Source organism: Coffea arabica, chromosome 2e (genome assembly GCF_036785885.1).
Source record: "Coffea arabica cultivar ET-39 chromosome 2e, Coffea Arabica ET-39 HiFi, whole genome shotgun sequence".
Taxonomy (NCBI): Eukaryota; Viridiplantae; Streptophyta; class Magnoliopsida; order Gentianales; family Rubiaceae; genus Coffea; species Coffea arabica.
In genome coordinates, this window is record NC_092313.1 from 59752465 (window position 1) to 59824553 (window position 72089).

The 72089-nt window shown below is 36.7% G+C and overlaps 1 protein-coding gene and 1 long non-coding RNA gene across 6 annotated transcripts; both read left to right on the forward strand.

The window, feature by feature from the left end:
- The first annotated feature begins 8223 nt into the window (after nucleotides 1-8223).
- LOC113729590 (uncharacterized) lies at nucleotides 8224-10912 on the forward strand. Of its 3 annotated transcripts, XR_011840855.1 has the most exons (6): nucleotides 8224-8284; nucleotides 8526-8584; nucleotides 8839-8927; nucleotides 9905-9960; nucleotides 10248-10381; nucleotides 10663-10912. It is a non-coding gene; the product is annotated as an uncharacterized lncRNA (long non-coding RNA). The 3 variants fall into 3 exon arrangements; XR_003458155.2 differs by lacking the exon at nucleotides 8224-8284 and having other exon boundaries at nucleotides 8482-8584; nucleotides 8839-8932; XR_003458156.2 differs by lacking the exon at nucleotides 8224-8284 and having other exon boundaries at nucleotides 8482-8584.
- A 1450-nt stretch (nucleotides 10913-12362) lies between these two features.
- Nucleotides 12363-34486, forward strand: LOC113732592 (DNA gyrase subunit A, chloroplastic/mitochondrial). 3 transcript variants are annotated; one of them, XM_027258480.2, is made up of 27 exons: nucleotides 12363-12970; nucleotides 17851-17920; nucleotides 18032-18097; nucleotides 18592-18693; nucleotides 19153-19197; nucleotides 19287-19385; nucleotides 19555-19641; nucleotides 22031-22101; nucleotides 22220-22328; nucleotides 22441-22503; nucleotides 23767-23832; nucleotides 23962-24050; nucleotides 24721-24769; nucleotides 25279-25365; nucleotides 25725-25818; nucleotides 27404-27474; nucleotides 27601-27690; nucleotides 28075-28200; nucleotides 28285-28442; nucleotides 28664-28745; nucleotides 28825-28989; nucleotides 29073-29174; nucleotides 31358-31485; nucleotides 32340-32460; nucleotides 32677-32731; nucleotides 32817-32916; nucleotides 34118-34486. In XM_027258480.2, the coding sequence occupies exons 1-27, from the start codon at nucleotides 12513-12515 to the stop codon at nucleotides 34227-34229; spliced, it is 2865 nt and encodes a 954-aa protein (XP_027114281.2). In that variant the 5' UTR covers nucleotides 12363-12512; the 3' UTR covers nucleotides 34230-34486. The 3 variants fall into 3 exon arrangements, 2 of the variants coding, with proteins under 2 accessions (XP_027114281.2, XP_071936731.1); XM_072080630.1 differs by lacking the exon at nucleotides 22441-22503 and having other exon boundaries at nucleotides 12371-12970; XR_003458818.2 differs by lacking the exons at nucleotides 32817-32916; nucleotides 34118-34486 and having other exon boundaries at nucleotides 12371-12970; nucleotides 32340-32553; nucleotides 32677-32702.
- The last annotated feature ends 37603 nt before the right edge of the window (nucleotides 34487-72089 follow it).

Below are 72089 nucleotides of genomic sequence, written 5' to 3' on the forward strand. Positions count from 1 at the left end.
CCATTCAGCCCTGGATTCCCAATAGAGCATCCGTCTGTATTAAGCTTATATCCTCCACACGGGGCCACCCATTTGACTGGCAAAATGGTCACCTTTCTCTGCCAGGCTGCTAAGGCCCCGTGTAAAGTCTCCTAGGGGCCCACCGGCCATGACATCATTGAAAACTGTACCTGCAGTAACTCCCTTAACCGGACCAAGATTTGGCCTATCACGACTCCCCCATATGTCTTACCTCCTTCCATTACCAGCCTAGTTCTTGCTCGCCATAGTTCCCAACAGATGATAGAAGGAAGGATTCGATAAACAAAGGCCAAATACCGTTGCGCGGTCGGGCGAAGCCACCACGAAAATGCCATGTGGTGGACCGTACTAATACGAGAAGACATCGCCCCCTGAATTTCAAAAGCCCGCCACACCTGCCGAGCCGTGTCTCCTGTGCAGAAAAGGTGGTTCAAAGATTCCTCCTGGGGGATAGAGCAACAATAACATCTGGAAGGACCGTGAACACGCAAACGACGCAACTGCTCCAGGAGAGGTAACCTACCCAATAGTAACCGAAGCATGAAAAACGAATTTGTGATTGGCAAAGATCGGTACCAAACAAATTTTCTCTTAAATTTTCTGTTTGTCTCTAAAATCACTCAAGATGGATAATATTTTAAAATATTAGTATCCATGACATAATAATGAAAATTATTATATATTTTTGGATATAGATCTTGTTAAATTTTGCCTCCACAATTACAAGTTTTTAGATATAGGAAAATATCTGGCCTCTTTTTTTTTTTCTTTTGTAAGTAGGAGGTCTTGAATCCAAGATCTCCTACCTAAGATTTTCTACACACAATCCCTTCTAAATTATCATTCAATCCAACTTTCTTTCAATAAAATATTTAACTCTTGTTAAATGATAATAGGGAAAAACAAAAATTATTAGTGAAAAATAAACTATAAAAATATTATTAAAGGTCTATAGATTGGGTTTGTTTGGATTGAAGATTATTTGGAAATTTTTTTAAAATAACAGTGTAATACTTTTTGTGATTTGATATTTGTGAAATAAAAAGGTGATTGAAAAAAATAAAAAAAAATGATTGAGAAACGTACTTATGGCGCAACAAATTTTTTTTAAAAAAAATTAGCAATCCACACAATTTTTAATAGCATCTAATCATTCTATATTAAAAAAAATGGCCCTAGAAACTTTGAAGTCCAAATCAACCATGCTTCTCTCTTTTTTAAGTATTACCAACAAAAAAAATGTTTACTCTAATATAAAGAAAATATCTAGTTATTAAAAGAAAAGCACAACCATATGTATGTTCATAAAGAGAAACTAACAATATTTGAGCATTTTTAGATTTTTAATAATAATTTCGCATATTAACTTTTCAATAACAATTTTTGTTATTTTTTTATTATTACGTGAAATTAGCAAGATATTTCTTTCAATAAAAAAAGTATAATTATGAAATTTAATTAGGAATATGTCTATAAATATATTAATTTTTCATTAATATAATAGTGATATTTTTTAGACATTATTTGTTCTGGGTGTTATAAAATATAGGAGTTGACTAATGATTTTAGTGACAAACAGACAAATTAGGAAAATATGATGTTAGGATAAAGTGTAAAATAAGTTAGGGGAATTGCTGCACTTAACTATTTACGGTATAAATGTCTTTGACATTACCCATTACACAACCCTAGAGTTAATTAACAGTTTAAGGGATAAAAGCGAGAAAAAATTAACATTTGGGGAGAAAGTGCAAAAATAGTTATGCCTTAGTGGGAGTTTTTGTAATTACCCCTCAAAACAAACCGTGCCTAAAGTAAAGTTGTAAATGGATCGAATCAAATAGAACTTTCCATAGTTCAAGATCAATTCAAAGTTTTGGATTCGAACTCGATTTTGAACTTGAATCTTGTACAAACTCAAAGTCTAAGTTCGAACTTGATTCGAGAGTTTAAAAATTTATTTAATTCTTCAATTTTAATACTAAATTATCACTAATACATGGAGTATATAATATCTATATAATAAAATAATACATATAAATTTTTATATAAAAATATTAACATATATTTTAAATAAAAATATTAAAATTTATTCTAATCGAATAGAGTTTTAATGAATCAAATATCTGCAAATACGAACTTGATTCGATATTATAAGGGTTAAAAACAAAAAAAACCCGTGATGAATCTAATATACAGAATAGCTCCCGTGGTTTCAAAATATACAATATAACATCTCATGTTTTGAATTAAATCGTAAAGGTGAAGGAATTCGTTAAATTTAATGGAGCTTAAAAAAAAATTTTATACCTAATTTTTAACAAATATACCTGTTCTACCCTTTAGCCTTCAATTCTCTCTTTCTAGAGAATAAAACAAATGATTTTGTTGAATTGTCTTTTACTTAATTATATCAGGGCATTTTTGTTATTTCATCTATTTCTGTTAAGTTTAACGGATTTCATCATCTTTACAATTTAATTCAAAATATGAGATATTGTATTGTACGTTTTGAAATCGCGAATGACTTTTCTGTATATTAGATTTATTACGGGGGCCTTTTTTTTCCCATATTATAAACGAATCCTAATTCCTATTGAAATTTGAACTTGAGTTCGTTAAAAATGGAACTCAAATCGAGTTTTCAACATAAGTAGATAAAGAGCCGAAGAGCTCTGATGACCTGGATGGTTTTCGTCGTCCTCTCACATGCCAAGCATGTGAGTTACCAGCCTTTTTTTTTTCGCACGATGCGCCAGCCGTCTGCATATACTTCCTCTCTAGGGTTTTCGTATATTTCCTCCGCTGCCGCCGCTCTCTCTTCTACCCTTCTCTCCTTCGCCTCACCTTTATCCTCATCCTCAGAAGCTAAATCCATCCCAACACCAACAGATTACTCACGCGGTGATGCAGTTTCACTACTGCTGGTGGCAACAATAGATTGTTCACGTAGATTGTTGATTTTGATGGAGCTAGGCCTCTGCTGCCGCTGTGCTTATTGGTGCCGGAGGAGAAAAAGGAGAGCTAATTATATGGTTAGCTTGGGAACCGTGTCTTTCCCTTATGGTCTTGTGGTTCCGCTATCTGGACTAGAAAAGGTCTGTTGTTTGGCTTGTGCGCCGCCTCTCTTCTCTTCTTCCTTTTCTCTTCTCTTTTTTTTCCCCGTTCCTTCCTCTTCCTCTCTCCTGTCTGTATTTTTTCCTCAGACTCTCTCCGTTCCCTCCTCCTTCGCCGCCACATCATCTCTCTTTGTAAGTGGCCGGTGCAACCCAATGAGTACAAACAAATTCACAATGATGCACAAAGATATATCAAATTTAAGCACAATAAAGAAAACTTAATTAAAGAGAAAGGATAAGAAATGCAAACCAAATATCAAACCAATAGCCTCTTCAATTGATGGTGATGCTAACCAAGATGTACAAGTGAATGCTCACTCCTTCCTCACCCCAAACATTCTTTGGTTGAGCCAAGGAGTTTTACAACTATTCTAGTTAATCCTCAACAACCTACACTTGAAAGACCACTCACCCAATTAAGAACTATTTTATACAAATGAGGCAACCTTCACCAAGGTTTTACCACTTCAAGTGATAGGTTCACCTTCACCAAGGTTTTACTCCTCCTAGAGAATAACCTTCACTTGAGCAACCTCACAACCCAACTTCCCCAACCCCTTATACAACCAACAAAGAATCTTTCTACTCAAAAATCTCACTTGTAAGCTTGTATTTTGTGTTGGCAAAAGTCCCATGTCTTCTTGTGCTTTGGGGTGTTTATAGAAGGTGAGAAATGGCTCCAAAAGGCTCTCCAACGGTCAAATATTAAATGCTGTCAAAACTAGCCGTTGGCCTGTCGGACGTTCGAACCACCTGTCGGACGTCCGAACCCTGCGTCCGAACGTCGTCAGAGAGTCATCAAATCTTTGCGAAATTTCTCGGACGTCCGATGCGATTGATGTGCGTCCGAGGGGTGCGTCCGATCCTTCCGGACGTCCGATGCTTCCTCACGAGCGTCCGACAGAATATCCTTCCTGATGTTCTTTATCCTTTCGGACGTCCCACATGAGTGCCCTGTTTTTGCTTCTTCTTTTTTGCCACAAGAATCTGTTCTAACAAATTGCTCACATAAAAACATTAGCCCAAATCTACATTTTGGTTTGTTAATCATCAAAATCAAGGATTGATCGACCAAGGTCAACACTCTTTCTGACACCCAACATCACAAGCACCCCATCTCCCACTAGCCCTGGGATTCTAGGACTTCCAATCCCTCCGCTAAATCCTCGCCATCATCAGCATCTTTCACTGCCTTCCTTCCTAGATCTCCACTCCCTCGCCCTTCATCTCCTCAGACTCTCTTCGTTCCCTCCTCTGCCACCATATCATCTCCCTATCCTCTATTAGCTACCTAAAGGATGTGTTGACCTTGGTCGATCAATCCTTGGTTTTGATGATTAACAAATCAATATGTAGATTTGGGTTAATGTTTTTATGTGAGTAATTTGTTAGAACAGATTCTTGTGACATAAAAGAAGAAGCAAAAACAGGGCACTCATGTCGGACGCTATCGGACGTCCGAAAGGATGAAGAACATCAAGAAGGAAACTCTGTCGGACGCTCGTGAGGAAGCATCGGACGTCCGGAAGGATCGGACGCACGCATCGGACGCACATCGATCGCATCGGACGTCCGAGAAATTTCGCAAAGATTTGATGACTCTCTGACGACGTTCGGACGCAGGGTTCGGACGTCCGACAGGTGGTTTGGACGCAGGGTTCGGACGTCCGACAGGTGGTTCGGACGTCCGACAGGTCAACGGCTAGTTTTGACAGCATTTAATATTTGACCGTTAGAGAGCCTTTTGAAACCATTTCTCACCTTCTATAAATACCCCAAAGCACAAGAAGACAAATGACTTTTGCCAACACAAAATACAAGCTTACAAGTGAGATTTTTGAGTAGAAAGATTCTTTGTTGGTTGTATAAGGGGTTGGGGAAGTTGGGTTGTGAGGTTGCTCAAGTGAAGGTTTCTCTCTAGGAGAAGTAAAACCTTGGTGAAGGTGAACCTATCACTTGAAGTGGTAAAACCTTGGTGAAGGTTGCCTCATTTGTATAAAATAGTTCTTAATTGGGTGAGTGATCTTTCAAGTGTAGGTTGTTGAGGGTTAACTAGAATAGTTGTAAAACTCCTTGGCTCAACCAAAGTGTGTTTGGGGTGAGGAAGGAGTGAGCCTTCACTTGTACATCTTGGTTAGCATCGCCATCAATTGAAGAGGCTATTGGTTTGATATTTGGTTTGCATTTCTTATCCTTTCTCTTTAATTAAGTTTTCTTTATTGTGCTTAAATTTGATATATTTTTGTGCATCATTGTGAATTTGTTTGTACTCATTGGGTTGCACCGGGCACTTACAATTGGTATCAGAGTTTGGTCTCTTTTGATCAAGCTTAACCGCTTAGAGTAAAGATCATGGCAACCATAAAAGTTTCTTTTTTAGAAGGGCAATCTATTGATAGACCACCTATGTTTAATGGTTCTCATTTTAGCATGTGGAAACAAAGAATGATGATTTTCTTACAATCCGTTTATATTGAATTATGGTATGTGGTAGAAGATGGTCCTTATGAAGTTAGAATAGTTGACTCTACCACCAATTTGAGTAGATTAAAGACTAGACAAGAATTGAATGAAAAAGACAAGAGATACCTTTCTTTGAATGCCAAGGCCATGTGTATATTGTACAATGCATTAGATGTAAATGAATCTAGTAGGATTAAAGGTTGTAAATCAGCTAAAGATATTTGGGATAAATTGTGTGTATTTCATGAAGGTAACCAAGATATTAAAGAACAAAAGAAATCTTTGCTTGTTTCTCAATATGAATTTTTCAAAATGCATCCTCTTGAAAATGTTGATAAGATGTGTAGTAGATTTTGTGACATTATTGAAGATCTTAAATTGCTTGGAAAAGAATATTCTTTGGGTGAGAAAAATAGAAAGATTTTGAATGCCTTGCCAAAAGAATGGGAAAACAAAATAAATGCTATAGAAGAGGCAAAGGATTTAAATTCTATGTCCATTGAATCTCTTGTGGATACCCTAACCTCTTATGAATTAAAGCTGAAATTCAAAGTGCAAGAGGAAGAAAATGCAAGAATGTATAAGAGAGGCATAGCTTTTAAAGCATCTCAAGTGGGGGAAAACCCATCCTTCATGGGTAATGAAATCATGGAAGTGGACAATGATATAACTCCTCACATCAAAAGTTTCAAGAAGATCTTCAACAAGAGATGTTCAAGAGGAGATTGCAAAATTACATGGGATGAATGCAATTCAAAAAGAGAAAAAGAAGAGTTGGCCCAAATGGCACTAATGGCCGTTGGAGAAGATGAGGTAAGTTCTTATCACTCTTCTTGTGATGAAGATAATGAAGATGATGATGTGAAAATTCTTATGATTAAAATGCATAAAAGTTTGAGAAAATCTTATGCTAAAAATAAAGATTTGAAAACAAAAATAAATGATTTGTTGGAAGAAAATTCCAAACTTTTTCAAGAAAATAAATGTTTGAGAATGAAAAATGATGATTTAAAAAATCAAAAAAGTGTTTTTGATTGCAAAAATAATTTGAAAAGGAAGTTGGAAGAGAAAACAAAGTTTTATGAAAAAATGTTGGAGGAACAAAAATTGTTAAAGAAAAGAATTAATGACTTGAACGAGTTTCTCCAAAATGAAAAACAAAAGTTTTCTCAAACAAAAGAAAGCAAATCTTTTCAAGGCATAAATAAGTTTGCTATGATAAGAAGTAAGAAAATTAGTTGCATTAAATCCACCTATGTGCAAAATACTTCTATCATGTGTCACTTTTGTTGCCAATTTGGACATATGCAAAATGATTGCTATGTAAAGAAAAATATGAGAAAAGGTATGAAATTCATGTGGATTGCTAGATCATGTTGTAATAACTCCCAAGGACCCTATTATGGTCTTGACTTGAAAAATAAAGGGGAAGTTGGCTTTTTGATTGATGCCAAAAGGGGGAGTAGGACTTATTGAAGTTTCTTTGTATGTTGGCATTTTCTAATGGGGAGTTTTATTTGAACATGTTGGCATTTTCTAAGGGGGAGTTTTATTTGAACTTATTTGATAAAAGAAATCTTCATTTTGTTTGTCATCATAAAAAAGGGGGAGATTGTTGACCTTGGTCGATCAATCCTTGGTTTTGATGATTAACAAACCAATATGTAGATTTGGGTTAATGTTTTTATGTGAGTAATTTGTTAGAACAGATTCTTGTGGCATAAAAGAAGAAGCAAAAACAGGGCACTCATGTCGGACGCTATCGGACGTCCGAAAGGATGAAGAACATCAAGAAGGAAACTCTGTCGGACGCTCGTGAGGAAGCATCGGACGTCCGGAAGGATCGGACGCACGCATCGGACGCACATCGATCGCATCGGACGTCCGAGAAATTTCGCAAAGATTTGATGACTCTCTGACGACGTTCGGACGCAGGGTTCGGACGTCCGACAGGTGGTTTGGACGCAGGGTTCGGACGTCCGACAGGTGGTTCGGACGTCCGACAGGCCAACGGCTAGTTTTGACAGCATTTAATATTTGACCGTTAGAGAGCCTTTTGAAGCCATTTCTCACCTTCTATAAATACCCCAAAGCACAAGAAGACAAATGACTTTTGCCAACACAAAATACAAGCTTACAAGTGAGATTTTTGAATAGAAAGATTCTTTGTTGGTTGTATAAGGGGTTGGGAAAGTTGGGTTGTGAGGTTGCTCAAGTGAAGGTTTCTCTCTAGGAGAAGTAAAACCTTGGTGAAGGTGAACCTATCACTTGAAGTGGTAAAACCTTGGTGAAGGTTGCCTCATTTGTATAAAATAGTTCTTAATTGGGTGAGTGATCTTTCAAGTGTAGGTTGTTGAGGGTTAACTAGAATAGTTGTAAAACTCCTTGGCTCAACCAAAGTGTGTTTGGGGTGAAGAAGGAGTGAGCCTTCACTTGTACATCTTGGTTAGCATCGCCATCAATTGAAGAGGCTATTGGTTTGATATTTGGTTTGCATTTCTTATCCTTTCTCTTTAATTAAGTTTTCTTTATTGTGCTTAAATTTGATATATCTTTGTGCATCATTGTGAATTTGTTTGTACTCATTGGGTTGCACCGGGCACTTACAGGATGCCCGTAAGGTGTTGGATGGAATGCTTCACAGAGGCGTCGCTTTGACTATAGTTGGTTTTGGTGTGTTCGTAAGCCCACTTATACCCTCTCCTCTAAAAGAAGTTGTCAGTCCCTTCTCTCTCATTCTCCGACCAACTGCAAAGCTAATGTTTCTCTGATTCTCCCTTAAATTTTAGAAAATTTTTGGGCTCTCCGGGACTGCAAAATCTATGGCTCTTTTATCTGCCCACAGATTTGCTTGCAGTTGCCGAAAAGCCTAACATTCAATAGATCGATATAATTTCACAGTGTTCTGTATATATCTCTAAGTTTTTTAGGAATTTTAGTTTCAGAGAATCAACGACTGTTACTGCAGCCATGGATTAGAGGTATCGTTTATTTTTTGTAATTTTAAAAAGTTTTATGTTCTTTGAGTCTTCTTACTATTTTTATGTATTTTTGTGCTTCGTTTTTTCCTTTTTGTATTTCTTCTTGTTATATATATATTTTTAAATTTTTATGTTCTTTGATTTTTGTTACTATTTTTATGCATTTTTTTGATTAGTTTTTTTTCCTCTTTGTATTTCTTCCTGTTAATGGTGAATAAACTGAAAGTTGATTTTTTGAAATTTTGATATTGCAGATTTAAAATGCTCGATTTGCCTAGAGTTCAGGTGGCAAGGAAGCTTTGATTTTGATGCCCAGAGTTAGAAAGTCTAATTATACCTTTGTGTAAGGTCCAGCTCATAGTTATACATTTATTCATTTCTTGTTTCTTTCATCCGAAAAAGTTTGGGTCTGAATGAACAAGCTGACCATCCATTTTCTTTTCTTTGACTAAAGTTCCTTCATAATACCTGTTGGCTATGATAATCTCATTGATCAGATAGCCTAGATCATAACTTACCCATTGCTTCAGTATAGTACTATGCAAAAGTATATGTAATGTGCTTCAGTATGTTAACTGAAATTGAGTTGCCAAGGGTTTCATCTTGCTTCAAACATATAGTAAAAATTGCACTCAATAAACATAAAATACTTAATTGATAAGTGGTCCTAGAAGGATGATTACAAGTATAAACTTTCAAAAGTACTACACCATGACAGCAAGATTAGAGAGGGCAGGACTGAGGGAGTTTGCCGGGTGGGGGAAGAGGAAATGTTGCTGTAACTCTTCTTCCTAGGCTTTCCCATTTAATGTGGAATAGCTTTGCAACTCAATTGCTTGGTTAGCCTCTCTCTTTGCCTGACACAAGAAATTAATAGTCTTCCCTTAAAGCTCATCCATAATTTTGCCATCATCTTTATTAGCACTGGAAGAACTAAAACTTCAAGATCCTAACTGTCAAAATGGTAGCTACTTTTTGCATAATTTTTGGGTCTAGCTGAATCCTATTCCCTTGTCTTGATGTTTTATATAGATAATTTCAGATTTTTTGTATTCTCATTTTCTGTTTCGGTGTATTTTTAGCAGTTAGAAATGAAGAGATCAGAAGTAAACATAATAGGTTTTTCTCCACCTAGAAAAAAGAAACCCTCCTCTTGTTTGGCCAAGCACTGTTCTGATAATGATATTTCTTTCCCTATGTCCATAATTTTTCGAAACAAAGGAACCAAAAGGAACAGACATTTTCTTTTTTTCCCATCCTTGAGTTTTTGGCTTTTCAAATAATATGCCTAATAAATATGTTATGATTTTGTTGCTGTAGAGAGATACTGCTCTTCGTTTCCTGTTGCAATACTTACCAGAATATGCAAATCCAAGGTATGTTCTTGTGCATTCTCAAAATGCAGCATTCATTTGAGCTAATGAATCCTTTGCTCATAGCTAATGAATTCTTTATGGTATGTACATCAAGGGATGAATGATGATTACAATTGGTATAAATGATGTAGAACTACCTGTTTTAGTCATCCTTTAATTGTGTTTGTTTTCTTTTCCTAATTTTTGTGCCATTTCTTTTGTTTTGTTTATTTTTTGGCTTATTCTACGATTGTTTTGTGCCACAAAGTTCAGTAATTGTTATACTCATCTTTCTGTTGATTATGTAGGTTATTCTTCTGTGCTCAACAGAGGTTGTGCTGCAGCGAAGTTTAGCCCTTTTATGTTACGGGATTTGCTTGCCTGAAGTGTAGTGAATTTGGGCAATCCCTGATAAGTCACCAAAGACTGATGCAATGAACATGTTAGTATCATCTGTTAGGTCAATATCAAAGCAGCACCTGTATTAACATAGATTTGCAATTGAGTAATTAGAGCCCCTCTATCACCTGTTCTATTTGTTTTTTACTATTTTTCTTCTATAATGTAGCTTGAATGTCATGATAGAACTGTTATAGGAGAGTATTATATCAATATACAACTACTGGTCTCATTAGGGAGTGGAAAATATTGTAGTACATGCTATGATTTGTGTACAGATTTTTTCCCCATTATATTCATTACTCTTATGATGTATATTTGCAGGCAATCACTCTGCCAAACTGCCAGAGAATAGTTAATCATGATTGCTGAGGTTAGTTTCCACCATGAAATGTGAATGGAATGCCAAAAAGTTAATGACTTTTGTTCTTTTTTATATATTATGGACCAATCGCAAGATTAAAATTACAGTCAGTTTTCTTTGTTGTGGTTGCTTGTTGAGTCATTCCAAATGGAATGCCAAAAAGTTTGACTTACTTTTGTTCTTTTTATATATAATGGACTGATCGCAAGAGAAAAATTACAGTCAGTTTTGTGTTGGGTGCATGCTGAGTCATTCCTAATGTCTATTTTTTTGCTTTGTTTTAGATGTTTGGTGTGTTGCGATTATTACTAGTGAAGTTGCACCTGCTGACAGCCTCAAATCTTCTGTTTTCTCATGAATTTTAGTTTAATTTGGTTGATCTTGTGGAAACTGATAGAATATATATATTGCCAACAAAAATGCAATTTTTTCCCTAGATTCAAAGAAAGTTAACTGTCAAAGGTTAATGGTTGTGTTTTCATATGGCTATAAATAATGAAATTTTTTCTAAAATCACGGTCAATGTTTTGAGTATGTTTGAACTTCGTCCTTGAGAAAAAAACCAGATTTCAATAAAATAAGTTCTTGTTGATAAGAATCCAATTTTCAATGCAGTTTTGAATTTTGTTTGAGTTTGTACCTCAGATATTTGAGTTGAATTGCTTTTGGTATTTGACATTGTGACATATGGAGGAAATTTTGTGCTTCTTGTGTATTGATTTTGTATGAAACTGAAATTCTTTGTGTGTCTATTTTTCTATTGAAGGAATAGAATTTGGATCGTTAAAAATGACGTTCTTAATGGTTGTCATGGTCTTATGCATACCTTACATTGTGGGGCTGATCTTTTGCAATGGAGTCGAGAGACTAATTTACATTGTGGGGTATATTGGCTATTTATTCTTATGCTGTTTATGATTATCCTTGTGATTTTTTGCTTCAGAATGTTGAAGTGCAGGATCATGTGGTATAGCAGCTAAGAAGGAGGAATCTGTTGTGTTGTGTTAGGCATTCATGTAGTCTGATTAGGAGTGCGACTCAATGTTAAATTGATTATTGTAATTTTTTAATCTGTTTAGTCTTTTTCTAGAGAACAGTTTAGTAGATGTTTTTAGTTAATGTGTAGATATCATTCTTATAAAGAATTCAACCACAAATATTTTGTAGTAGTTAGGTTGTTGATTAATATGGCTCAAATGCCATTTTAGTTTGTACGTGGCTTAATTTTTTATAAGTATTTATGTACAATTTTTTTTTTTTTTTTGCATTCTATGTTAATCTGTTTTGTGGGTGATCATTTGTAACAGCCAAAATCTTGACTTGCAATTAGAGGTTTATGTGTTAAACTACAGCCAAATAATGATTTCTAGATAAATTACTATTTTTAATACCTCATATATTATGCTTTTTGGTCAATATAAAACTGGCCAGGGCATTTTCGATTTCCATCGCGCGAAGCGCGTTTGTGCCTCCTAGTTGATAAATCAAGACCGAACTATTCGTTAAGACTTAAAGAGTTCAGTACGTTTACAACCATAGCCTAAAATATTTGTCAAAACAAACGGTGCCTAAAGTATTATTATCTCCATTTCACTAATTTTAGCCGAAAGGGATTAAAAAAACAGAGAGTTAAAAAAAAAACAGAGAAAAAGGGGGGGAAAAAAAAAGACAGGAGAACTTGGCGCGCGAGAACCGTGTCTACGTTGAAATTAAACTCTATACTTTCTTGCTCCTTTTCTCACTCTCACTTTCTCTCTCACGCACAACACACACTTCTGCGAACAGAGGGTTCCTTGTCACCTTCCATGGCATGAACCTAAATTACTGCATTTCCCCGCCCAAAAGCCCCTTATTTAATCAACCAATGGCCTTCAACATCACGACAACGGGACTTCGCTTACTCCGCTGCTACTCACAGCACCTGCGCCCCGTCACTGCGCAGTTCTCTGGGCTCCGGAAAGTTAGGGTTTCGGAGCTCCGGTTCTTGTCCTCCTCGGTGCCGATAGAGAAGTTACCGGTTGTGAAAGCCAAGCGGAGAGAAGCCGAGGACGCAGTTTTGGATGATGGAGGAGGAGATAATGGTAGTGTTGTTTCGGCTGCTAGGGATAAAATTGGCGGTGGTAGTGGAGGAGGCGAGGGGAGGATTATAGTTTCGGAGCTTCATAAGGAAGCCACTGAAGCTTATATGGCTTATGCCATGTCTGTGCTGCTCGGCCGCGCCTTGCCTGATGTTCGAGACGGGTTGAAACCGGTCCACCGTAGGATATTGTGAGTTAATTGTTAAGTTATTTCTGTTTTCTTTTGGTTCAGGAATTTATTATGCATTTTTTTTGGGGATTAACAGCTGGTGATGTTGTACATGATGCTGTATAAGTTGTACATTGTACTATTCTGTATGGAAATTATTCAAGTATTTTTGGAGCTAATGAGTTTCGGAATACCTAAACATAACAAATTAGGGGATTCATTTAAAAATCAAGTTGCTGAGTGTTGGACTTTGTGCTTTATGACTTGTACATTTTACCATTCTTTAGGTTAAAAGTGCGTTACTTACAAATAGGGCTATGGAGTTGCTTCAGCTAATTTGATGAACTTTATTCTGATTGATAATTAATTCCATTAATGTGAACATAATTAGTTGTATTAATGAGGATGTGATAAGTTCTAGTGCCTTAGGATGGGGCCCGCAGCATTTAATATGTAACCGGATGTGAGGAACGCATGGGTCCTATTTTCTGAAGGGTAATAATTTTTTTTCCTATGGAAAATGGTTTGATGTCTTTGTAAAGTTGATCATTGGACAAAAGTTTCCCATTGTCTGTAACTTGCTTTATTTATTTTTATTTGATTTTTTCCTTTTGTTGGTTTACTTGTGGCAAAGGGTTATATGTGCCATACAATTCTGTTTCTGTAGAGCTTCACCTGGTGTTGGAAACAAAGTATGTAGTTCTTAGTACACTGGGATGAGAAGTTTTGTTTCATTGTACTTGTCCCAGTGCTTTGCAAATTATACTTCTGTTTCAGTCATTTTCTCTGTTTCATTCTCATAGCCTTGAATAATAAGTCCATGGCACATTTCTGTAGTGCAGATGCAAGTTACTAGACATGATGAACTTGATTTTTTTCAGCAGTTTTGTCAAACTATAAAGAAATATAGTAACTGATTAGGTGTAGATCATTAATTCCAAATGTTCTGGTATTTAAATTAAATGATGGAAAAAGGGAATGATTGCAGTGTCTTTGTAATGTTCATTAGGAATGCTGCTGAGGGTTCTAGTTGCTTCAGAGAAATCAAAATGAAGGTGAAATGTTGGAAATTGGATATGTTTGCTCACTAAAATACTACTAATTTGGACCAAAACACTAAAAAACAGAATGTGAAAGTATTGCATGCTTTATGGGAAGACATAAATTCCAAATGGATCTGTTAGCTAGTTTTGTCCAACTGCAGAAAAATTTAATTTGATGCAACTATTCATGATGCATGAAAACAATTATACAGTGTGGCATAACCCAAGATAAGACCTAGCTTTAAATCTGAAAATTACTCTATAACAGAAGAAAAATGAAACTCACGATTGTGAGAATACAGAAAGAATAATACACCAATAGAGATAAACAAGGAAAGCTAATTGTGTAGACTTCGTGGCTGATCTTTTGTCATAACTATTTCAAAGTTCAAGAGGAAGTTTCTATACCATCTTTTGTCTCTATCTATGGTTGAGGTTCTTGTGGTAATCTCGATCATTTTTTTATTCAGTTCACTTTTAGTTGTAATAAGCTTTGAAAGTATTGATAGTGGTCTAAACTTAGTGTAGATTGCAGTTCCTGTTTTTTTCTCTTCTGCCCTAATTACTTTTCAAGCTACAATCTAGTCGAGTAAAAATGAAATTCAAATTATTACCATCTTGAGATCCACGTTTTAAAAGAAGACTTGGTGAAACTTGTGTAGCACTATGAAGTCGCAACAAGGCTTCTTCTCATCCCTGAAAATCCAATAAATGTTTCAGAACTACAGTTGAAATTTTTTCTGGTTTAGATCTGTAATTGAGAAAACAGAATAATCCTTTTAGTAGGTACACTGTTTAGATGCATTGGAAATTGCTTTAAAGTCTACAGTAAGTTCTGTCCCTTGAATCTTTTTGGACAACCCTTCAGGGTTTTCTACAAGTTCAATAGATTTTGAGAAGATGTAGAATGCGCGTAATAGGTTTGTAAGGTATTGATTTTCTTAAAGGAGGTAACTTCAGTTTGATTACGAGCATCCAGTCTAGTATTCTGATTGAATTATCTCATGATCAGTATACCCGTTCAGACATAATTGTGATTTTTAGGTTTGCCTACCAATGAGAAGCAAGATAATTTTATTATTTAGAAGTATGTTCTATGATTGCAAGTTAGAATAGTGATATCTATTTGTCGTAAGGTGTAGAGCTTTGTGTCAGACATAGTTTAGATTCTGGTAGCAATTCTTCTCAATGATGATGTTATGGATCAAAAAGTCTGAAACTGGGTGTTCTAAAGAGGATGTTGACTTGATTTTTTTTTATTATTGCAAATGAAGATGTAACTCTTGCTGAGATGATCACAAGGATATAGATGCTAGCCATTGAACTTCAGAATGCCCTCAAAAATTGGCAAAAAAGGAAATACGTAGCCATTAGTTCTTCTAAAATTGCTCTTTGCAGTAACGGAAGAGTCATAATCTATACATTTTTTCCCTTATTGTTCTATTTTGAGGGATGGACATTCATTTCCCATTGGAGAAGTTCAAATCTTTCTGACTGGTAATAGTTAATTCCTCATCTCACTATATATGCATACTAGAAATAAAGCATGCTCCACCATGACTTAAAAATGAATTACAACTGCAACCAATATGTGGCATGGTCCTCAACTCGACAAGCTCTGTGTACTTGATTATACTTAAGTTGCGGCTAAAGTAGTTCAAGCGCAGAAATCTAGCTTGAGTACTTGGTGCCTAATTTTAGCACATAAAATTTTACAGTGATTAGTTTTGGAAATAATGAAATAAAAAATTTGTTCTGATAACATGTATACCTAGTATAACATCAGAACTATAACCACATTATTTTTTGAAGGGGCTCAATGGTCCAATTGAGCTTTGTTGTTATGGGATGTTGCATTTTGCCTAATGGTGTTAAGTTCAGGTTACTGTGCAGGTTTTCATGAGAACATGGGCTGTGGTACTTAGTGTCTAGCGCAAGCTTGACTACTGTCAGCCCTATCTGGAAACATATAGTTGCATATCACAAGGAAGACAAGGTTAGGGATGCAACTGTCGTGGCTGGTTGGAGTATCAACTGTCATGACTTGTTATGTAGGTCCTGAACACTTGATGGAATCAAGCCAAGAGAGTATCAATAAGCACTTGGAACTGTGTTTGACTCAACCCAATTCCCTAATTTCAATATTTTCCCTGGCTCTATTCTACTAATTCTACCTACTCTTGCAGTCTATTGCCTGCAATGCATCCCTAATTACAGCTTGCAAACACATTTTCACGTCATTTGACAAACTTACATCCATGGGTATAATCTGTATCCAGATAGGCTTATACAGTATAACTATTCAAGTATTTATGTTGCATAATTAATTTTCTCTCTTCGACTAATGGCAGCAACCAATACATAGTTTCATCTAAATAAGGCTGTAGATATACGTATATTTTGTTAATGATTTTGACTTTTGACTCGTACCTCTGACTTGGTTGAGATATAGGTAAATGTGTTGTTTGTCATACTTCGCAAGGTAATTGCTGTACCACCCTAAACTTTTTCAATTGCTTAGCTTGACTACCCTGACCTATTAATTTGTGTTACATTAGCCCAATCATCATAATGCAGTTTGAGGAAGAAATCAATTATCAAGTTAAGAAGTTTCTAAAGGATCTGATGTTGGTTGGATGGATCTTAACTCTAGGAAATCAACAGTGTCTTTGGCAGAAAGTCATCCCAAATATTGTCAATGTGAATCTAAGAACAGTTATATTACTGTTCAAGTTAGACATTGATCCGGTGCTCTTCTGATGATTCGATTAACTTAAGATGGATAAGTAGGTTAACTTAGTTAAGCAATGCAGTTGAACACTCATGGCGCAATTTGCAGGTGAGTAAAAGTTTAGGGGCATAGACTTAAACTAACTCTACTTAAATGTTTGTCAAAGTCTTCCTCTTATTGCTTATGTTTTGCTGATTTGCTTGATGCTATTCATAGGTATTGCATGAAACGGATACTGTTTGGATCATTTGCTTTTCTTTTGATGTTTGGAACTGCTATCATTGGTTTAGGGGCGTTTAACTAGCATGAAAAGTGACCCAAGGCAGGTAATTAATTTTGGTGAAAGCTGATACGAGCTTCGTAAGGAAGATGAACTTCTAAAAAGTTCATTTTTGAGAGGAGACTTGATTTGTTATGGAGTCAGAGCGCTTACCTGGTACAAAGTTAAATAACTATCCATCCTCTTGCGTATTGTTAGCAGGAAAAACAAAACAGAACATCTTTCTTTACTGATAATTGCAAACTGCATATACACAATTAGCAGAACGTGTTGCTGTTAGTAGCTTCATGAAGATCAATGGGTTATTATGTACATTCTCTTGATTTTGTGATGATGAATGGAGGTATTGGTGCCTTTAAATTTTAAGTGGTTTCAGCCAGTATATGCAAACTTATTTATTACTTGTTGCCAGTTCTTAGAGGAAATATATGATAACATTCTTATGGAGTGAATTATTTGCATATATTACATTTCATATATGTGGTCAATGGTATCATAACAGATATCCCAAGGGATCGCTAATTATGCATATCTGGCAGATTTCATGATGATGCATATGACTCCTTTGAACTCTGATTGGTTTTTTTCAGCCATCGATAACACAAGTTTTTTCATTTTTTAATCATAACTAACTGCATGTTATGGTTTCCATGATGTTACATTTTTCCTGCTTCTATTTTGTTATGTAATTGATTCGAGACAAATTATTCTGTGTAGATGCTATACTTGAGAATTTCTGCATTTTGCTGTTGTTGAATGTATTATTTCTGCATAAGTTTTGACCCAACAATTGTAAGTTACTGAGGTGACATCTGACTTTCTTTCTTTCTTTGTTATTTGACTGTAGATTTGCAATGCATGAATTGGGTCTTTCATCAAGGAAACCTTACAAGAAATGTGCAAGAGTTGTTGGAGAGGTTGTACACTGCTTACTTTCTTAGGCTATATGGGAGTGTTGAATAGATTATTTCTTTAGACTGAGAGAACAAATGACTCTTTGGTATTGATCATCCTGGTTTCAACTACAGGTCCTTGGTAAGTTTCACCCGCATGGAGACACTGCTGTGTATGACTCCTTGGTTCGAATGGCACAGGTAATATTGTATTCCAAAATTATGGCACTTCTTCAATTGCTTGGTTATGTGGTTGATTGAGGTGTAAGCCTGCTTTCATTTTTCTATATACATTCTATCATGGGCTAATGGAACTGTTATCTCCATTATTTGTCCACATGGTTTAGCAATCATCTAAATATGACCTCACATTTAGTTCATTCAAAATTGTGTTCTGGGTTTAGATGCGTTTTCTTCTTGACCCGTGACAAAGGTATGCAACAAAACATTGTTGTAGATTTATTGAACATAGATTTGTTTCCGTCCTTTTTATCATCCTCTTGCTTTTATTTTCTTTGGAAAGTGAATTATAGGATTTTTAATTTTGCACTCGTGTGTTTGCTATCCTGCTTGCCTATGTAATGGAAGTCGGTGCTTCACATTTCTGAAAATCGGAGTTATCTAGCTCCAGGTTGTAGATTGTAGAGGGATTTGCTCTGTCAATTCGCCTTATATTGTTGTTTATGTGTCTCCAGGATTTTTCCTTGCGAAGCCCACTCATTCGTGGACATGGTAATTTTGGTTCTATTGATGCTGATCCTCCTGCTGCAATGCGTTATACTGAGTGCCGGCTGGAAGTAGGTTTATGTTTGATTTCTTGTACGCTGTTAGTCCTGTATCTTAGCATGCTCTGAAAAGTTTGTTTGAACTTGCTAGGAAAAGAATTATGAGAGTTTCTCTGCATTTGTCTTAAAAGTATCAATTTCAGGATCTGAGAGTTCAAGGAATGTGTTGTAATTACTTTTTCTTTTGTTTTCTTTCCTCTTTTTTAGTTATTAACGGCAGGGAAATGGAAGTCTTTTTTTAAAATCCTTTTATTTCTCAATTCTTCTTCTTTGGCTGATATATACACCTCCTATGTAAGAAGCTAGAAATATCTGCTATGTTTTCCATCCTGAAAATTCTTAATGCTGATTCTAAAAGTATCTATGATCATTGAGTTTTGCACTCACATAAATGCCTTGATTGTTTTTTGGTTTTATTAAAGTAATACTGAAATTAAAATTGCATTTATCATCATGAGTTTGTACTTTCAGGCACTTGCGGAGGCAATGTTACTGGCTGATCTAGATCAAGATACCGTCAGTATTTTTCTCCTTGAATGTCCAATCTTATAGGCTTTCTATATTGTGTTGTGATCCAAGTTCTTTTCTATTTATCATCTCTGCAGGTGGATTTTGTTCCAAATTTTGATAATTCGCAAAAGGAACCATCATTACTTCCTGCCCGGATTCCTAACTTATTGTTGAATGGTGCCTCTGGAATAGCGGTGATTATTTTTGGCTAACGGATGTTGAGTTTTTTGATGTTCATTTTCACAATTTTTAATCTATTTTAGCCTAGTGCTCTATTGTGTGAAAGAGGCATTTTACCTATGCGGATCATGTTCTCTTATTATAGTGTGTTTGGGTATGATTCCATGAGTAATATGTTGTCAGGTTGGAATGGCAACAAACATACCTCCACATAATCTTGCAGAGTTGGTAGATGCACTGTCTGTGCTGATTCATAATCCAGAAGCCACGGTATGTCTAGCTTATGCAGCCTGTTTGTCCTTTGCTGTAGAAAACTTCTTTGTTCCTTTATTATATTTCCATTTGACCACATATTGATCTTGTCAATAGGATAGTGAAGAAAGCCTCAGGATTAGAATTGGTTTGCTGTTGCAAAAAGAAGAAAAGTGATTATGTAAGAAGGTTTAAAAAATTGAATGAACTTCGTTTGGATTCGCCTGTTTTTCAAAAGCTAGTTTGTCAAATACAATGCTACAGTAATATACAAATAAAAACAACTCCAAAACACCTCATCCCATAAACAACTCACAAATATACAAAAAAAATTTAAAAAATATAGGCTCCGTTTGGATTAGTTGTTTTTGAAAAATTTTGCTGTAGCAGAGTTTTTAGATTATATTTTGGGATATTTTTAGAAAATATTTTGGAATATTTAAGAGTAGAAGAATTTCTAGAATATATTTTGAGATATTTTTAAAATTTTTAAAAAATTTAAACTAATTTTTAGATTACCTTTTAGAGTACTTTTTAAAATTTTTTATTGTTGTACTCAAAATTTTTAGATTACCTGTTGTACTCAAAAATTTTAAAATAGTACTTTTCTACAACATCTTCCATCTATCACCAAAAATTCACCACCACCTCCTTCTTCCTTTCTCCTCCTCTTCCCTCTTCCTCCTCCCCTCTTCCCTTTCCCTCTTCCTCCTCCCATCCTCTTCCCCGCCACCCCCCGCCCCCCGATCTGGCCTGGACTAAATCGTGATGGGGTCGGGAAGAGGGGAGGGGAGGGGGAAGGAAGGGCATGGGGTGGGGGGGAAGGGGATGGGAGGGGGGGAAAAGAGTAGGAGGAAGGAGAGGGAGAAGGAAAAGGGAGGAGGGGGAAGAGGGAGATGGTGGTGGCTGTTGTAGGTGGGGGTGGTGATGGTTGTAGGTGGTAGTGTTAATTTTTAAAAAGCACTCTAAAATATTTTTTAATTTAAAAGGTACCCCAAAATGGATTTCAAAAATTCCTCCAAAAACACCACAAACAACATCTACAGTAAAAAATTTTCGTATACACTGCTACAGTAAAATATTTCAAAAAAACCTTAAAAAACAACTAATCCAACTGGATTCCTAGGTATTGTCAGGGTATTTTTAAAAACTTTATTGTAGACGTATTCGTAGAAAACTTATGTATTGTATATTTTGGGATGTCCTTAGAATTTTGAAATTTTTGGGCTGTTTTTAAAATTTTATAGTTTATTCTTCTTCCCTTCCCTATCTCAACCTCCCGCCAGCCCATCGCGCCCCCCTACCAGCCACCCTCCTTCCCCGGTTTTCCCCTCCTCTTCTTCTTTCCCCCTTTTCTTCTCCCTCGTTTTTCCCGCCCTTCCTCCACCCTCCTTTCCCCACCCCACTCCAGAAATGTTTGACCATATCTGGGGTGAGGGTGGGAATGGGGAAGAGGAGGGCGGAGAGAAGGGGGGGAAGAGGGAACGGGAAGGAGGAAAGAGGGGAAAGGGGAGGGGGGGAAGGGGGTGGGTGTGGGAGGGTGGTGGAGGGCGTGCTGATTTTTTTATAGTTATTTTTGGTGTTTTTTAGGTGTATTTGGAATGTTTTTGGGGTTACTGTAGACTTGTATTTGGAAAACTAGTTTTTTCCCAATTACTTAAATCCATACAGAGCTGAAATCGTTCTATGTTTTAGAAGTTTTGAATAGCCAAAGGCTATTTTAGATAAAGCTTCCCAAAGACTACCTTGAAGAATCAGCTCTTTCAGCTAGAATTTATTCGAAGTTGGATGTCAAAAGCAATTGAGAATATTCCAAGGCACAAATCTGGAATAGGCCTTTTGGCTAAAAAGGTAGGATTTAGCCGATGCATAAAAAGTTAAAGCAGGCTTTTAACTATATCCTAACATTTGTTTCAGGAAACATAGTGAATGAACTTTAACTGAACCTTTACAGTACTTAAATGAGGTCATGAAACATACTTAGATGTCTTACATTGCACCCAATATTTGTAGGAAACTGGAAAGGGAATGAACTTTAACTGAACACCATCTGTACTTAAATGAAGTTTGTTCTTATGTCTACAAAGCTGGGACAATGGTGCCTGCATCCTAAAGTAATCTTAAACACGACCATTTTAGATATGTGGGAGAATATTTTTTTACATGGACGAAACAGGATTTGAGTATGAAGAGTAGAATTTACTTTATGTGAATAGAAAAATATTCTGGTAAAGGAATTGATTTTGGATGCTTAAACATGATTGGTTAGTAAGACTTGAGTTATAGGATTTTGACTATATACTTGCTGATTATATTGTTAAGTTCAAGCTTGTAGTCTCTTAAAGTTGTTGGCCTCAAAGTTAATTGCTATTGATCTCATTATGGTTGTCCCTCCTCTCTGTAACAGCTACAAGAACTGCTCGAGTACATGCCTGGACCAGACTTTCCAACAGGAGGAACAATAATGGGTAACATTGGGTAGGGTCTTCTCATCTTGTTTAATCACTCACATTGTGCATTTTGGTTCCAGCTTATCTGTGTGTACTATGCAAACATGAACTTATTGAAAATTCTGAAATGAATGTATGTTTTCAAGGATTTTAGCAGCATACCGAACTGGGAGAGGACGTGTAATTGTAAGAGGAAAGACTGATGTTGAAACTCTTGATTCCAAAACCAAGAGAACAGCAATTATTATAAAAGAGGTTTTTTTTTTCTTATTATCCTTAATAATATTTATGCACTTTTTGAATTATAATAACGGTATGCTTATTGTTTGTTACTTTTCTTTCTTTCCTTGTTTGATTAATGAAACAGATCCCATATCAGACCAACAAAGCTTCTTTGATTGAGAACATTGCCCAGCTTGTAGAAAATAGGGTATCTTCTTTGTTTTCCTCAAAAGCAATCTGTTTATCTTTAAAATCCGCATTTCTTGGAAATGGTCTTTCTTCCCTTAATTGTGCTGTTCCCTTCACTGGAGTAAATGTATTTTGATGCTTATATTCCATTTTTTTGTCCCTTTTCTTCTTTCTTTTATTATTTTCTGATGGTTCCATAATGTGGATCAAGGTCAATGGTCTGGCAGAATATTATATATTTTCCATTTCATCTTGGTTATTCCTTCTCCCAATCTTTTCCACTCTTAGATATGGACATATTATTTTAGGTTTGAATCTGGAAATACCTTTACTTTCTTCATCTGGTCTACAAGGTTTAGATAATTTCATGCATACTGTCACTGAACAATGTCCAGGGAATATTTTGTATGTGCAATGGTCTCGTTGGCAAATGAGAAAACTTGGCAGTCTGATTTACTTGTAATTTTGTGAGAGCAGTGTGATGATTTGTGATCACCTGGGGTTCCTTTCTTACTCCAATCTGAGATGTAGCACCTTTCGGTCTCTCTTGCTAATCCTCTCCCCATTACTAGATAAATGCATCATGTTATATGTTTGACTGGTAAAGCATCAAATAAATACAGGGACTGCCTCTACTATATGGATATTAAGGACTTGCAATCGTTGCGTATTTTAGCTCTTTCTTAGCTCAAATTCTACAACTGAGGAAAGCTGTTTCTTGTATCTTGTGGAACTCAATGCTTCAATTGGCTGGCTCAAAATAGTTTTGGTCTTACATTTTGGAACACACATGCAGTTGGTTCGGTTTTGGTAGTTTAAATGTGAGGACATGTAGTCACTTGTATGATTTGGCTACAATTTTGTAAACTGAATGTTTGACTAGGTTTCCAGAATTTTGAATTTGGTGGATATGATGTAAACTTTTATTAGAGACACTAGAAGAATAATTGTGAAGGATGTCTTGAGAAATTAAATTTTTTCTTCCCAGGAATTTTTTGAGTGACAATGTCTTTATATAGCATGATTGCTTATCCATACTTCAAGCGGTTCCTTGTAAAGCCTTGGTTTAACTTTTGGGAATCTATTACTCTATTCTTATTTTTTGTAATTGTTTATGTTAGATGTCATCCTTACATTCAAGAAGCATAAAAATGGTTCCCAACTTGAGCTAAGAGCAGATGACTGGGTCTATGGTACTCTTGATTTATTTGTCTGTTGGAATTGGGGACTGACTCAAGCTTTATCCTCTTTTCTGCAATATTTTCATGTTTTCTTGTTTCAGAAATTAGAAGGTATTAGTGACATCCGTGATGAGAGTGATCGATCTGGAATGCGGATTGTTATTGAGGTATGAATAAGTTTATCATTCATGTCTTCAGCTTTGATTGATGGAGCTATACTTTTTGTGTTTGGTCTAATGACTATGAACCTTATGCAAAATTGAGAATAATAAATTCTACTCATTTCTTTTCTCTAGCTTAAGAGGGGTTCCGCACCATCAATTGTATTGAACAATCTTTATCGAATGACCGCTCTTCAGTCCAGTTTCAACTGTAACATGGTGGGGTGAGTAGTTTCTAGATGGTTAGTTGTTTTCTGTGAAAGCTTTTCCAGTTTATGTGTAAGTAGCTAATTTATTATGGACTTGCTCAGTAGACTGCTAACTATGACAAGGTCTTGTTGATTAATCTATTTTAAAAGACAGGAATATGGTAGGCCAAGAAATTAGCATGACTACATTGAAATATTAATGTAAGTTTGATTTCTGTTCTAGTATTCAGGCTGGTTCCATCATGTTATCGGGTCGTTACTAGTAACAGGCTGGTTCCATTTTGTTATCAGTTCTTTACTAGTAACAACAACCATCTCTTTGCAGAGTTTGTTTTTCTACTTCTATCTCTTTCTCAACATGCTCGTGTGTGCGCACATGTACTTGTATAGAGAAAATAGTGCAAAATGACAAGTGCAGTGGTTTTTATTCTTGACAAATAAAGCAAGACTTCCAATGCTTTATAATGCATAGTAATGAAGAGCTGGATTTCTCCTTCAGGTAAAAATGAAAGAGAAATTAGGCTTTGGTTGCGTTGCAATTGATTCATTTTGTGGGGGATCAAAATATGTCTCACTTTCATACTAAATTAACCTAATGAACTACGGTTGTTCCTCTTTTTTGTGCTATTCAATTAGAATATCTGATCAATTGTTGTTCTTTCTTCACGTGATTTTTGGCTCACAGTATTCTTAATGGCCAACCTAAAGTTATGGGATTGAAAGAATTGCTTCAGGTGATTCATTCTTATTATGGCTCTATTTATTTGGCGTACGTAGATTTACTTACAAGTATACACGTGTTTTTATCTGTTATGCAGCTTATTTGTTATGCATATTCATATATCTTTTCCTATATCCATGAATTCTTTGTCTATTTCAAGAGAGTGGTTTGGCAGTGTGCATAATTAAATTATACAACTGACAGTCTTTTCCTATATCCTTGAATGCTGTTTCATACTTATGCTGGTCGATAGTAATTCTTTTTTTGCTGAATCCAAATGATTGTGTACTTTTACTCATCTGCGAAATGAATTTAATCTACAGGATCTATAGTTTGTTAAAATTCCAAGTTTCAGGCTGTTCAGCAGTGAAAATATTATTCTTTACCTTGGGCATTCCTGCATTTGCATCTCTATATTTGCCTAGACATGCATATGAAATGTCCTGTTATAATTGGATTAGAGATACATGTATATACCTTCACAACTTCTGGATAAATTATAATTTTCTTGTTGGTTCACAGGCTTTCTTGGACTTCAGATGCTCCGTGATTGAAAGGCGTGCAAGATTTAAGCTTTCGCATGCACAAGATAGAAATCACATTGTTGAGGTATGCTTCAGCTCTGGGGAAGTTGGATTCATATGCATATCATATGTTTTTTATAATGCCTTTTGTCTGGATTATGTTTCTCTCCGTACAAGTTTCAATCATTTGTTCGTGCACTCTTAGTTTGCTTGAATTATTTTAGGTTGTTATTTTCATATTCAACTTAGTTTCTTTGACTTGAATATGTCAACCCAGATGGAGACTTTGAATTATTGCTTCTACAAGGAAACGTGGACTGGTTGTTAATGGCTTGCTTCATGGTGCTATTGCACCTGTTTTGTGCTGCCTGTCTTTGTGGTTATAGTGCTTGATATCTCACTGTAATTGTTTTTTTCCCACCTTTTGGCGCGTGATGAATTTAGGGTATCATTGTGGGGCTTGATAATTTGGACGGAGTGATTGACATAATTAGGAAAGCCTCAAGTCATTCTGGGGCAACAGCTCAATTGATGAAAGGTAATTTGCTTCTTGATGATGCTCTGTTTATGTACCATTTGCTTCTTGCATGTGTGCAGGAAACATACAAGGCTCATGCAGAAGCCCATAGAAAATGAAAAATCATATATTTGTTCTGTTCTAGATTTGCATTCCACTTCACTTGACAATGCAAATTGCATGCCTTAAGGTTTGAGCTATGTACAAAGTTCATATTCCATTGGTTTTAGGAGTTTGAACTCCTAATATGACTATTGTTTTGTTGTTTAGAGTATTAAATACATGCTGTAGTCAAAGAAGCAACTAAGGTTGAGTAAATTTCGCCATCATATGCATTTAGGTATTATAAGAATATGTAACTTTTGGCACTATTCACATTTATGTATTATAAAAATATTTTGAAGAGTTCCCATCCTGTTGTTTTCTCTTTCAAATTATTGATCTTACTCCATTTTATATTAAGCTGGAATCTTCAACTTTTGCTTAGCTTCTTTAACATTACCGAGTACTGAATACCTCAACTGAGCATTCTCTTTACCTCCTTCAAGGTGCAAAAGCTTTCAAACTGCAACTTGACTTGGGCTGGTTGGGGTTAAATGTTGTGGTATTCTTATCATTCAACTCTTTTTGTTCTCTTCTTAAGTTGCTGAATCTTAAATCGTTGTAGATTTGTAGTTGAATGTGCTTCCTAATTTATGTTGACACCCACCACCTAGTGTTTAATAATGAAGAGTAAATGCAATAATTGCACAAAGTGAAAGCAACTTTCTCCCACATTGTAAACAAGGATATACCACACAACCTTGATTTAGCTTTTGGATTCTGTTTTCACCCCACTTTTGGTCTGATCAACTAAAGGAGTTTTGCTGCACTGCATTTGATTGAAATGAAGATTTTTGTCCCTATATTCTGTTGACTAGGAAATGAAGTTGCCTTCAAATATTAGTATTTTCAAGTAGGAAGCAAGACCTTATTGATAAGCTTCTATGATCTTGAGTATCCGATATGCATGGATTATAAAAGGATTTTTTTTTTCTTTACGCTCTTGACTAAGAAATGAAAATGATTTGTAAAGAAGAGTTTGCAAGTGGTAAGAAAGACATCCTTAATTCTCTAACTAGATATATGTAAGTGATGTGCTTATTTATATATGTATACTTGCATACATATGTGTTTGTGGATACACACACACACACATTTATATGTATGTATATAGAAATTCCAGCAATAAGAAACTGTTTTCTGCTTTTTCTTGTGTTTTTGAGGATATGTTTTCCTGGAAGGAGATTTACTTGCTTATTTCTGCTCTTTAATGATTGGGCAACTACACTTTTCTCTTGTTTAACTTTGTATCAATGATTATGGAGTTGATCTTTTAAGGATTGGATTTCAACTCTTAATTTTTTTGGTCATTCTGAGTTCTGTTGTATCTTGTAATTTCTGTAGTGCCATGCCCTGGCGTTAATAGTGCTCCTATTCAAGGATTTAGATCACTAAGATAATATTCATGAGATCCATGAAAGTATACTTTTTACGTCTGAGGGTGGAAAATAAAAAAATGTATATATGTGAAAATTTACACCTGATAAATTTGCTCTTTTGGCAGAATTCAATTTGTCAGAGAAACAAGCAGAAGCTATTTTGGACATTAGCCTGAGAAGACTAACACTCCTTGAGGTTTGCATAATTCTGCTAACTAGTCATTTTGACTTTTAGATGTTCTTTTAACTTCTGTATCATAGCATCTCCCGAGCTGAAATGAACTATCCTGTGGTGGTGAAAACGTGTGCTGCCATTTTGCAGAGAAATAAATTTGTTGATGAGAGAAAATCTTTGACAGAACAAATATCTAAGTTGCTGGAGCTTTTGTCCAGCAAAAAGCGAATACTTCAGGTAAGATTGTTGTATAGAAGCTAATTGTATCTTGTTTTGTTTTATATTGCAAGATTTATTTCCGTTATCAACTAAAATGATTTGATCTGAACCTAATCTAGCTTTAGCCAAGAATCAATTGGTGAATATAGAGGTGAAGTTTGTTTTTCTGCTGTTGGGCAAAGAGATCAATATTACCTAATTATATCTTGAAAAGCTCTCTGATTTACCTTTTCTGACATTATTTTTCTAAAACAATTACATTCAATCTTACAATAATTTTTCCCCCTTTTGGCCTCATTGCTGCAGTAATGTGTATTGAATATCTTATTGCTTGTTTCGCTGCCATTTATTTTACAAGTTCGTGTTTTTAATAAAACTAATTATTTTCTTCCTGCAATTTAGCTGATAGAAGAAGAAGCAATGGAAATAAAGAACAAGTTTTCAACCCCAAGACGTTCAATGCTAGAGGACTCAGAGAGTGGCCAAGTTGAAGATATAGATGTTATCCCCAATGAGGAAATGCTATTGGTAGTTTGGCTTTGTCCTGCCAATTTTGTCACACATTGTTCTTTGTTGCAATGTTACACCCATGGTTTCATGTTTCAATTTCAGGCAATTAGTGAGAAGGGTTATGTTAAACGCATGAAGCCTGATACATTTAATCTTCAAAAGCGGGGAACTATTGGCAAATCAGTAGGAAAACTCAGAGATAATGATACCCTGTCTGATTTTCTCGTCTGTCGTGCCCATGACCATGTCTTGTATTTTAGGTATTCTTCTGCAAGTCATACTATTAGTGGCATTTTTTTGGTGAAGATGATTTCTGTCCTCCACTTATTGAAATGGCTATCGCCTATGTCTTAGTATCGTTAATGCTCAGTATATTTAATTATTTATCCTTTTCTGCCTTAGTAGATTAAGGTGCATTTAGCACTTATTTGGTCATGTATATGTCATTTGTTCATTTTGTGGATTTTTCCATTCTTGGCAGTGATAAGGGAATAGTTTACTCAGCTCGGGCCTATAAAATTCCTGAATGCACTCGAGCTGCAGCTGGTGTAACACTGGTTCAGGTATCCAATTGTACTTCTGAGGAGAAGTTTCTTCTTATAATGTTTCATATCTGTTAATTTGTTTTTACTTCAAATCCAGATCTTGTCATTGTCTGATGGTGAGAGAATAACATCAATCATTCCAGTGAGTGAATTTTCTGGAGACCAGTTTCTTTTAATGCTCACTGTGAATGGTTATGTCAAGAAAGTGTCTCTGAACTACTTCTCATCGATCAGATCAACTGGAATCATAGCAATACAATTGGTTTGTCCCTTCTCAGTTTTAGTTGTTTGAGTTGTAACTTTTTCTAGTTTAAGTCAGATCAAACACAAGATTTTACTTTACAGGTTCCTGGGGATAAATTAAAATGGGTAAGGCATTGTGCAAATGAGGACTTCGTTGCAATGGCATCACAAAATGGAATGGTTATCTTAAGTTCATGTGAGAAAGTGAGTTCTCTTATTACTCATCTGCAAAATAGCTTGAAAAAGCACATTAACTTGAGATATATGAGTCACCCTCCCCCTTGATGAGGAGCTGCAGCAGAGATTATACCTATCTACTTCTAGCTTTCAAATTGAAACATATAATCTGATTCATCTTGCCTTCCATTTTTTTTTCTTTCCTTTTTCTGTTTTAAATGAAGCCATTTTGTTTAAGGGCCATAACAATATCATATAGGTGTTCTTGTCTCAAAGCACTTAACGTGGCTATAATACAATGAATTGACTTGGTATTTTGTTTTGAAGAGAACAACATAATAAAGCTTCTGTAAATTGAATTGACAATGATTTCATTCTTTCCATGCTTATACAATAGTGTGATGGCTCTTCTGAAATAATATCCTTCACGTATCAGAAGGAGAAACTACAAAAACCTTAAGTCAGTGTTTGGCTGAAAAGACAAAATAGGCATTGACATATTTTCCCATCCTTGTAACTTTCCTGCAGAATTTCATGTGTCCGGAGTTTATTAGTGCTTATTGAATGATCAGATGCCCCAAAAACTCCTCATTATGATATGGGGAAAGTTTCCCATTCCCACGGTTTGGATGTTAGTTGACTACCGACTTTGCAAGAAAGTCTTTATTGCAGTAATTATTTGTCTTTGTTGTTTGACAATAGTTTCACTTAAATGAATTGAGCATTTTGAATAGTAATTATTCTGGTGATTCACAATTCTCTGTGGTAACTGATTAAATAAGAGGTATTACCATGGAAATTTTCTTAGTGGTAAAATCCAGTTGGTAAGATATATGTCACTTAATTCCTAGTTGAACAAAATACATGTATTTGTTACAGCCAATGAACAAATGTATGGGGCGTCCGGATTTGCTCAGAGGTCTGAATAGGATGTTGATCCCTTTGTATAGAAACTTTTAAGGCATGAGAGTCTTGGCAGGGAAAAAAAAGCATAGAAAGAATTTGGTGGTTATACTTGGTGATGCTGAAAAAATAGGTTTGTGATAGGTGGTTTGATGGTAAACTACTAAAGCTCAGTTTCTGCTGCTCTTTAGAGTTGCAAGGGATATTGTTATAGCTTTTGTTGCTTGTGTGGAGGGAACCCTGGGTAGATGTGGGACAGTACCTTTTTAAGGATCTTCATGATGGGGAATCTAATGAAGAGTCTTTTATTGTGTGTTAGAGAGGCAGCAGTAGGCCCGAGTTAACATGTTAATATAGAAAACTGAACGTGAGAACCAGAGATTGAGACTATTTTTCATCTCTTTTAAGAAACAACTACAGGATGTATAAGATCAATTTGACTGAATTAAGCTTGCTAACGTACTTTATCATAAAATACACAAAAGCAAGTAAAATGTAGATATTCATGTTGTATATATACGTGCTCGCAGATAGAGACATTAATATGTTGTGAGCATATGGTTGGGTTTTGATGAACAGTCTAGCATTTCTCTTCTTTTTCTTTGTTAGTATTTTTCTTATTTTATTATTCCTGACCAAACTTTAACATGCGAATCTTAGTTTGACTTGGCTTCTTGACGGATGTTTGCAGGCCATAATGTACTCTCTTTTATAGCCACACAATGTTAAAGTACTGCTGTTTCTTGTTTATATCGAGAAAACTTAAAAGGAAGTGATATGATTTGGCTGATATATCACAAGAGAGCAAAAAATTGTAAGCATGGATTTGTCAAGTACAAGGGAACTTCTCCATGCCGAATAATATTAGCAATTCCAAGAAGTCACTGATGCTATACTTTTAGACCTGTCACGGTGAAAAGTGACTGATCTTCTGATACGTACATGTGTGAATTCTTCATCCTTAATCATGAAAAAAAGGGTGATTGCATGTTTCTTGCTTTGTCATCCATTGTTACAAAGAGCTGATTCATCTCTATTTCTACTTGAGTTGCTTAGGTTGGAAAACAGTTAGTGTCTATCAATTTACTAATGCAATGCTCATGTTAAGCCTTCCCAAATCTCCCAGTTGTGAAACCTCGGACACTAAGTTTGTCTTTAAAGTAGACCCTAAGTTTTTAGTGAAATCATGAGGTTTGATGTGATCAATTTACTGAAATACATAGCTACTGTGGAATTGTGGATGATTCCTTAGCTATTGACTCTATGTTTCAACTTATCAATGTTCTTTCCTTTAATCTCTGTCTCAGATAAGAGCACTTGGAAGAAATACCAGGGGATCAGTGGCCATGAGGCTGAAAGGAGAGGATAAAGTAGCGAGCATGGACATAATACCAGCTGCTTTGAGCAAAGAGTTGGATAATCTCTCCCATCGAAGGCAGTAACTCTTGGCTATTTTGGTTAATAAGTGTTTCTTTTTTCCAATTTGAGATGGCTATATATGATGCTTTTTAATTTAACCATATTTTTGTCAAACTAATATTCTGGCCTTTCGTGTTACTTAGCTTGTCTTCATATGTGCATGTAAAAATGTTTTAGTGAGGATCCATCGATTACTTTTGTGCTTCTTGTAGTGACTTCAAAAGTTTGGTAGCTTTTATCATGATTATGCTTTTTTTTATATTTCTTTTTCTGGGCAATTTACTTAAGTGAATAATGAACACTAACTTCTGATATAAAATTTATACTATATAATATTATATAAAATTTATATAATATAATATAATATAATATAAAATTTATATAATATTATAAATTTTATATTATATAATAATATATAAATTTTTCCGAATTCGGTGAAATCGGTGAAATCGGAATTTACCGAATTCCGAATTGAATTCGGTACGAATTCGAATTCGGAATTGGTGAATTCGAAATCGAATTCGGTCGAATTACCAGGTACCAAAATTTCGAAAAATTCCGAATTCAAACTTCCGAATTACCGAATTCGAATTCGATGCACACCCCTACTTAGTATTGACTGCATTTATGTGTTTAAGTGAAGGATAAACACTTCTATAATCCGGATATACATCATCTATCCTTCAACAGTTTTTCACATTCAAGTGCTTCCATTTTCTCAATATTTTAGTTTTTCATTGGTCAATAACTGTTTTTCACATTCAAGTGCTGCTGATTTCTCAGTATGTTAGTTTTCCATTGGTCAACATCTTTAATTGAAAACTGTGCGATCAAAACTAGTTTCCCACCTGCTATGTTTTTTCCAAGCAGTTGCAAGGGATTGACGGGCCCATGGTTGCTGTTTGTGTCTGAAAGTGGTTTTGGCAAGAGAGTCCCTCTTAGTAGCTTCCGGATGTCGCCCTTGAACAGAACAGGTTTAATAGGTTATAAGGTATGCCACTTGGTACTGAACTAACTAGATGGAAAGAGAAAGAAATGGAATGCAAAGAAACCAGAAGCCCAAGTTTTCATTTTGATAATGGTGGTAGGTTAATGGGTGGTTGATTGCCTTTTATTTGTAATAGGAAGGGTGAAGAAAAAGATAAGGAGAGAGTGTGTGTGCCCTTTTTTTTTTTACCTCTGACGTGGTGTGTTAATCTTCTCATAGTTTGCATCTGAAGACCAGCTGGCGGCGGTATTTGTTGTTGGATTTTCCTTAGGAGGTATTTCTTTTTACCTTTTTTATCACTATTCTGAATTTGGACTCTGTTTCTTAATAGTGACGGTGGACCTTATTTTCCTCTTTAGATGATTGTGAAAGTGATGAACAAGTTGTTCTTGTTAGCCAGAGTGGGACTGTAAACCGCATAAAAGTGCGAGATATCTCCATACAGTCGCGATTTGCTAGGTATTTCTTAGCTGCATGCCCTTTTACTTCTTGTTGCATAACATGCCAAATGGTTTTCATGCCATTTTTTGCTAATAATTTGCTCATGGCTGAAAAGCAGGATCTTTTTAAGAACTTTATAGTTGCAAGAAAGAATGAGAACTTGATATGAACTCCTTCATGATTAATGTTTTCTTTTGTGATGTTATTTACCCTCGTTAAGGTCTACTGTGTAGTTTGTTTTCCAAGCTGTTCTTAATTGGAAGTTATTTTTCTCCTTGACATTGTTAGTGAGTTTTAATATTGGAGCTTCAGGCTAAATCCAAAGTGGACGGCCTGGTGGGAGCAAAGCAGCAGTTTGAGCGAACAGTCACCTTTCTCATGGGAAGGATATGTAAACTACTGATATATCTGTTCGGCTGAAACTTAGAAACTAAAAAACAAATGCTTTGTTCTGATGCTTCTGTCTGGATCTTTTTTAACAGATTAGTCTAGATTTGACTTGAAATGAAGCTGTAGAATAGAGTTGAAAGTGTAGTGTGGAAAATATGTCGGATAAGGTAGAGAACATGTGAGGAAATTTAGATATTGAATTCTCAAGTATTAGAGGATCAATGACTCAGGTTGATCTGACTAATATGAATCTTCTTGTCATGCAATAAATTTGCTACTTAGCAGACAGATAAAGTTACTTTATTGGTTTTTTTGGGGTGGGGGGTGTTGGGTGGGGGACTTTAGAGTATGGTAGTTGTGCCACTAGCTCTCTCCAGAGGAAGCATCATATACTTCTGTAAAATTTTTGTCGTCCAAAATGTGATCTGCAGAGTAAAGTAAGATAGATAGCTTTTTTCTCTTCATAATTTCCTCCTAAGATTTATCTTTTGCTTAGTTAATAATGTTAAACCAAGATAATTTTATAATTGCCGTCTGGTTTTTAGACAAATAGAGATTGGTTTTCTAATCAGAGGAAAATGCTATTTGCGCATTTACTTGCTATTGCCTGTTCCAAAGTTCTGTCTCTACTCTTTTTTTTTTTCGCTGTGTTTTTGGTTGGGGTGGGGGGGGTTGTGTTTCCTTTTTTAACATTTAGGTATTCAATCATCAACACTAGAAATTTGTGACATATTTAGCATATTATACTCCTCCTGGGACATGCATGGATTTCATTTGAGAGAGTATCGTAATTGAATTAAACATTATTCTTTCTCTCTTTTTTTGGCAGAGGGGTAATTTTGATGCGGCTAGAGCATGCTGGTAAAATCAAATCAGCTTCTTTGATCTCTGCAGCAGAAACAGATTCAGATGAAGTTGAAGCTGAAGTTGCTGCTGCCTAGAAGTTGCAGTCCTTAATTCATGTGCAAATATCAGTTAACTGGATTACCATTTTGTTGCACTTAGATTAACAGTGTTAAAGTAGCTGTACACATGACAGGAAATCGTACGTTATGTTTCCTGTTTTCTTTTGTACTGAGGGGAAGTGGCGGCGGACATGTTGTAAAGGATGCATTTAACCGCTTAACGTGTTGGAAGCTCCAATTTCAGTAGTCAACAAATTACTCTAGTAGTAATGAAAACACTTAATTTTTCATCATGATTGCTTTGTATCTTCTGTTGTATTTCCAATTTATTCATCTTCGTTCGTGCTGTTGGCTAAAGGAAACTTTCTTGCTGGAAACTCGAAGGATAAAGTGAATAGATAAGAGGTAGTTATGTGACTTTCTTGATGGCAATTTGGGTAGGACAAAATGAATAAACGTTCTTGCTGTAGTGTTGACAATAACGATGTATTTATTTGAGAAGTTGGACTACTGCTGAAAGTAAAAGTTGTTCTCTTGCCGTAGCATGTAAGTATTGAGTGTTAGATTCAAATGTGAGTGTTAGGATAACAGTCATTGACCTTATCTAACGTTTGATTTGGGACAAAAAAGTGTCGTTCTAGTTTATTCAGGATAGAGCGAAGAGTACTTGTTATTTTTCTTTTCTTTGCTTTCTATGTATAAAATATGAAACTTTTGCAAATGGTAATTCTCAGATTTCAAAATTATATAAATTATTTAAATTATATAATTCTACACAGGTTTTAAAAGTATCTTTTTGAAACGGGTTGAGACAGTATGAACTATCGTTGCGCCATTATTTTGAAGAAGAATAGTTGTTTGTACGAGTGAATATAAATTTTTAAAACTTTTGCTGCCTCCAAAATACTGTGTATGCCTACTATAACAATGACTTGCCACCTTCTTCCTTGTCAATTAGTGCTATTGAAGCCCAAATTCATTATATAGCATCTTTACTCTTGTTTAAGTAAATCAAAAGTCAAGGATTGGATTAGGTAGTTTGGTGGGAGGGATTGTAAGATGTTTGGATTCAAAACCTTTCATCCAAAAATGAAAAAAGTAAATCAAAGATCTCAAACTTTCTAGCATAATGAAGTTTATTTTTTTTTCTCGAATAACTTTTAGTTTGTTGACTTTCACCTAGTTTAATTAGTCATATGGAAAAATGCAACAAGAGAAAGACAAATCATGAAGAATTCTACAATTTGGAAGAAGTCAATGAGAGCAATAATAGCATAAAATATGCATTTAGATATTAATTTAGAGCTAAAAATTTTTTGTTGATTATCATGATCAACCGTATGAGTGTAATTCCACACCAAATGTTTAGAAATACTAGAGTTCAAGCGTTTGAGATTAATTTAACAAGAGTATATTCTATATAATTAAGATAATTGCATATATATAGTTACATATTACAATATTAGTTAGAAAGTTGTATATTAAACTTGACCCTGCAGGTATGTATAGTTATATATAGCAACCAATTACTCCTAAAGTACTTGGTCACCAAGGGAACTTTAAAACTCTATTTGGGTGTAGGTTAAGGGATTGAATCTCTTGGCTTGGATTTTAAAAATTTAGGATTTCTTGAAAAGTTTCGTCAGTGGGTACGTAGGCACTCATCTGAACCGATGGTGGTTTAGTCCCCTCGGATTCTCCCTTGGTCCCTTTGGGTCACTCCCCTCCCTTTAGTATAGAGTAGAAGTATGTGCAAATTAGAATATATTGTTCTCGGTACAAAAAAATATGTATAGTTACATACAACGATAAAAAATTTAAAAAAAACAGAAAAGTTTTATATATTGAATTCGATCCTACTAAAGCAAATTTCTGACTAGGCCACTTTGTATAACGTTAATTGAACAGGTTTTGAACGTGTAGCAATCCTCTATGTTGTTTCAAAGACAAAAACAAAAGTACAAGCTTGCCAAGACTTTCATTACATGCCACTGAAAGCATCCAGTAGCCTGATATCATTATGTTTTATTATTATTATTTTTGGGTACTAACATATATTACAGAAATCCATTTGTACAGCCATGATGATATTGATTGATGTAATGATACAAATAGTAAACTTGGGTTCGCCCATTGGGCCCCTTTAACCTAAAAAACTTGGGCCAGAAATTCCAAGATGGTCATATATCAAAATCAACAAATTCCATTTTGAATTTTATATATGTTGTCGAATTTCTATAAATAATTCTGAAATAAGAAATCATGATAAATTTGGTGTTTTGGACAAATTAGTTCTGTAGTAGGGGTCATTGCAAATGAGAAAATCGGCGTTGAGCGAAACTGAATTTATTTTAGGTTTTTTTTAAATCGCACAACAATTTAAATGAATAAATTTTTTAAAAAAAATTTTCCAGTCACCACAATCGACTGGCTTAGCCATTTCTAGTTTTGGATGCAGCTGAACTTGTGCATCGTTGATCATAAATTGATCAATGGTGCAAATTTGTTTTTAAATTGAAGATGCCGCATTATGGCGACTACTTAGTATCGGATCCTTAATTCAATGTTGGACTTATATGTGAACAATTATATATTGCAGACTGTCAAATAAAATTAAATCCAATTAAAGTGATCAATTATAGTTTGGACTTTAATATATCTAATAGGATGTGGGTCATGTATAAAGACTTAAGGGTTGAAATATGAATTCAAAAGGTAAAAAGAAAGTTATCTATAAATAGGGTTATGGTCCTTAAGTCACACTTATTATTTTTATTGTCGTATTTTTTGTACCACAAAATAACTCCTTTCTGATATCCCGTAGTCAGGAAAGATACTAGAGAAAAACTAAAGGGTTCTCTCAAGAGATTAGCAAATACGTGTTGACTTGGAAGACCACATCAAAATCTCTAAGAATTCAAGTACCAGTTAGTCAACATGAATTCATGTACACTTTCGCAATTTTGCTGTTAATTTACTTCTTAATAATCACCATAAAAATTTTGGATTTAATAAGTAATGGGTTTCACCAAAAGTTAATATAAACAACCACCAATAAGTAGTATCAGAATTAGATATGGTTGATTATTGGGAAATAATTTAGATTTAATAATTCATAGTTTTTAAGTTTTTAATAAAGAACTATGATTAATTTTGGTTTTGTCTGCATGGCTAATAAGTTTTTGTTCTGTGGTTTTAATCCGGTTAATATTGTTTCATGTTAACAATTTTTGTTCCATGGTTCTGGTCAAGTTCTGTTTCATGTTTCAACTTTCGTGTCTTCGAAAGTCATGGCAGCATGAATTGTGTTTCCGTTCGTGTTAACATGCATGAATTGATATTCTAATGAAATTCATGTGTTTATGTCTTCCGTCCAATCACGCCGTATGATTCATGAATTCAGTTACACTTGAATCTAGTGGGCTCCACAAATTGTCACACATGAATCTATTGTTTTGCTATGATATTTTAGTGGGCTCCATGGTAATTAAACTTTAGTCACGATCTATTGATTTACTATGATACATTAGTTGGCCAATTTTCTTTATAGGTTGACTTGTTAACACTTGGATTTTCTTTGATTTGTGTAAGAGAGCCAATATGCATATATTTATATTCAGGAAATTAGGATTTATCTAGTTTGAATGAACCCTAATAAAGTTAAATGATACATTTAAACCTTCAAATTTTATATAATTGTCATTCATCCAACGCTGACAGTGTATACACTGTCAATGAAGGAAAGATTAATCTTTAAACCTTGCAAAAGTCATAAGTTTAGTCTACTAGTTTATAGTCTTATAAGACATTTTAGATTTCAAGAAAATTTTGAATTTGAATGATAAATTTAGGTCAAATTATGGATATAAACTTTTAATTCAATAAGTCTTGATCTATTGATTGATTTGACCAAATTTGACTGATTTGACCAAATTTGACTAATTTGATTGGTTTAATCACTTTTGATCAGAATTGGCTGGTTTGACCACATTTTGATCATAGTTGGCCAAAGTTGACTTTGGCCAAATTTTTTGTGTAATTTGAAATTTGAATATTAGTATGATTATATATATTTTGGAATAAATTAATTGAAATAATATGACACCAAAATGACCTCTTTTGTGAAAATTAATTTATTTTAAAATAAAATTAGTTGAGTACTTATAATTTTATGAATATTGATCGACTCAAAGGAAGGTCAATGTTTAACAAAATTATATATGCACTTATGGTAATAAATACATGATGATTATTCGAATTTTTACATGTGAATTATAAATTGGTCTAAAGAAAAATTTATTTTTTGACATATTATTATTTTCAGTGTTTATTATTGCACTAAGATATCATTTAGAAGTTAATATTTTTGTCCAAAAATAAAATATTAATGAAACATTGGTATTTTGAGATGGGATTACCATTATTTAAATTTATTTTTTTTAGTCTATGTAGGTTTGTTTTAATTATTTTATGTTTTATGTTCAGTTACGAATGATCTTACAAATATTACTACCAACATTAATAATATTCTTATATTGAATGGTATGAATTTCAAGTTTTGGAAAGAAAATTTCTTGATAGTTCTTGGAGTAATGGATATCGACCTTGTGTTAAGGGCTGATTCTTCTTCATCTCTTACAGATCAGAGTATTTCTGATGAAAAAAGAGATAAGGAAAGGTGGGAGGGATTAAATCGTTGTGTTTGATGATCATTAAAAGACTGTTCCAAAAGCATTTAGAGGAACAATGTCAGAAACGATAACTACCACTAAGGAGTTCCTTCAGAACATTGAAAAAAGGTTTGTCAAGAACGAAAAGATTGAAATAAAGAAGCTCTTGACACGCCTAATTTCAATGAAATATAGTGGTAAAAAGAATATCAGAGAGTACATCGTGTAGATGTCTCAACTTGCTTCTAAGTTAAATGCACTTAAGTTAGTACTCTCTGAAGAGTTATTAGTACATTTGATTTTGAGATCTCTTTCTAAACAATTTAATCAATTTAAGGTGAGTTACAACTGTCGAAAGAAAATTTGGTCTCTAAATTAAGTCATCTCACATTGTGTAGAGAAAGAAGAAATGTTGAAATAGTATCAGACAGAGAGTGCTCATTTGATTTCAACCACTAATAATAAAAATATGAAACATAAAAGAAAGAAGGATAAAGAAATTATAGATACGGCACCTCAAAAGAAACAACAAAAAAAATCAATTGATCTGAGAAAGAATGATTATTTCTTTTATAGAGTTGAAGGGCATAAAAAGAGAAGTATTACACCAACTATCACGCTTGGCATGTTAAGAAAAGATATACTTCTTAATTTAGTCTGTTTTGAGATTAATTTAATTTCAGTACCTAGACACATATAGTCGTTAGATTCGGATGCAACAACTCACATCAGTGTATTTATGCAGGGTTGTCTGAATTGCCAAAAGCCTAATGATAATGAAAGACATATCTACATAGGCAATAGCAAAATAGTTCAAATTGAGACAATAGGGGTGTTTAGATTATTGTTAAAGATCGGATTTTATTTGAATCTTAATAAAATATTTATTGTACCATTTTTTCAACGAAATTTGATTTCTATTTCTACTTTGGACAAATTTGATTATTTTTATTCATTTGAAAATAAAAAGTTTAAATTGTTTCATGATTCAAAATTGGTTGGTTTTGGTTCTTTGATGCACTATGATAATCTATATTTAATTGATACAATTGTCTCATTTAATAAATCTCTACATTTGAGTGCTAGAGGAATAAAGAGAAAATTAATCAATGAAATTCTGGTTGCATTATAACATAAGAGATTGGGTCATATATTCAAACGGAGAATGAAAAACTTTGTATCAAATAAAATTCTTGACGTCTTAAACTTTACAGATTTTAATGATTGTATTAATTGTATAAAGCAAAAATAAACCAATAAAAAGAGATTTGAAACCAATAGGTCTTTGGACGTCTTAGAATTTATATATATAAATATTTGTGGGCCATTTTCTATATCTGTTTGCAATAGTCAACAATATTTTATACGTTTATAGACGATTTTTCTAAATATGACTACATATATCTCATTTCTGAAAATTTGCAATCGCTGGACGTGCTCAAAATTTTGAGGTTGAAGTTGAAAACCAATTCAACAAAAGAATTAAAAGCGTCTAATCTGACCCTAGTGATGAGTGCCATAGTAAATATGATGAATCAGGTGAACGACGTCCAAAACTATTTGCTAAATATCTAGAGGAATGCGGTATCGTTTCACAATACATTATGCCGGGTTCACCCACTTTAAATGGTGTTGTTGAAAAATAAAATATAACACTTAAGAATATAGGAAGGTGTATGATATGTAATTCTACATTATTAGTGTCACTCTAAGAAGAAACACTTAAAATTGTAGCATATATCCTTAACAGAGTTTCAATTAAAACAACTATCAAAATTTCTTATGAGTTTTGGACAAAAAAATCTAATTTAAAATATTTAGGTTGCGTTTGGATTCCCTGTTTTGGAGGTGTTTTTCAAAAACTTCACTGTAGCAGTTTTTTAAAAACTACTGTTGTCGTTTGGATTATTGTTTTTTAAAAACTCTTAGTTTTGAAAAACACATGCGTTTGGATTGAACAATTTTTTAAAAACACCTACACATTAAAGCTGTGTACAAAAGAATTGGATAATTGCTCAATAACCTCAGGTCATTGCAAATGTGACACAGCTTCAAGGAGTTAGAATTTGCAATATAATTTGTGTGGGAAGTAGCATACTATGACCGTAACCCCTGTCAACAAACGAGAGGAACATAACTTGAAAATGGCTTTGGTACAATATCATTTACAAACAGATGAACTTAACTGATAAGGTGAATATATGGGGGTAGAACAAAGTAAGAGTTAGCAAATATAAGATAAAGGTCCAACTCCGTGGTCGATATAACACAATAACAGTTCCCAAATTCAAAATTTTACGGAAATCACAACGTTTCACAGAAGAAGACTAATAAACTTGTGTGAATTTGGACCTATAGGTCCAAGGCCTTGTAGTGGAGTCAAGTTATGTGCATTCCAATACATGTGACCCGCCATTGCCCGCCAATTTTCGTTCCAATTATCTATGCCCTACTGCGACATATCAATGGGTTGGCTCGGCTGCTGTTGCTCCCCTGCTATCTGTGCATCAGCCAAGGCTCTGAGGGCTGCTTCTTCGTTGAAGTACTCATCGTTTGGGGAGTAAACGCGCATAAAATTGTGTAAAGTACAACATGCAAGCACAATATTATTTTGAGTTGCTATTAGGTAGTTCTGCATTGGACCCTTGAATATTGGAAAACGCTTCTTAAGAACCCCAAACGTGCGCTTAATAATATTTCTAACCGATGCATGCCACCTGTTGAACAGCCGTTTAACTGCCCGCTCATGATGCGTGCCCTGTGGACCCCTAAACGGTGCCATAAACCCTGGCATATTAGTATAAGCAGCATTTACCACGTAATATTTCCCTGTCAATGATGTCATACAATGGATGTGAAGGTATTGATTACAAATAGAGAAACTTGTTTTTATTTTATTTTATATGTCATCTTGAAAATATTTGATAATACTATTATGCACTTTCTTAAAGTCTGTCTTAAAACATAACAAGTTTAGCACATACCCTGTGGTGGCATAGGAAAACCCGAATCCGGATCTAGCAAGGTTTCTTGAAGAACTCGGGTATCATGAGCACTACTCTCCCAATCGACACGAACATATATAAATCGCATATCATGATTGCAGGCAGCAAGCACATTCTGGGATAAGTCGCCATGCCGATTTTTGAACCTCTCTCTTATCTTTGTTCTGCACCAAGCGGAGACATGGGTCCCGTCTAGTGCTCCTACACAATCCTATAGAATTGTCCAGTATTTTTTAGAATATTCTAAATCGAAATTTGAAAGCAGAAAAGTAGAATCCATATGCTAAAAACACTAACCCGGAACCACGACATGAACAATGCATTGTTCAAAATCCTTGGGTGAGTCCCATCGAAGTCTGTTGGCCTAACGAGATCACGACCGAGCCGAACCAATGCTCGTAACACACGACGAACATGTCGATCAATCGTCTCCATTGAATGCTGGAACCGCTCGGGTAGAACACGGTGCCGCTCATCATGGCTCAGGCACATTAGAGTTAAAGCAACGGATTCATGAATGTAAGGATCGAAAACAACCTAAGAGGGGGGGTGAATTAGGTTTTCAAAAAAATAGCTAAGATATAGGCCACTTTTTGAAAGTCTTCCTTTCTTTTCTCAAAGACCACCCAATGGACCAGATAACAGGAGAGCACAGGTATTTGTGAGATGAAGAGGAGACCAATTTATGTAGAAAAGCAGTAAATGAAAGTAGAGAAACAAACCAGGCTTCAAACACAACTGAGGTTTGAACTGCACTCTTATATACCAAGTTACTTCAAGTTGAACAGTCTTGCAACCAATATCTCGTGTATAAGGGAGGGATCACTTCCTTCTTGCACCAAACCACACTTGGTCAAGCAAGGAAGTTTTACAAACACTCGAAGAACCCTCACTAAGCTACACTATTGAAGAAGCTGTGTCACACTTGAAAAACTACCAGAAGATTGCACAAACTAAGAGTACAAATGTTCCTTTTGAGTATTCTAACACTTGAATCACTCACGATCTGATGTAGACTTGATGTGCAAAGTTATTCTGAGGTGGTTGACTTTGTTCTTTTTATAGGAGACCAGAAAATTCTTCAATTAATGCTGTCAACGGACAGAAGGCAACTGAAGAGTCAACTAGCCATTGGTGCTGTCGGACGTCCGATGTTTAGTCTTTATGCGTCCGAACGAGATCAATGAGTTCTGGAAGTTTTCTTGAATCTCTTAGGACGTCCGATCCCTTATCATCATGTGTCCGAGGGTAGGATGCACACTTGGAACTTCTTCTTCAATTTCTTCGGACGGCCGATGCGTCCAGAGTGTTGCGTCCGAAAAGCAGCAACGGTTGTCGGACGTCCGAATCTGAGTTCTTCACACGTCCGAAGATACTCAAAGGATGTCGGACGTCCGATAATCTCCTTTTGTGCGTCCGACATCATCTTCAGTACTCTTCATCCTCTTTGATCTTCTTTTCCTGTTTGGTGTCTTTTCTGAAAAGGATCTTCTACAAAAAGTATTAGTAACATCCAAATGTTTTGTAATCATCAAAAGATATGAATTGAGATAAACAATGAACCCCCACTCGATGAGAAGGATATGCATGCCAATAATCTCGCTGAACCAACAAATCGTACAACAGCAGGAATTGGGGAACATCCAAGCGCATGTTTTCAATAATTCTGTCCTCATGTCCATTTATCAGCTCAAGCATATAGTCCCTCCCCGAGAGCGCACTATCTCGGACTCTTCTTCTTCTGGGGACACGACTAAAGCGTGGGTCAAAGAACATGACATCTAGGAGCACAACTGCCATAAGGACATTATCGATATCAATATCGTCTGTCTCGTCGTCCAAGTGTCCGCCCTGAATGTGCCCCTGGTTATCCATCCCACTGCTATCACTTTCAAGTATGCAATTGGCCAAGCGATACCCTGCAAAGCTAGGATCGAAAAGGTTTAAAAGTAGAAGTCAACACCACTACTGCTTAATGCAGACCTTTTTGAGATAGAACAAATCTACCAAACTTGCACCTGCTGAAATAAAAACAAGCATAGCAAAATAATAAGTTCACAAGTTTCCAAGTCGGCAAACAGAAGCTGAGCAAAAGTTTCCAAGTTCACAAGTTTCCAAGCTCGTATACAATGTACCACAAAACGATTAGCTGGTGGTATGTCTTATAGGTATGCTGTGACGACCCCACCGCACCCAGAGGCATACTAAAGGGCTTAGCGGACCGTCTATCTAGCTGGCGCCAGGACTCGAAAACGCAAAGCAATGAAAGCCATATAAATCAAAAGAGTACTATTCACAATATATACATTGGCAAAAGAGTTCTATTTACACCCTCAAAATTAGATATCCAGACCACTACATCACCTTGTGATAATAACCAAAATCAGAAAGTAGACCCGAAGAAGGGTCCTTACACGGATCACTATAACAAGAAGAACCAACTTAATTGTCGGTTATTACAAACTAAATCTAGCTATACTAGTGACAGTGCCCAAGAGTCTTCCGCGTCGGCCCCTGTTAAGGAAACAAAGGGAAAGGGGTAAGCTATAAACTTAGTAAGTAAACAGGGGTAAAAACGTAAATGACACATCAAGACAAACAATTACGTCACAAAGATTCCAAGTCAAAAGCAAAAGAAATAACAGCACAAATTAAGGATACAGGTTGGCTCCAAAGCCAAGTCATTTTCCACGTGTGACCTCCTATCGACACTCCGTCGACCACAAATAAGGGTCCGTAAAACTCCACTTGTACTCCCACCGTACCCCTTGTCACCCTCACTGGCCAGTCAACCGCACAAAATGGCTCGAGCAATCAAAACGAAATCGAACTTGATTCACAAACGTGGTGACCTCAAGACTAGGTTGGACTGACTTCGACCAAATTCCGGCCGACTTGAATAGTCCGTCTAGGTCTTGAGATCGGGCCCCAAACTCATCATATTTCAAAAAGTCACCCCGAGCGACAAGCTCCAGGGGTTCATCCCTAAAACAATTCATATACGCATGTCATGTACAAATACAGGTGCAAATTAGGGTTTAGGTTTAGTGTGATAAAGTACACTCTCGCCTAAGTACCATTTCATTCACATCAACGCACATAAGCAACTTATACATAGAAACGGCTTGAATACTTACGTAAAGAGCAAGTATAGCAAAAATGCGATAATCACGTCGCGTGCGACAGCTAGTGGGTCCCACTGGCTCCGCTTAGCCTGCTACCGTCTGCAATAGAAGGTTGTACCACATTATTCCACAAACAGCTACTAAAATGTATAAATCAAGCAAAAACGGCAAAACGGACTTGCGCGCGCGCGGAAACGGCGAATGGAAACGGAAACGGTCGGCAAGACGGAAACGGCCGGATTTGCTAGCCTAAACTGTTTTGACCATAAGTTAGACTATGAATGTCAGATTAAGGTGTATGAAGCACCGTTACGAAGCTAAGAAGAAGGGCTACAAATTTCATGAAGACATCTCAACCCAGATCTCAATGGGTACAGGTCAAAATTGGGACAAACAGTTCCAGGATTTCATATTTAGGCTGACGGACAGGGTATGTTTGAATGACCATAACTCCTTGCTCACAAATGCAAATCAGGAAATTCCAAAAGCAATAGACATCCAGTACATAAGGCTCCTACTTTTATGTTGTGACCAAAGTTTGAATCAGTGCAGAGCATAGGGAAAAACGGGTCCAAAGTTCGTACTCAGAACTGACCAGCTTCAACGGCAATTCTGACACCCTACATTGTTTTGGGCATAACTGGAGTTACATTGATCGGATTGGGCTAAAATTTTGCAGGAAGAACAAGGACTTAAGAAACTACAACTTTCATGTTTTGGATAAACCCTGAATCAATAAGTAGAATAAAGAAAAATGGAGCCAAAGTTCGGGTTCTGGGCAGCCCTGTTTTCCAGTTCGAAAGGTTTCGCGCGTCGCAAATGCATGATCCGTTTCTATGGTTCTCATGCAAGTTTTCGAACCAATTTCATACCAAATAAAACACACATATACTAGCTCCTAATAGTTTCACAAGAGACCGGAAAATTCCTTTCCCAATTTAACCCCAAAACCTAGCAAACACTAACCATGGTCTAGGCTCTAACCTTACTAGCGCCAACCAAACCCTAACCATCTAAGCCCTAGCTCAACCAAACTAACTTCCCTTTAAACTAGGGTTTCATGACTAAACTGAATTTTGCTAAGATCCACCCATACAAGTAAAATTAATACATCAAAGATTCTATTTACAAGTCAAATAACCAACCAAATCAACTTAAAGAACCATGAAGCAAGAAACCCTAATTTCTTCCTAGCCTTGACCGAATTTTATGCAGCAATATATCACCAAAATAAACCTTCAAACTACACTATAATCACCATATAAACCATAAAAGTGTACAACCACAACAAGAGAATCACTTTCATGGCTTCAAGATTCAATCACCAAAAATCAACTTCCAAGTGAGATGATTTACCTTCAAGTAAGCCTTGCAAGTGATAAAACTACAATAAGCAAGTGCCCAAGTTGTTGCTCTAAGCTCTAAGATCAAGATGGATGGCTAAAACTTGGATGAACTTGGAAGAAATCCTCTCTTCTCCCTTAGCTTCAATCTCGGCTCTCTCTCTCTCTCTCTCTCTCTTGAAGTTTGTTTGATTTGTAACTATGTTTAGCTTGTATTTCCTTGGTATAATATAAGTCAAAGACTCCAAAAGATATTTTCCACTTCAACCAATCACACAAAAGTTTGAATTTTGCTCCTTAGCCCTTACACCTTCACTTTCTCTTTCTTACACTGTTGCCCATAAATATATGAAAAGCTTTCAATTAATTCCATAGAGTATACACTTAATCTAGTCTAAAATCCTTAATCACACTTAATGACTTCACTAACCACCGTTCTATCTTAATCACCCATTCTTAATCATCCCTTATTCCACATAAAAGCAACTCAACAATACACTTTTTAACATGAGCAAAATCAAAGGCTTTAAATCCAACTTAGGGTTTCTAATGGATTGTAACACTAGAGGTTTTAGTAATAACCCAAATTAGGATTTTCAAATTATTTAGGCAAAATAACATTTTGAAGAATTACCACCAACCTTAAAATCAGGTTTTATAGAAAAAAAATAACGCTAATATTCCTTATTCAAATAATATCAAAATTAAGGACTACCTGGGGTCTTACAACCTTCCCCTCTTAGAATAATTTCGTTCTCGAAATTAATACCTTTATTTGCGAATAGAGAAGGATACTTCTTTTGCATGTCTTCCTCCACTTCCCAGGTGGCTTCTTCCATATCATGATTTCTCCATAAAATCTTCACCAATGGTATCTGTTTATTCCTTAATTCTTTCACCTTTCGATCCAAAATCTGCACTGGTTGTTCTTCATAGGTAAGGGTTTCATCTAGCTCCACATCCTTAGTGCGTAGAATGTGAGTGGGATCTGGGTGGTATTTCTTGAGTAATGAAACATGAAAGACTTTGTGAATTCGAGACATACTGGTTGGCAATTCCAGCTGATATGCCACCGTCCTGACTCGTCGTTGAATCTTATACGGCCCTACATATCGGGGTTTCAATTTCTTTTCTTTTCTAGTCGCAACGGTTCCCCTTAGTGGTGTAACCTTTAGGAACACCATGTCTCCCACCTCAAACTCCAGGTCTTTCCTTTGATGATCAGCATAAATCTTCTGCCGGCTCTGAGCATTTGTATTTTCTGACGAATAATTTTAACCTTTTCTATTGCTTCTTCAATCCATGGTACTGTGGTCGAATCCAATATTTTCCTCTCACCTACTTTATCCCAAAAGATCGGTGAGCGGCACTTGCGCCAGTACAAGGCTTCATACGGTGCCATTTGTATGGTGGAATGATAGCTGTTGTTATAGGCAAACTCGATCAGGGTGAGGTGTTGGCTCCAATTCCCTCCAAAATTCATAACACATGATCGGAGCATGTTCTCAAGGGTTTGTATAGTTCTCTCTGATTGTCCATCTGTCTGAGGATGGTAAGCTGTACTTAAGTGTAGTTTAGAGCCCATAGCTTCTTGCATCCGTTGCCAGAATCGTGACACGAAACTGGGATCTCTGTCCTAGACAATACTCACATGTACTCTATGTAACCGTATAATTTCATCCAGATACAACTGAGTTAGTTTTTCTAGGGAGTACTTCATGTTCACGGGAAGAAAATGGACTGATTTGGTTAAACGGTCCACAATTATCCATATGACATCATGTCCTTTTTGTGTCTGCGGTAATCCTGAAACGAAGTCCATCGTAATGTTTTCCCATTTCCACTCTGGCACTTCCAAAGGCTGAAGTAACCCTGAAGGTTTTTGGTGCTCAGCCTTGATCTGCTGACAGGTTAGACACGTTTGTACAAACTGGGCTATCTCCTTCTTCATGCCATCCCACCAGTATAACCTTTTCAAATCTTGGTACATCTTTGTCGTACCAGGATGTACCGTATACCGCGATCGGTGAGTTTCTTCCAATATCTCCCTTTTAATGTCTTTATCCCGCAGTACCACTAACCGATTGCGATACCTCAATACCCCATCTGAGTTCACATTAAAGTCGGGTATCGATCTCTTGTCAACTTTTTCCTTCCATTTTTGCACCTGACAATCATCCTTCTGGGCTTCTTTTATACGAGATATTAGAGTAGAAGTTATCGTAACATTGCTCACAAGCACTGCTGACGACTTAAGTTAAGGATTCCCTTTCCCAGCTTTCTCTAATAGTTCCCACTCTTTTACCTGCAAACTGGACACCTGAGCTTTACAGCTAAGAGCGTCAGCTACTACATTATCCTTCCCTGGATAATACTTAATGGTGCAATCATAATCCTCTAGGAACTCCATCCACCGACGTTGCCTCAAATTCAACTCTTTTTGTGAAAATAAATATTTGAGACTATTATGATCGGTGAATACCTAAAAAGTTATCCCGTACAAATAATGACGCCACTTTTGGAGAGCGAAAACTACTGCTACTAATTTCAAATCGTGTGTGGGATAGTTTTGCTCATGGGGTTTTAGATTCCGGGATGCGCACGCTATCACCTGTCAATTTTGCATAAGTACACAGTCTAAACCCATCCGGGATGCATTTGTATATACCACAAAACTGTCCTTTTCATTGGGTAAAGTCAGAATTGGTGCGGAAGTTAGTCGCCCTTTCAGCTCTTGAAAACTGGCCTCACACTTTGTAGTCCAGACGAATTGATTATGAATTTTGGTCAAATCCGTTAGAGATCCAGCTATTTTGGAAAAATTCTTGATAAAGCGGCGATAATATCCCGCTAGTCCTAAGAAACTCCTAACTTCCGTCGGGCTTCTTGGTCGTTTTCATTCAGTAACCGCTTTCACCTTAGCGGGATCCACCGCTATACCCTCTTTTGAAATAACGTGGCCTAAAAAGGATATTTTCTCCAATCAAAACTCACATTTGCTAAACTTGGCATATAATTGGTGTTCATTAAGAGTTTGTAGTACTAGCCTCAAGTGTTGTTCATAGTCCTCACGAGTCTTAGAGTAGACCAAAATATCATCAATAAATACCACAACAAATTGGTCTAGATAGGGTTTAAAGACTCGATGCATTAGGTCCATGAACGCGGCTGGAGCGTTAGTCAATCCGAAGGGCATAACTGCAAATTTAAAATATTCATACCGCGAATTAAAGGCAGTTTTGGGTACATCTTCCCTTCGTATCCTCAACTGGTAATATCCCTGCCGAAAATCTAACTTAGAAAATACAACTGCGCCTTGCAGTTGATCAAACAACTCATCAATAAGTGGCAGGGGATATTTAATCTTAATGGTGAGATTATTCAACCCTCGGTAATCAATGCACATCCGTAATCCTCCATTTTTTTTCTTTACAAACAATACCGGGGCTCCCCACGGCGATTCACTTTCCTGTATAAATTCTTGATCCAGCAATTCTTGCAACTGTGCCTTTAACTCCTTAAGTTCTGCATGAGCCATACGATAAGAAGTTTTTGATATTGGCTCTGCTCCAGGATGCAAATCAATCTTAAATTCTATTTTCCTTTCCGAAGGTAGTGATGTTAGTTCTTCGAAAAAAACTCAAGAAACTCACATACCACCGGTACATTTTCTACCTTCAGTTGATCCACCGGAGCATTAATCAACATTGCCAAATACCCTCGGGCACCTTTGCATAGCAATTTTCGAGCCCGAATTCCAGAAATAAGAGTGAAAGAGGTTAACTTTTCTCGTATATCTAGTTGTAGTATGGGCTCACCCGATATGTGAAAATCAATCCTTTTAGTATGGCAATTCAACTGTGCATGATATTTGACCAACCAGTCCATCCCTAAAATGATATCATATCTCTTAAGAGCTAATTCAATAAGGTCCACCAATAATTTTCGTTCTCCTATCCATACTTCACACCCCTTGTAGACCACATTAGCAATTAAACTCTTATTGGTAATAGTGATTTTTATTTCCAGATCATACGGTAATTTTTCAGCTTTAACATCTACATGAGCCATAAATACAGGGTTTACAAAAGAGTGCGTGGCACCAGAATCTATTAAAACACTTGCGGTACGCCGAAAAAGAGAGAGCGTACCTGCGATGACTACTGAAGGGTCAGTCACCTCTTGTTGACCCATGACATATACTCTGGTCGGTGCTTTGGGTCGATTTTTCGCTGCATTTGTCAGCTTAGCCGTGGTCCCTTCTGCTGGTGGGATATGTCCTTCTTTCTGCATCTTAGGACATTGAGCAATCAGATGTTCCGTACTGCCACATTTAAAGCATTTTCGTACCGAACTATTCTTCCAACAGTTATCGTCTGTGTGATTGCCCCCGCAGAAACTATAGGTCTGCCTAGTTCCTACAGTTGATCCTCCACGCTGGGCACCCCTCTGGGGCCCTCGCCCTGCCTGACCTCACCCAAAATTACCCCAATTTGGGATCCCTGCGGGTCGTGGACCACCTGTTCCTCGTCCCATCTTAAAGAGTGGCTCACTTCTCGAGTTCTGCCTGACTACAAAGTTGCTCGAGTTAGATTGCCTCCTTTTCCGGTCATGAAAGACTTTTACTTGTCCTCTAATTGCCTTAATTCTTTGTGCTTTTTCTAGTGCCTAGCTAAATGTTTCCAACTGAGCAGCAGCTAGTGCCCCCTGAATCTCCACATTTAAGCCTTGAATGAAGCGGCGAATTCGCTTTTGCTCTGTTAGTACCAAGTCCGGAGCGAAGCGAGAGAGTTTCGTAAACTGGATTTTGTATTCTGCCACACTGGATGCCCCTTGGCGCAGGCGGATAAAGTCATCCTCCCGCCTCTCTTGTACAATGGGTGGTAAATATTTCTCATTAAATGCCCGCGTAAAGTTGACCCACGTCCAGGGGGTCTGTTCCCGCTCCTACTTGGCTTTAATCACATTCCACCAAGTTCGGGCGGCCTCCTCAAAGTGAAAAATAGCAAAAGATATCTGTCGCTCCTCTGAATACCCAAGCGCGGCAAATATATCCAATATGCGGTCCAGCCAACCCTCCGCTACATCAGGGTTAGGTCCACCTATAAATTTGGGGGTGCAAACTTTTGGAACCATTCTAAAGTACGGTCCTCTCCCTCGTGATTACCCGCATTATTTCCAGGGTTTCCGGCATTACTCCCTTGGCCCTGACCCTGTTGATTAACCATTCGTTCTAACAGGTCAGCCATTCGCTGGATGGCTGTAGCAACCTGATCCGGCTCATTTTCATTTTCTCCCTCGAAGCCTCGTTCTCGCCCTCTACCTCTACCTCGACCACCGGAGTCAATTTAGGTTCAAAAGTTTATAAATCGAGACATAACGTGTACTTATTATTCGAGATATGAACAAAATAAAGCACACAAAGTATAGATGCATATGCACAAAAGACATGCAAAAGATAAACCCAAAAGATTGTACCCAAATATTTCCATATATTTACCATGTCACACCAAAAGATATACAAGTTAACCAACATCCGGTCGGTACAAAACCCATTAAATACATGAGCACTCCGACTTCAAAAATCTAGTCAGTCACAAGAGAACAAAAGAAACCAGCCATACTGGCTATAACAAAAATATGTCAGATGGTCAAAAGAAAATCCAAACAATGGCCCTACGTACCTCCTCTAGGGCCCTAATCCCCAACAGAGTCTAGAGTGTCCACCTCATCCATCGGCTCCCGACCGATAGCTGGTGGTGGTGCCTCTGCGGCCATATTTAACAGGACCTCACAGTCCAGCATGATTCCTGGAGCCCTCTCCCTCAGCTGCCCCTTCATAGCGAAGAGGTGCTGGTGTGTGTCGTGGAGCTGACGACGAAAAGCGTCCGTCCTCTTCTCCTCATCTCTGAGGCCCTACTCCATCTCCCTAATGTGCAGAGCCTGCCCGTGGGCACCTCTCTGGCCTCCTCTAACTGTCTGACCAAGCGATCGTTTGCCTTCCCCAGGCGACGTCGCTCGTCGTCCACCGCCAGGACGACTTCGTCTGGGTAGCCGAACGTGTGTCGGCACTCACATGACCGGTTCTGTCGGTCAAAAGGTGAATACAACGTATACGGCCCCCCTGGCCTTCTCTGAAATCGAAGCACACGCCGGCGCACCACTTGGTTCACCGGGCCCCCTGCACTAGGAGGTCTCGGTTCTGGTCCAAATCCATTAGGTTCCCCGGCCTCCATACCTATAAAACATTATTTGGTCAGTTTTTCGACATTTCAACTTAAAATATATCATTCATCTTAAATAGAAACACATATTCCTAATGCCTATCACGTATGTCCCAATTGTCCAAATTCTCTAATTTAGACGCTCTGATACCACCTGTGACGACCCCACCGCACCCAAAGGCGTACCAAAGGGCTTAGCGGACCGTCTGTCTAACTCGCACCAGAACTCGAAAACGCAAAGCAATGAAAGCCATATAAACCAAAAGAGTACTATTCATAATATATACATTGGCAAAAGACTTCTATTTACACCCTCAAAAGTAGATATCCAGACCACTACATCACTTTGTGATAATAACCAAAATCAAAAAGTAGACCCGAAGAAGGGTCCTTACACGGATCACTATAACAAGAAGAACCAGCTTAATTGTCCGGTTATTACAAACTAAACCTAACTATACTAGTGACAGTGCCTAAGAGTCTCCCGCGTCAGCCCCTGTTAAGGAAACAAAGGGAAATGGGTAAGTTATAAGTTTAGTAAGTAAACAGGGGTAAAAACGTAAATGGCACATCGAGACAAACAATTACGTCACAAAGATTCCAAGTGAAAAGCAAAAGAAATAACAGCACAAGTTAAGGATACAGGTTGGCTCCAAAGCCAAGTCATTTGCCACGTGTGACCTCCTGTCGACACTCCGTCGACCACAAATAAGGGTCCGTAAAACTCCACTTGTACTCTTACCGTACCCCTTATCACCCTCACTGGCCAGTCAACCGCACAAAATTGCTCGAGCAATCAAAACGAAATCGAACTTGGTTCACAAACATGGTGACCTCAAGACTAGGTTAGACTGATTTCGACCAAACCCCGGTCGGCTCGAATAGTCCGTCTAGGTCATGAGATCGGGGCCCAAACTCATCATATTTCAAAAAGTCACCACGAGCGACAAGCTCCGGGGGTTCAGCCCAAAACAGTTCATATACGCATGTCATGTACAAATACATGTGCAAATTAGGGTTTAGGTCGAGTGTGATAAAGTACACCCTCGCCTAAGTACCATTTCATTCACATCAACGCACATAAGCAACTTATACATAGAAACGGCCTGAATACTTACGTAAAGAGCAAGTATAGCAAAAATACGAAAATCACGTCGCATGTGACAACTAGTGGGTCCCACTGGCTCCGCCTAGCCTGCTACCGTCTGCAATAGAAGGTTGTACCACATTATTTCATAAACAGCTACTAAAATGTATAAATCAAGCAAAAACGGCAAAACGAACACGCGCGCGCGGGGAAACGGAAATGGCCGGCAAGACGGAAACGGCTAGATTTGCTACCCTGAACCATTTTGACCATAAGTTAGACTTTGAATATTGAATTAAGGTGTATGAAGTACCTTTGCGAACCTAAAAAGAAGGGCTACAACTTTCATGAAGACACCTCAACCCAGATCTCAATACGTACATGTCAAAATTGGGACAAACAGTTCCAGAATTTCATATTTAGGCTGACGGACAGGGTATGTTTGAATGACCATAACTCCTTGTTCATAAATGCAAATCAGGAAATTCCAAAAGCAATAGGCAGCCAGTACATAAGGCTCCCACTTTTGTGTTGTGACTAAAGTTTGAATCAGTATAGAACATAGGAAAAAATGGGTTCAAAGTTTGTGCTCAGAACTAACTAGCTTCAACGGCAATTGTGACACCCTACATTGTTTTGGGCGTAACTGGAGCTACACTGATCGGATTGGGTTAAACTTTTGCAGGCACAACAAGGACTTAAGAAGCTACAACTTTCATGTTTTGGGCAAACCCTGAATCAATACGTAGCATAAAGAAAAATGGAGCCAAAATTCGGGTTCTGGGCTGCCCTATTTTCCAGTTCGAACGGTTTCGCGCGTCGCAAACGCATGATTCGTTTCTATGGTTCTCATGCAAGTTTTCTAACCAATTTCATACCAAATGAAACATACATATACTAGCTCCTAATAGTTTCACAAGAGACCCAAAAATTCCTTTCCCAATTTAACCCCAAAACCTAGCAAACACTAACCATGGTCTAGGCTCTAACCTTACTAGCTCCAATCAAACCCTAACCATCTAAGCCTTAGCTCAACCAAACTAACTTCCCTTTAAACTAGGGTTTCATGACTAAACTGAATTTTGCTAAGATCCACCCATACAAGTAAAATTAATATATCAAAGATTCCATTTACAAGTCAAATAACCAACCAAATCAACTTAAAGAACCGTGAAGCAAGAAACCCTAATTTCTTCCTAGCCTTGACCGAATTTTATGCAGTAATATATCACCAAAATAAACCTTCAAACTACACTATAATCACCATATAAACCATGAAAGTGTACAACCACAACAAGAGAATCACTTTCATGGCTTCAAGATTCATTCACCAAAAATCCACTTCCAAGTGAGATGATTTACCTTCAAGTAAGCCTTGCAAGTGATGAAACTATAACAAGCAAGTGCCCAAGTTGTTGCTCTAAGCTCCAAGATCAAGATGGATGGCTAAAACTTGGATGAACTTGGAAGAAATCCTCTCTTTTCCCTTGGCTTCAATCTCGTCTCTCTCTCTCTCTCTCTTGAAGTTTGTTTGGTTTATAACTATGTTTAGCTTGTATTTCCTTGGTATAATATAAGTCAAAGACTCCAAAATATATTTTCCACTTCAACCAATCACACAAAAGTTTGAATTTTGCTCCTTAGCCCTTACACCTTCACTTTCTCTTTCTTACACTGTTGCCCATAAATATATGAAAAGCTTTCAATTAACTCCATAGAGTATACACTTAATCTAGTCTAAAATCCTTAATCACACTTAATGACTTCACTAACCACCCTTCTATCTTAATCACCCATTCTTAATCATCCCTTATTCCACATAAAAGCAACTCAACAACACACTTTTTAACATGGGCAAAATCAAAGGCTTTAAATCCAACTTAGGGTTTCTAATGGATTGTAACACTAGAGGTTTTAGTAATAACCCAAATTAGGGTTTTCAAATTATTTAGGCAAAATAACATTTTGAAGAATTACCACCAACCTTAAAACCGGGTTTTATAGAAAAAAAATAATGCTAATATTCCTTTTTCAAATAATATCAAAATTAAGGACTAACCGGGGTCTTACATATGCAACAAATGTAATAACAACTGGTGCGATCTAACCGATGAACTAGGTCTGACTGAAGGCAAAGAATTGCCCAGCTTGCGATGGACAAAACAAGTAAAACTATGTCAAATCCATCCCGCAGACTTTAAGAAATCCAAAATCCTACTTACGAAACTTGAACAAGAGCGCATGCATATAAGTGAAAAATTTACAGCAAATTTACCAATGGATGAAGCATTTATGATTCACTAAAGGGAATTATTAAATATCAGGAAAAAAAAGTAGACTCATTCGGGGTATAGTGGAAAAAGCTGCCGACAAAGTTTCCAAGCTCAAACTACATCAATCGACAATAAAAGTTGTAAGGCCCAAAGACAACCTAAGAGGGGGGGTGAATTAGGTTGATTAAAATCTTAATCAAATTTATGCAATTTTTGCTTAATAAAATTTACCTTCTTTTCTAATAATGATCAATCAAGTAGATTAGAAGAAGAGAGCAATATTGATTCGAAAAACAAGTATAGATAAGCAATGAGAGTTTTATTAAACAAAAAGAATAAGATAGAATATCAAACCGATTGTCTACCAAGCTTTCCTCAAACTTGAAGACCAATCACTAGGTTGAGCAACTTCTCTTTGATGAAAGATGATCAACTAGATGTACAATGGAGGGAGCACTTCCTCCTTGCCCTAAGCCTCACTTAGTCAAGCTAAGAAGTTTTACAATCACTCAGATAACCCTCAACAAAGCTACACTAATGAAACTTTCAACCACAAGAGAAAAGCTCACAAGAAATTCACACCACTTGGAGAACAAATCTAGCTTTGGAGACTATTTTCTAGCTAAAATATCTCTTGAGATCTTGTAAACAAAGTGTGCAAAAGTCCTCTTCTGAATCAGAATCGTTTGTATTTAAAGGGAGCCAAAAATGAGCTTCATTAATACTTCCAACGGATAGAAGGCAGATGAAGAGTCAGCTAGCCGTTGGAGCTGTCGGACGTCCGACGTCTTAGTCATCGTCCGATCCCATCGTCTGAAAATCAGTCAAGTTGTTGTTCGGACGTCCGATGGTATTTTATCGTCCGAGCTTCTATGTCCGAACGTCATCCAGAGAGTTATCAAATCTTCGTGGAATTTTTAGGACGTCCGATGAGATTGATGTGCGTCCGAAACATGCGTCCGATCCTTCAGGACGTCCGATGCTTCCTTACGAGCGTCCGACAGAGTCTTGGCAGAGAGTCATCAACATTTTGTGGAATTTTTAGGACGTCCGACACGTTCGATGTGCGTCCGAGGAGTACGTCCGATCTATCCGGACGTCCGATGCTTCCTCACGAGCGTCCGACAGAATCTTCTTCTTAATGATCTTCATCCTTTCGGACGTCCGACCAATTCCTTAGGACGTCCGACATAAGTGTCCTGTTTTTGCTTCTTCTTTTGGTTGATTTTCATTTCTTGACATATTCGTACCTGATTCTTTGATAGGCAAAAAACACTTATATTTGAAGAGAGTTAAATAAACATTTCAAAGTCCTTTGTGATCATCAAAACCAAGAATAATATTCTCCCCCTTTTTGATGATGACAAAACAAAGTTTTGAAATGAGATTTGATGATTGCAATAAAAACTCCCCCTTTCTCAATAGACAAGAACTCCCCCTTACTTAGTGAATCATAAAAAAAATTTTGAAAAACTCCCCCTCACTTGGCTGCCCAACCGAATTAAACAATTATCCAAAATATGACAATTAAGCAGCCAACATCCAACATTTTACCAATTCAATCCATCAGCCAATCCAAATTTGATCAAATCATCAATCAATCAATCATCAATCATCAATCAATCCAGTCCTCTCCCCCTTTTTGTCATCACAAAAGGGCAATCAATCACATCCATCTCATCCACAAACATCATTCAAAAATACTTAAACATCCACACAATCATCCACAAAATTCATTACATCCACACAATCATCATTCAAACTACTTAAACATCTATCAAACAGTACCAAAAGAAACATAAACATAATCATAACCAAATGTTGAATTCATCTACATATCCATTGTTGAACACCACAAACACATGAAATAAACAAAATGCAAATGTCCTAAATGGTGAATTATATGGATCCAGGTGTTCTTCGAGAGAGCTGATATTGGGAGAGGTCCTCCTCTTCAGTTTCTTCATCATCTGCAGCAGCCTCTTCAACTGGTGCCTTGCCTTTATCTGATGTGGAAGGGCCATGAGGAGTCACAGGAGTTGATGAACCAGGGTCTGGAATTGATGAGCTTGGATCAGTGGGGTGTGGTTCTTTGTCATGGGAAACTTCCTCAACCACAGGTGGGGGAAAAAAAGGTTTTTTTTGTCTAGGAAGGCTGTTTGTTGCTCAGAGGACATGGTGAGCATTAGACCATGTTCTAGAAGAAGAACATGCTGTTTGAGTTCACGAAGGAACTCAATCACTTCATCATTGGAGGAGGAAGATGCCTTAGTGGCAGACTTCCTGGGATGAATGGGAGTGAGTGAAACAGATGAAGGATCATGTGCAGTCTTAGACCTTTGTTCACTAGATGATGCCCCCTTATAAGCCCACAGATTATCTTTAAAAACAAGATTTTTCCTTTCAAAATATCCTTTGGTAAAGGCATAAGAAGATGCTTCTTTGGGACAAACACCTAGAATTGGAACTTTGTAAAACTCAAAAATCTTTTGAAGAAACTTTCCATAAGATAATTTTCTGCGAGAATCAGTGGCATAGCGAAGTAAAAACTTGCACATGACAAAACCAAAATCAATACGAATTTTTTCTCGAAAACAGTAAAAGAGATACAACTCCATTTTGTTTGCATCAGTTCTATGGCCATCAGTGGGTACAAGCAGGTTTGAAATGATTGAAAAGGTAATTAGATTCACAGGAGCAAGATCATTCAGTTTAGCATCAGCAGGGGAGGAAAAACTTCTTTTAAAATAAGTCAACATTTTAGCCCCATCAAAATGATTATCAGCAGTAGGGTGCTCTTCATAGGAAAAGAAATTTACAATTTTATCCTTGCATCCACGTTCAATGGTAGTATTTAAAATGGAATTCACAGTTTCAGAATCAAAGACTAAGTCTACCCCATTAACCCTGGACATGATCTCAGTTTGGTCAGTGCCTTTCCTAAGATTGGCAAAAAATTGATGCAGCATTTCAGGATAATAGACATTGGGCATAGAAATGAGATGTGACCATTTCTGGAAAGCAAATAGACTCAGAATGGATTCTAAACCTATGTGGCGAAATTCAGACGAGTTTACAGTTCGTTGAGGGATGACACCTTTCTGGGATATCCAGGAGTGTTTGTCTTTTGCAGCATCATCAAAGAATGTAGGGAGTGTGGCTGATTTTGGAGGCGGTTGAGAAGAGGTTCCCTGTCCAGATTCAGGCTGAGAGGTGGGTTGTGGAGTAGGCCGCGACATTTGACCCTTTACGGCACCTCTCTTGAAGCGTTTGGATGAACGTTTGACCGTAGGAAGATCCTCATCCTCATCCCTGAGTGGATGCTTGCGTCCGGCAGTAATCTTTCCTCCTCTTAGATTCACCATTGTGTGAAATGTGTGGAATGAAGGATGCAAATGATGCACACAGTAGTAGGGAAGTGAATCGCACAGAAATTATGGGACAAAAAGACCTTGAACAAGATTTGACAGAGCGGTTATGAGAAAGTAGGGTTTTGAGGGAAATTTGGGACTTTACGAAATGTTATGCGATTCGGTGAAATGATCAGGAGAAACGAGTCGCAATCGATCAGGAAAAGTTTTGGTTGAGTCAATTTGGGAATGAGAGCTTCAGAATGGTATGAATTTGAGAGTGAGAGATGAGAGAGTTCTCGTCCGAGAGGAAATAGAAGAAGAAGAGTTTGAAGCAAATGAGGAAGAAAGTTACTTTAAAAAGTGTACCGTTGCACTGTCGGACGGCCGAACGAAGTCGTGCGTCCGACATCTTCGTCCGAACAGGTGTTTTCTGGAAAAAATAGCTGAAGAACATTATCAGACGTCCGTTCATCTTCTTTCAGACGTCCGAAGACTTTGAGAAATTTTAAGATGATTTTTCGATTATTCCCAATTTTGATCTTAGATGAATGAACTGATCTAATGGCAAAGCTTTGGTAAAAATATCAGCAAATTGATCTTTAGAACAAACATAATTTACACAAATTTCACCTTTTTGAACAAGATCTCGAATAAAATGATGCTTTATATCTATATGCTTTGTCCTAAAATGTTGAATTGGATTTTTGGTCAAATTAATAGCACTAGTATTATCACAGAATATAGGCATGCAGTCATATAACAATCCAAAATCATTCAAGGTATGCTTCATCCATAAAAGTTGAGCACAACATGCACTAGTGGCAATATATTCCGCTTCGGTTGTAAACAAAGATATTGCATTTTGCTTTTTGCTAAACCAAGAAACTAAGCAATTACTAAGAAAGTGACAAGTTCCACTAGTACTTTTTCTGTCCACACGACAACCACCAAAATCCGCATCCGAATATCCATATAAAGCAAATTCACAAGATTTAGCATACCAAAGACCATAGTCTAATGTACCTTTCAAATACCTAAAAATTCTTTTAACAGCATTTAAATGTGATTCTTTTGGACAAGATTGAAATCTAGCACACAAGCAAACAGCAAACATAATATCAGGTCTACTTGCGGTTAAATAGAGTAAGCTTCCGATCATACCTCTATAGTGCTTTTCATCCACATGATTACCTTCTTCATCTTTGTCAAGTTTTGTAGAAGTGCACATTGGAGTTCCAACTTGCTTTGAGTCTTCCATGCCAAACTTTTTCAGCAATTCCTTGGTATATTTTGCTTGATTTATAAAAATTCCCTCAAGGGCTTGATGTATTTGAAGTCCAAGGAAGAAATTTAATTCTCCCATCATACTCATTTCAAATTCACTTTGCATAGTGGTGGAAAAATCCTTGCATAGATACTCATTAGTAGCACCAAAAATAATATCATCAACATATATTTGCACAATAAGAAGGTCATTTAACACTTGCTTAGTAAACAGTGTGGTGTCCACAAAACCTCTTTTGAAACCATTTTCAATCAAGAAACCACTTAATCTTTCATACCAAGCTCTTGGAGCCTGTTTTAAACCATATAATGCTTTAGATAGTTTAAACACATGACTTGGAAATTTTGTATTTTCAAAATCGGGAGGTTGATCCACATATACTTCTTCTATCACAAGAGTCCTTCTATTAAAGACTTTATATCCTCTTTTGTTCTCACAATAACCCAAAAATATTCCTTCATCAGATTTTTTCTCAAACTTACCAAGATGTTCCTTTAAATTTAAAATAAAACATTTACAACCAAAGACTTTGAAATATCCAACCGTAGGTTTTTTTATCAAAAATCAGTTCATAAGAGTCTTATTCAAGATGGGTCTCAAAAGGATTCTGTTCATCACATAACATGCAGTGTTTACCGCTTCAGCCCAAAGGTATTTTGGCAAACTACATTCACTCAACATAGTTCTAGCAGCCTCTTGTAGTGTCCTATTTTTCCTTTCTACAACACCATTTTGTTGTGGAGTTCTAGCAATTGAAAACTCATGTGTTATGCCATTATGATCACAGAAATCTGGAAAACCACAATACTTGAATTCCGTTCCATTATCACTTCTAATCCTAACAATTTTTAAGCCAAGCAGATTTTGCACTTTAGCAAACAATGAAGTGAAATTCTTGAAGGCATCATCCTTATGAGCAAGAAATATCACCCAAGTATATCTAGAATAATCATCCACAATCACAAAGCAGTATTTCTTACCTCCCAAGCTAGTGATTTGAGTATGACCAAATAAGTCAAGATGCAAGAGTTCTAAAGGTTTAGAAGTTGAAACACACTTCTTTGGTTTAAAAGAAACTTTTGTTTGCTTTCCAAATTGACAATCATCACAAATTTTATCCTTTTCAAAACAGATTTTTGGCAAGCCTCTAACCAGCTCCTTTTTCGAAATTTCCTTTAGTAAATCCATGTTAAAATGACAAAGTCTCCTATGCCACAACCAAGGATCTTCATTTGAAGCTTTAAGACATTTGAATCTAGAAGAATCAATTTTATCAAGAACCACAATATATATGTCGTTAAACCTCTTACCTTTGAACACAACATTATATTTGGAATCAAGCACAATGTATTCATGTTTTTTAAACAACACATTCAAGTCTTTATCACACAATTGACTAACACTAAGCAAGTTATAACCTAAATTATCAACTAAGAGCACATTATGAACAAAAGTTTCACCATCCTTACCAACATCACCTATTCTAATTGTCTTAGCTTTCACATCATCACCGAATGTCACTTTTCCACTTGATTTTGATTTTAGCTTTATGAACAAAGAGGGATCACCGGACATATGCCTTGAGCAGCCACTATCAATAAACCATTTGGACTTGTTTGAGCCTTTTTCCTGAAAAGAGAAAATGTTTGGTACCCTTTTTAATTTTTGGGTCCACAATAGTTAGCATTGTATCTCACTAACCATATGCATTTCATCCCTTTGTTCAGATTTCTTTTCACATAGCAATCTCCTTTCAAATGCCCTTTTTGACAACAAAAATCACACATAATGGAAGAGTCCTTAACATGTACTGGTTTGACATATCTCAATTCATTTCTTCTATATGTTGTGAAACCATGTGCATTTTTGTTGCGTGCTAATGTTCTTTGATGAGCAGTAAGAAAGGTAGATGACATGTTCTTTTTGAGAAAATCTTGTTTTCTTGCTTTCAAAGTCTCATCCAAGTTGTCCATTCTTTTCTTCAAATCACCATGTCTTTCCTTCAGCATTTTACAAATATTTGTCTTTCTATCAAGTTCATTTTGAACATTAAATCCGGCTCTTACAAGACAATCATTGTCAGTCTTTAGTTGTTTATTTTGTTGAAGAAGACTTGTATTTTCATGAATGAGAAAAGTAATTTTCTGTTTTAGCTGCTTGTTTTTATCATAAGATTCCTTCAAGGCATTATGCAGTTTTTCAACAAAGGATTCAAGATCATCATCTTCTTCATCATCACTTTCAGATTGAGAGTGTATGGAAGTTACCTCATTATCTCCAATAGCCATGAAGGCCATTTGAGCTGATTCTTCCTCTTCTTCAACTTCCCCTTCAGAGTTGCATTCATTCCAAGTAATCTGGAAGTTGTTGAATCTTGGCTTTCGATCAGCTTTCCCATCTTTCATTTTCTTCATGGGGCATTCGTTTGCATAGTGTCCAGGCTGTCCACATTCATAGCATTTATCCACTAGCTTCTTGTTGAATTCTTGTTTTCCTTTGTTCCTTGCATTTGATGAATAATTTTGAAATTGATTGCTAGGACCTCCTTTTCTAAACTTCCTTTTATTCAAGATTCTCTTGAAGCCTCTTGTGATGAGAGCAAGATCATTATCATCACCATCTGAGTCTTCATCATCCAAGTGAGCTGGATCATCTTCACTTTGAGTAGTCTTCAGAGCAATATTTCTCTTTGCTCTAGCATCCTCTTCCTCCTGCACTTTAGATTTCAGTTTCAACGCATAAGAGGTTAGTGAGTTAATGAGAGATTCAATAGGCACAGAATTTAAATCTTTAGCCTCCTCTATTGCAGTCACTTTATTTTCTCATTCTTTGCCCAATGCATTGAGAATTTTCCTGTTCTTCTCTCCCAAGGTGTACTTTTTGCCCAACACCTCGAGATCTTTGATCAAGTCATTGAACCTGCAATACATTTTATTAATATCCTCAAGAGGTTCAATTTTAAATGATTCATACTTTGTGACCAAGATAGCCTTTTTCTGTTCTCTCACGTTGTCACCACCCTCATGGATTTCTCTTAGCTTATCCCACATTTCTTTGGCCGATTTACAGCCTTTTACTCTAATTGATTCATTTGAATCTAAGGCACTATAAAAAACATTCATGGCTTTGGCATTCAATGTGAGATTAGTCCTATCTTGAGCATTCATTTCAGCTCTTCTTTTTGGCCGAAACAACCCTGTATCTGCATCAAGAAAGTTAGCTTCATGCGGTCCTTCACTCACAATAAACCATAGCTCAATATCAATAGATTGCAAAAAGATAATCATCCTTTCTTTCCAGCTAAAATAATTGGAGCCACTGAATATGGGAGGCCTAGTAAGAGATTGCCCCTCAACAAACATAGCATGACTGGTTGTTATCTTTACTCCAAGCCGTTAGAGCTTAATCTCTAGGAAACCTGGCTCTGATACCAATTGTAAGGCCCAAAGACAACCTAAGAGGGGGGGTGAATTAGGTTGATTAAAATCTTAATCAAATTTATGCAATTTTTGCTTAATAAAATTTACCTTCTTTTCTAATAATGATCAATCAAGTAGATTAGAAGAAGAGAGCAATATTGATTCGAAAAACAAGTATAGATAAGCAATGAGAGTTTTATTAAACAAAAAGAATAAGATAGAATATCAAACCGATTGTCTACCAAGCTTTCCTCAAACTTGAAGACCAATCACTAGGTTGAGCAACTTCTCTTTGATGAAAGATGATCAACTAGATGTACAATGGAGGGAGCACTTCCTCCTTGCCCTAAGCCTCACTTAGTCAAGCTAAGAAGTTTTACAATCACTCAGATAACCCTCAACAAAGCTACACTAATGAAACTTTCAACCACAAGAGAAAAGCTCACAAGAAATTCACACCACTTGGAGAACAAATCTAGCTTTGGAGACTATTTTCTAGCTAAAATATCTCTTGAGATCTTGTAAACAAAGTGTGCAAAAGTCCTCTTCTGAATCAGAATCGTTTGTATTTAATGGGAGCCAAAAATGGGCTTCATTAATACTTCCAACGGATAGAAGGCAGATGAAGAGTCAGCTAGCCGTTGGAGCTGTCGGACGTCCGACGTCTTTGTCATCGTCCGATCCCATCGTCCGAAAATCAGTCAAGTTGTTGTTCGGACGTCCGATGGTATTTTATCGTCCGAGCTTCTGTGTCCGAACGTCGTCTAGAGAGTTATCAAATCTTCGTGGAATTTTTAGGACGTCCGATGAGATTGATGTGCGTCCGAAGCATGCGTCCGATCCTTCAGGACGTCCGATGCTTCCTTACGAGCGTCCGACAGAGTCTTGGCAGAGAGTCATCAACATTTTGTGGAATTTTTAGGACGTCCGACACATTCGATGTGCGTCCGAGGAGTACGTCCGATCTATCCGGACGTCCGATGCTTCCTCACGAGCGTCCGACAGAATTTTCTTCTTAATGATCTTCATCCTTTCGGACGTCCGACCAATTCCTTAGGACGTCCGACATGAGTGTCCTGTTTTTGCTTCTTCTTTTGGTTGATTTTCATTTCTTGACATATTCGTACCTGATTCTTTGATAGGCAAAAAACACTTATATTTGAAGAGAGTTAAATAAACATTTCAAAGTCCTTTGTGATCATCAAAACCAAGAATAACAAAAGTTCAATAAAAATGCATGTTCGGGGACATAAAGATAACAAAACGGGCCGCCTAGTACTTGAACAGGGATGGTATGAGCATCTATACGGGGGGAAGGAACCCTCAATGTCTCACAAATGTAAAACGGTCATCGTCTGTTTTGCAAGAGAACCAAATGATACGCTCCGCTTTGGACCGGAGGAGATCGACCATCTTCAGGTGCACATTTATGTCCAGATGAAGAGCACAGAGGTGGACCATTGCAGCTTCTAGCTCCACATTGGCATCTAAACCAGGATTTTTACTCTTCGAAGGTGAAGAGACCTCTGCACTTACGTTACTACTTTTTTTACAGCTCAAATGTGTCTCAATGCTGTCTAGGATGCGGACGTACTGCTGAAATTAGGAGGACGATGGTGAAAAAAAGGAATCAGTCGACATATCACCCGATTTGCGCTTTTCTTTGCCCTTCTTCACTTTTTCTTTCCCTTTCCGAGTTGCAGGTTGCGAGGGAACTTCTTCCTCAGAAGAATCCACGTCCACAACCCTCTTTTCCCCTTGAGAACGTCTAGCAGCATTCTCCATTTTCAACTCGTCGGCAGAGTTAGGAGGTGATACTCCATATTCAGCGCTGAAATCCCCAATCGCCCCTTGATTCATGAAAACTTCTTAGAGCAAATGGAAGACAAGGCATGAGCGGTCCCAAAATCTAGCGTAGCCCTTGTTCACCTATAACAAAGCAGAAGAGAGCAAAATAATTAATGCAAGGCTGTAAAATAAACTTAATTAATACAGACTCGGTAAAAAATACCAAAAAAATTCAGGGGATAATAAACCATTTCAAAGGGAGAACCCATAAATCCAAGGGGGGGATAGAATGGACAGAATTTTGAATGGCAATAAAGTAAGAAAAATGCAAGTAAGCATACCTGAACTAGCTAGCTCCACCGTTGATTGTCCATCATGAAGGTGCAGTTGGTTGAGTCCCAACCCATACCAGTGCCCCGCTTCTTGAATGAAATGTAAAGCCTAGTCAGGCTCTGAAGGGCATAGTATTTCGGCCGAATAGTGTTGCGGGGAAATGAAATACCGAACCTCTCAAGAAGCATCCTCATAACCTCGGGGACTACATGACTCCCAATGTTATGGGACGATATCTCTCCATTCCTATACATATGCAGGAGATGTTCGGCAAACGCAATTTCATGTTCAGATGTGAAAGTGTTCTTGGATTTTGAATATTTCCCTTTTGGTCGACTCATCTTATTTCTCTTTAGAATACATAAACCAGAAAAATGGACAAACAGGGTCAAAAAACGCTCAAATCTGTCCTCTTTTTCATATAAAAATTTAAAAGGCAGTATTAGGTCAGGCTGCCTAATACAAGGGAGCATTACATATATCTAACCTTGAAGTAGTTAGTTATGCAAAGTTACAAACCGTTTTCTCCCTGAGCTGACAACGAACAACAATTGCTAAATCTCCTACTCCTTCGCAAAGCTTTGAAGTATATGTAAAAAATACAATCCTAAAGGTCATTGAATTGACTTTTTACAATAGAATTAGACCAACAACAAGTTCTCCTTACCCTTCCAAGCACGCCGCGTAATAGGGGACAGGTAGCTCCAAACGAGCCGCTCAAAAGACTAGACAGTAGCTGCAGCCGCAACACTTACATAAAATGGAACAAATTAGGTGCCCAAACTCTACCAAATTACTCAACAAACGAGCAACAGAAATGTGTGGACAAGATGGAACAAATAAACCAAAATGCATTGTATGTAATCTCCACTTAAGAAAGAGATCATAAAGAGTTCAATAAAAGGCGTTCTTAGATGCAAGTCTGATTAAACCAACTTCGGCTTCAAAAAATATACCAAAAAATCCGTTTCTAACTATACAAAAATAAGGAAAGGGAAACCAATTTAACAGCAGCTAATCAGTGCAACGGATTCATGTACAATCTTATCCATCCAACAACAATGTACCACATATTTAACGCTGATTGATTGCTTATGCATAACCAGAGCTTAAAGGCAAAGCATGAGCAGGTCAAGGTAGAAATATTGATTAATAGAGGGCAAAACAAGCATCTCACGCATAAGCAACATCCAAGCGGAGACGCAGCAAGCAGTTAAGCATATACAAAAGCCTTTCCAGAGGCTGTCTCAGAGGACAGAGCAACAAGTACTACTACAGCCAGCAATTTAAATCAAACTTGGTAAGGAGAAATAAGAAAATGGTTCAATTTTTGTCCAACACAGCATTTCACGTCGGCAACAAGCTCCGCATGATCAAAAGTACTACTACATATTATCACTCTCGGCCATTTTTTTTGGAAGAAGACACCAAAGGTCAATATCAAATTTGAAGGCATTAAAGATACAATATTAACTAAGGTAACCAACAAAGACACTGTGACGTCTCCACTTCTCCCTAAGGCGAACCAAAGGGTATCGGCGGGACGCCTGCCCAACTCTCGCTAGGACTCAGTACAATTCCAGTTCAAATTTAAAGGATAACGAGTAATAACCAAAGTCGAAATAAAGACAAGAAGTCATTTCCATACATGAATATTCAATCTTACATCACAAGTTTCAAAGTACATTCACTTTCCAAAATATACAACTTCCCAAAAGGATGTCTAGACAAATACATTCCAAAATTCTATCCAAAAGAGCCATCAAGTAGGCTTTTCCATAATCCCTTCCAATTCAACTCCTCTTAAGGAAAATAAATCTAACGGGGTGAGTGGATACTCGTGAGGCCAAGAAAATATACAAAACATATAGTTCAAGTAGCAATGGCATTTAAGCAAGAATTAAAACTGTAATATTCAAACAATTCACAATTTTCGATTAAACACATTCAATGAGCATACAGGAGCTCTCAAGAGCTAATTTCCACATGCTTTGCCAAAGTTCAATCCAATATCTCCTCGTGATAACATTTCGACACCTGGGTAGGTTATTAAGTCCGTAGAACTTCACTTACTCCATTTATGGTTCTGAGTCGACATGAGAAGTACCTCCCACCCGAATCGGTGTGGTACATGCTATCGCTCAGGGAATCGATTATACGTTTTTGGTTCTGAGTCGACATGAGGTGTACTCCCCACCCGAATCGGTGTGGTACATACTATCATTCAGTGGTCGATGAGACATCGCTCCAATCGACTTATACTTTGTTTATGGTTCTGAGTCGACATGAAAGGTACCTCCCACCCGAATCGGTGTGGTACATACTATCGCTCAGGGAACCGATTACAATTGTTTATGGTACTCTGTCGATATGAGAGGTACCTCCCACCCGAATCGGTGTGGTACATGCTATCGCTCAGAGAACCGATTATTTATTTAGGGTTTTGAGTCGAAATGAGAGGTACCTCCCACCCAAATGGGTGTGGTACATGCGTCCGCTCAGAGCTTATGAATTAAACATGTTTATGAACAATTACCGATCATATGTGTTTATGTAACAAGTATCACATAATTAAAAGAAAGAGAGGACGAGAGCGTCCCCATGAGTATACACATAAGTCGAGGAGGTTCACTTCACTCGATATCACAACCCAAATATGGTTTGCAATAGCAACACTTCACTTAACTCAGATAACAATTCACTTCACACAATTCGAATATCAATCTACATATCACAATTCAATTGTAGCATCCCTTAAAGGAGAACGAGTGCGATAAAGTATACACTCGTCTCGACAAGTTTACATATCATGTATAACACTTGTACAATTCGCATTTCAATCACGTAAGCATTTAACATGCACTTGACACTCACCCAATCACAATAAGGGAGTAAGTGCAAAAGATCTTTAATGATCCGCTTCGAGATTCTCTTCGAGACCTTCTTGATCGCCTAAAGAAAAACAACCAAAAATCACTCTCACACATTTTCACAAATTCCTTATTAAATAAGGAAGAATGCACACAATCTTTAAAATTCAAGTCAATGTCCTTATAAGAGCTTCACTTTATCAAAAATCAAGATTTAAAAGTGAGAATTTTAAAGTTACTAAAGAAACTCATATTCCCCATGAAATCGGGTTCAAAACAATATGCCAATATCAAGATAAGAAGTCAAGTTCCCAAAATTTCATTTTCTAAGAAATCGGCAAATTTCAGCTTTGCGCGTCAAACTTAGAAAAATCAGAACTTGCACTCAGTAGGTCCAAAATAGGAAAACTTTATACCATTGGAATCTTGGTTGAAAGTACTAAAAGTTCCTAGAAGACATATTTCAAAGATTCTAAACAGAAGATAATCATTTTTCAGCTCAAAGTAGCTGATCTAGTAAACAAGACAGTTTCGATCATGTTTTTCGGCAAACTTTGAAAATTCGGCAAAATTCACAAAAAGTGAACTAGGCTCTGAAATTCATAAAACAATAAGAATTACAATCAAGGTTTCAAACACAATAAACAGAACTAGATTTGGAGTTTTGAGTGCCAAAATATAGCTACTCAAAGTTGGCTAAAATTGAAGACAGTTCAGTAAATTTTCCAGATTTGAAAACAAACTTTGGGACTTCAGTTGGGTATCGAAATGGTCTTAGAATAACACCAAATTAGGTACACACCATCCTACATATGAGGACTGCTTCAATATCAATTTTTACACAAAAACTCGTACTGGAAGGTATTTAACAAAACTACCAAAGTTCATGAAATTTTCCCAAAGCAAATCTGTCTTTTTGGTTTTCTTTCCTTTTCAAACATTTTGCCCAATGAGATCAACTCCAATTTGATTCATTTTTGAAACCAAGGTCCAAGAAACATTTCATAAGTATTTGACAAGCAATGGACATCAAGATTTTCGAAACAAAACATCCCAAGTTAAACTAGATCAGTCGGTTAGCCAAAAAGTAGGGTTTTCCAGATTTGTCACAGTTTGGAAATTGAACCATATCTCACTCAATACAACTTGGAATTGAAAATGGTTGGTGGTGTTTAAAACTAGAATCATAAGGCTACATTTCATCAGAACAAATTGTTTCAAAATCAATTCATAAGTGAGAGAAAATAGAACCACAAAATGCAGCTTCTACCTTTCCCTCGGATGGAACATCATAACAGGGCAGCAACTTTGCCGACTCACTACGGCTTACTCATTTCGAACCAGAAAGTGAATTTTATACTGTTAGAAAGCTACAACTGTCTAGTTTCAAATGTCACAAACGACACTCGATTTTGATGTCTGTACAAAAAGATATGTGCGATCAAAGGGACACTGTTCAAGCTATCCGAGCACATTTTCCAGGTTTCTTCACATTTCGAAATTTCAAGTTTTACTCAACTAATTCAAATCATTTTTTGTAGAAACTTTCTACACACCATATACAATATATATATATATATATCAGTTTCACAGTCATTTGAGCATCAAAAATTCAAAATAAAGGCACGGCGAAAACAGGACAGATTCGGCCATCACCCAAATGAAATCTTCCTTCGATTTTTCCGTCGTTTCTAACCATAATCTTTTCATCTACACACATAACAACCACAATCAAGCATTTACACCTCAAGCCCGCTACCTAGAGGTCACCACAAGACCGCTAGCCTAACATTTAATGCAATAAAAATAGATTCCTCAAGTCATCTACCTAATCCATGCTTAAGGTAGCAAACCCTTGCAAATAAAGCTCCAATCTTGAAGCAAATGGAAAGTTTCATGGGTGGATGAAGACTACCTCTTAGCTTGTGATGAAACCAGAAATTTGGATCGAAATTCTCCCAAGAAAATCATAAGAAGGTGTCTTCCTCAAAGCTTAAGTTGCTCTCCAAGTGATATGGAAGTTGTGTGATGATTTGTGGAGGATTTGGAACAAGAATGGTGTAAATGAAGAGAGCTCTTTTTCTTCTTCTTCCTTTGCTATTTTCAGCCAAGCTTCAAGAGAGAGAAGAGAGGTGTTTGTGTATTGTGAAGCTTCTTGGAGAAGCTTGGGTGATTTGTGGCCAAGATTCCTCCAAAAGTCAACTAGGATTAGTGTTCGCGCGCGCGCGTTTCGTATCCGATTTCTCTCGGGTTTGTTTTACTTGTGCACTAAACCTCAAATGTATTTCCTATAGTACTATAATTATTCACCGCTAGTAGTTTAGAATAAATTTCTTAAATCTCCATTTAGCCTTTCCAGCTCGAAATACGCGAACTTCCGATTCGCGTGCGATAAAGCGAAACTTAAAAGAAATTCTTGTAACGATAATATAAGTAACTAATACTAGGGTATATAATCATAAAAATAACTATTTTAAGGATAAAACATGAGTCCTCAAATCTCCAAGATCATTGCACTTTCGGATCGAATATTGTCTTGAAAAATATGTATTCACTATTTTTTAATAAACGAGCCTCCGAAAAATTAAATTTGCTAACAGGACGTTTTGAAATATAAGTGAGACAGTATTCTATGTAAATGATTTTAAAATGGTTGAAATAAATTATTCGGAGAAAACGGGTGAATAAATAATTAAATAAGCCAATAAAATAGAATTAAAAGTAAGAAAAAATTTGGGTCCTCACAGACACAGTTGCAACAACTACAAGTACGAATACGATTGCAGTATGAAAATCCAAAGAGCATGCTGTTTGGATTTAGGATAATTTCTTGGAGTCGAATTCTAGCTCTGATGAATGCCAATTATATGAAATAATAGGAGGCAAATTAAAAGTACTACTTCTGCAGCTTGTCAATGTGCAAGTTACACAATCATCACTAATGGAAAATCACAAATCAAACAGGCAGCAAAGAAGTGTAATTACTAAGCACATTCATAACCAATTTCTAGAATCAATACAGGAGGACAAATCAGATCATGAAATTTAAGACGCTGCTCAAGTTTCGATTCCTTCGTTCGTGCCAATTTTTTTTTAAATCGACGGAAACAGTTTAAAGGCG

Excerpts from the sequence above, each read along its gene's own strand:
- LOC113732592 (XM_027258480.2), top strand. The coding sequence starts at position 12,513 with ATGAACCTAAATTACTGCATTTCCCCGCCCAAAAGCCCCTTATTTAAT. Across the intron at positions 17,921-18,031 it reads GTGCAAGAGTTGTTGGAGAG|GTCCTTGGTAAGTTTCACCC; the intron begins GTTGTACACTGC and ends TTTCAACTACAG. Across the intron at positions 28,201-28,284 it reads CCAATGAGGAAATGCTATTG|GCAATTAGTGAGAAGGGTTA; the intron begins GTAGTTTGGCTT and ends TTTCAATTTCAG.